General features: G+C 38.2%; 1 protein-coding gene across 1 annotated transcript; it reads right to left on the bottom strand.

Annotated features, from left to right (window-relative positions):
* Positions 1–11,545: 11,545 nt before the first annotated feature.
* On the bottom strand, positions 11,546–23,461 carry LOC126696301 (wax ester synthase/diacylglycerol acyltransferase 11-like). The gene is made up of 6 exons (XM_050393064.1): positions 23,227–23,461; positions 22,007–22,291; positions 21,547–21,673; positions 17,275–17,280; positions 12,909–13,342; positions 11,546–11,821 (listed from the first exon to the last, which is right to left on the bottom strand). Exons 2-6 carry the CDS (start codon positions 22,187–22,189, stop codon positions 11,546–11,548), a joined length of 1,026 nt encoding a protein of 341 aa, XP_050249021.1. The 5' UTR covers positions 22,190–22,291; positions 23,227–23,461.
* Positions 23,462–72,089: the final 48,628 nt, after the last annotated feature.

Raw genomic sequence — 72,089 nt, forward strand, 5'->3', positions numbered from 1 at the left:
TCATTAATTGGCTATTCTGTTTTCTTGAGGGAATCATTGATTTCTTGGAGGTCAAAGAAGCAAGGAGTTGTTTTAAGGTCTTCAACTGAAGCTGAATACAGAGCAATGGCAAGTGTGGCCTATGAGATCACTTGGGTACTACAATTACTCAAGGACTTAAAGATAAATCATTCTAGGCCAGTTATGTTGTTCTGTGACAACCAAGTATCTTTGCATATAGCTGCTAATCTAGTGTTCCATGAAAGAACAAAACATATCCGGGTAGATTGTCACTTGGTGAGAGATAAAATCATGGAGGGTATGATTAAAACATTTCATGTAGCTACTAATTCTCAGGTAGCAGATATATTCACCAAGGCGTTGGGGTTTTCAACTTTAATTTACAAAATTTTCTGGAAAATTGGGTTTGAAGGATATTTTTATTCCAAGGGAATTAAAGACACAATCCTTAGTTCAAGTCTCATAACTCAAGGTTCAAGACTGAGGGGAGTGTTGAAAACAACTTAGCTGCACGAGAAATCAAGTCAAACAATAGCGAGCATCAGCGGATGAAGAGGAAAACGACAGCAAATAGCTTTGCTAAAAGGAATGAAGTTATACAGAAAACGGCAGCGTATTGCTTAATGAAGGCATGTGGACATCAAGTGCGTGGATGCAAGACTAAAACTGTTAAAGGAAAGCACAGGTGTCACACATCCAACGGTGCTGTTAGAAGTTGGTTAGATCAGGAAGTTAGTTAGGATATTTTGCATTTTTCCCGCCTCTGTTTTGTGTATTTATTGAAGAAGTTAATTATTTTGGACACTTTGATATTTTCATTTTGTGAATCAATAAGAATTCTCTCAGTTTCCAGAAACTTCATTCTTTTACAGTCCAATCAAGATTGCTTTCACACTCCTTGATATGGGATCAATCCCAAGCTTCCAGGAAGGCTTCTCATTCCTCTTCATTCTCTCTTTCGTTCTATGTTACTTCCTGACCTCGTTTGTATCTTAGGCTTCCTCCTACTTGTGAACTGAAGGTTTGATAGCTAAAACTAAATATATGGTAGATCCATTGCAAACTCCAATTTTTATTAGTGAGGAACTAGAACTTAGAACATCTATGAGTATCTTCTAAATCCTATGGCTCTAAATTGATTTCTTTTATAAATATTAGATGGGCGATATGTTTGAATTAACATCATTATCACAATTGTTTGCATTAAACTAATGAACTAAATTCCCCCAACGTAAATGGGAGAAGTATCAAAACAATTTACACGTTTATTAACTTTTGTAAGTGTGTGCATGCAATTCAAGGACGACTATCCTTGGCCTGACTTTGATTCTGTAGAGGCGAAAATATTTGCTCAAGAAAGAAAGACGTCATATTTTTGCGAACCTTAGAAAAAACCTTTCTTCGGTTACCCTTACTGGCTGTACCAATGGCTTATTTGCATCAAAAGTAGATGCAAACATGACAAGTTCGCATACTGAACTATGAAGGAAAAAAGAAGACTAAATGAGAACTTTAATCAAAATCTTTAAACAACCCTAGAAAATATAATCATTTTAATTCTGTTGGACACGAGCTTTTTGTGTATCAAAATTGAATAAAATAAATATAACTATACGTAGACTCAAAGCGTTACTTTCCTTTTAAAAATGAATTGCATATAACATTATTTTTCTCCTAAAAGACCGAAGTACTGGAAAATTAAGAAATAAATTATTTTTCTCCTAAATTCCTTTGTTCTGAAGGGCAATTTTTAAAAAATCATGGCTCTCTTAGACTCTTAGTTCCTTAACCTTAATTACGGGTGACAAAGTAAGCCCAAACCCATTTGCCCACTTAAACCCACCCACTATAATTAAACCCAAACCCACCCAATTATTAGTTGGGTTAAATTGGCATCAACCCAATTAGATCCAGTGATTATTGGGTAAAAACCCATTAAACCCCATTAACCCAAAAACAATATAACTAAATTCAACCTTGCGCTTTTCATAAAAATAAATAAATAAATAAAAAGAAGAAGAAGAAGAAGAAGAAGAAGAAGAAGAAGAAAAATAAAACATAGTTTTTAATAATAAAAAATCTGGACTAAACAAATGAAAATTAATCATCCTATGATTTTCTTGGTAACCAAACAAAAACCCAAACTCTTTAATATTAAAAAAAAAAAAAAAAGCATTTCTCTTGGCTTCTCGCTTTAACAGTTGTTTCCATAAGACTAAAGAAGGAGCACTTTAAAAAACAAAAAAAAAAAAACAAAAACAAAAAACAAAAAACAAAAAAACAAAAACAAAAAACAGAGAGCTTCAAATTCCAGTACATAATCCTCATTCTTCGATTATGTTCTTGTTTCTCAATTTCATTAACTCAAATTTACAGTAATGTCTTGGCTATTCAAATTGTTCCAATCCGACGGTCCAGATTTGTTGGAGTAGGATCACAATGATCACAGCCCATCCACGACTCCTCGTGGCGTTAAAGACGACCTCTCTGCCATTGGCCAAACCCTCGGCTGCCAATTCCGCGGCGTCGCCAACTTCCTGGCCCCGCCACCACCACCATCGCCACCACCTTCTTCAATTGCAGCCGTTGATCTGTCATCATCATCAGAATCACAGTCGCAATCGCAATCTCAAGCTCTCGTTGGAATTCGCAACGATCTTGTTGAAATCGGTGGGAGCTTGAAGAGTAGGTTGTCCCTTCTGTCCAGTACCAAAACCGAAGAGGAGCAGAGTGAGAAAATCGACGAGAAAGTGACGGAAAGTGATGGAAAATTAAAATGTTGATGTGTTATTTAAAAAATGCAAACTAATACTTTGGTCTTTTTCACTTTGGGGGCATTTTGGTAATTTTGATAATTGGGTAATTGGGTGGATTGAGGTTTACCCATTATAATTGGGTTGGGTTGGGTTTGGGTTAGAAATAATTAGTTAAATGGGTTTTAATGGGTGAATGAGTTTTATATACCCAACCCAATTATGCCCATCCCAAACCCACCCATTTGACACCCCCTAACCTTAATTGATAAATCATACTTGCAGTGTCCACACAGGAAATTTTATAGTGATTTGTAACTTGCATGTTGTCATCTTAGATTTGTACTGTGTGCACTTTGAACTTGAATGAACCAGCATTACAATTGGAATGATCCTATCGTAAACTAAGCTTACTAGACCGGAATGAGCTGAGCCATACAGGAGCTCGGTATAAATGTAGGAAGCCTGAACTCAGTTCTCCAATTCAATCCAAAATCGTAAAACCACATTAACTACACCTCACCTAAAATTAACAAAAATCAGTTTTTTTATTTTATTTATTTATTTATTTATTTTTATATCACATCCCCTTTTGTTGGGTTTGAATTCATTCTGACATAACCTTCCATGTTATTTCAAAAATAGAATTTTATTTTATGCATGCCATATCAATTCCCGATAGTCGTAATAAGTTTTAGGCTCAATTTTAGTGATTAGTTTAGCATGTCCTGGTATATATGTCTTTTCCTGTTAGACATTAGCTTTTTCAGCTCCAAAGATGGTAAACCCACCAACTATCATCCTCTTTCCGAAAGCCAACCTGACCAGTTAATCAGAATATATAGGGTAGGTACTAAACGACCATTCAGAGAGGCTGGAGGTTCAAACATCCTTAGAGCATCAATGTCAATGGTCAAGGTGGTGCCTAGTCAGGAAATCAGGAAAAGAGAGAATGAGGTTATTAGATTAAGTTCAGATTTCTTCAATCACCTTTGGACCAAAAAAAGAGAAAAATATATACAAAAATGAAAAATGGGAAGAATAAACAAACTAGGAATTAATTAATAATATTTATATAACAAATATTGAAAAAAAAAAAAAAAAAAAACCTTACATCTTCAAAGACCTTTGCATACAGTGATAACTGTGATAAGGCAACTAGGCATTGTATATGTTAGGTTCTAAGAGTTTAGGAACTAAATGTATTAGAACTTCATTAGGTATTATGTTGGCAAATCATAATCAAAACATTGAGTCTAGGTTTAGGCTTGCTCAAAGTGTGTTTATTTATAAAAGTTGGAATCGAGTGATTGCAAGATTTATTGGTCTAAATCTGTAAGAGGCTCGATCGATTGAACCTCGTGCAGATTAATTTTTCTGCAGAATTTTCCAACTCAGCCCAAGTCCGGTTTGACGTGTAGGGTTTTATGTTTTACTCTAAGTATAAAAGGAAAAACTCTAACTATGTTTTAGAAGTCTTTGATATGTTGTGTGTTGAATCTCTTATATGATCTAGAGGTGTTTACCTTTATACACACTGAGGGATTCAAGATCAAGATTCATATTAAGAACTTGGTGATTGCTTCAGTTGCTACATAAAGAATTTAAAGAAGATCTGAAACCTTTGAGTGGAGTCTCAAAGTCACAAGTGGGAGTACTTGTGGTGGCAGTGGATCAAGGAAAGAAGTAGTCTGTGGACTCGGAGTTATCACGTGGTCGTGGTAGTAAGTTTTCTACTCGAGGTAGCAATAGGATGTTAGTGGTCTAAATTCTATTGTAAAAACTTTAATTTTTTCATAGTGGATCTGTTTTACCTTGAGGATAGTTAGGTTAAATCCTCTCCAGATTTTTTACCGGTTTGATTTTCCTGGGTTATCATATCGTGTGTTCTTTATATTTCCGCATTATTTACATGATATGATTTGAATGTGTTAACCTAGATCTAAATAATTTATCTTAGTAATCACTTGGTTAAATAACTATGTTAAACAACTTGTGTTTTAAGGGGTTTAAAAACGTGCAAGTGGTATCAGAGCAAGTTAACTCCTGTTATTAGATCTTTTAATCTAAGAGTTGATTCTTGACCCTTGTTGTCATGAAACACGGTCACTTTCTTATGATATCATCTCACTTTGATGGGAACAACTATGTCTATTAGAAAGTAAGGATGAAAGCATTTCTGAAATTCTTGATGAGAGAGTTTAGAATTCCGTTGAATACGGATGAGAGAAACCGACTACTCTTGTAAGCGAGTGGTCAACTTCTCAAAAAGAAGCATCCACTTTTAATAGAAAAGTCATGAATGCTATTTTTAATGTTGTATCTATGGAGAAATTCAAGAGAATCTCTAATTTTGAGGTTGCTCATACTGCATGGAATATTCTCCAAATTGTGCATGAAGGCACAAAGGCAGTTAAGATCAATAAACTGCAGTAGTTAACTACCAGATTTGAAAGTATTAGAATGTCTGATGATGAATGTTTTGATGAATTCTATGCTAAACTAAATGATATTGTTAACTTTGCTTATAATTTAGGTGAAGTTTATGATCAACCTAAGATTATTAGGAAGATACTTAGATCCTTGACTGAGGATTTTAGACCCAAAGTGATTGCCATTACTGAAAGTAAGAATGTGAACTCCATCCCTGTTGATGAGTTTGTAGGATCTCTCAAGTCCTATGAGCTAGACCTATATAAGACAAACAAATCCAAATCAATGGCTCTTAAGTTAGTTGATGATGTTGATGATAATAGATTTGATGATGAACTCTCTTCTACAGAGATTGCATATCTTGCCAAGAACTTTAGAAACTTTCTTAGGAAAAACAACAGAAGGGTAAGAGGTAAAAACAATGTTGAACCTAGAAATTTTAAGAGGAATGAACCCACTAAAGTGAACAATACTGATAAATCTAAAGAGAAATAGGTCAAACCTCTAATAATTCTATGGATCAACAATGTTTTGGTTATCAAGGGTATGGTCATGTGAAATCAAAATGTCTTACATTCTTGAGATCAAAGGGTAAAGCTATGACTGTAACCCTTAGTAATAATGAAGTTTCTGATCATAAGTCTGGTAGTGATAGGGATGGAAACTTCATTACTTTCACAGCTATTGCTCTAGTTGATGAAAGTGTTGTGGTTGATGAGAACCCTTCTGATGGGGAACTCTCTGAGAGTACTGATTTGCAAGAAGCTTATAATAAGCTTTGCAATGTTGCTATAAAAAATGCTATGAATGTTGACTTAGGTTTAAAGAAAATTGCACTTGAACTTGATAAGAAAATTTTGTTGTTGAAATTGTTTGATGCTAATGAATTGATTAATATGATGAAGACTGAAAACAGTTGTTGCTTGATAAGGTTAAGAACTTGGAACTAGAATTATCTGTTGCTAGAGAATAAACAAATAGGTCTGCTAGTTCTAAATTTGATCACATGTTGAGTATTCACAAGTCTCCTTTAGACAAAATTGGTCTAGGTTTTGAAGATAACATCTCTATGTTTGAAACTCATTCCACAAACTTTGTTACTTCTTCTAAACCCTCCAAGAGTGAGATTGTCAAACCAGTAGAAGTTACACCACCTCCTAGGAAGATTAGGGTTAATCTTAAAGAGCCTAAGCCTAAGAATCCTACCCTCCCTAAGGATAAGATGCATGATAGACCTTTATGGGTTTGTCATTTTTGTGGAAAGACTGGGCATATTTGCCCAAACTGTTTAAAGTTGCAAGCTGCAAAGCGAGCAAATAAACCAAAAGTACCTGTGCCTTAAGCACAAGATCCTATGGTACTTATTAATGAGTTGGTAAAAGCGTTAAACCTTTATACCAATCCTGGAGTTGCTCATCATTCCAATATGAATAATAACTCCAATACAAGAGTTGCATTTAAAAAGTTTTGGATGCAAAAGACTTAATTTAATTAAGTCTTTTTAACATGGTCCTTGTGCTTCATCTCAATACTTTTTGTAACCATTCTTCTTTGCTGTTGTTTTTGTTTTTAGGATTTGCATTGCATAACATTTATGCATTTCATGATAGATTGGTTTTGTTATTCCTTTAAAAAAAAAAAAAAAAAAAGGGAAAAGGAATGAAAAATGTCTTTTGCTTTATTTTTCTTGGAATTGAGTGATTCCAGGATTTATTGGTCTAAATTTGCAAGGCTCGATCTATCGAAAATTAGACTCGATTGATTGAACCTTGTGCAGATTAATTTTTCTACAGAATTTTCCAACTCAGCCTAAACCCGGTTTGACGTATAGGGTTTTATGTTTTACTCATAAAAGGCAAAACCTTAGCTATGTTTTAGAAGCCTTTAATGTGTTGTATGTTGAATCTCTTGTGAGATCTAGAGGTGTTTACCTTCATACACACTTAGGGTTGTCAAAATCAAGATTCATGTCAAGAACTTGGTGATCGCTTCAGTTGCTGCATAAAGAATTTAAAGAAGATTTGAAACCTTTGAGTGGAGTCTCAAAGTCACAAGTGGGAGTACTTGTGGTTGCAGTGGATCAAGAAAAAAATTAGTCCGTGGACTCGGAGTTGTCATGTGGTCGTGGTAGTAAGTTTTTTACTCGAGGTAGCAATAGGATGTTAGTGGTCTAAGTTCTATTGTAAAAACTTCAATTCTTTCATAGTGAATTTGTTTTACCTTGAGGATAGTTAGATTAAATTCTCCCTAGGTTTTTTACCGGTTTGGTTTTCCTGAGTTATCATATCGTATGTTCTTTATATTTCCGCATTATTTACATGATATGATTTGAATGTGTTAACCTAGATTTGAATAATTTATCTTAGTAATCACTTGGCTAAATAACTAGGTTAAACAACTTGTTTTTTAAGGGGGTCTAAAAATGTACAGTTTATACAAGCACATCCACACAAGGACATTCTTTCCTTCATCTCTCATGAGGAGCACTATCAGTTCCAAGGAAAAATCTTTTACTTCCACTAGTCACAGCGGCAACAATAGCATCTCCTAAATGAGAAACAAATGAATGAGCTCATATAACATAGTCATAAGGAGAATTGCTTTAAAAGTCTACCATTATGAATTGCTAAGTTCCTAACATGGTGTTATGACCCAGGTGGATGCTAGATAAATTTGAATTTAGTTTATTGATGGAATAAGGTTTTCTAGATAGATTAGTATTGTTATTTATTTGTATTCAAATTAATTCTTATATTTTAGGATTGGTTGACGAGATTATCTCAACTTTGGTTATTTATGTACGTTGAATACATTAATGAGAATTAAGCAAAAAATTAATAAAAAATGTCTATTTCCTTTCTCAAGTTTAGAAAATTGATTATCTCGAATTAACTAACTATCTTTTATATTCAGTAATTTATCTCAGTTCACAACACATGGGTTATAAGAAATAAATAATTAAAGTAATTAGGCATGAGAGCCAAATGATTTGAAAGCTTCATGTTTGGTTCGGGAAGGTAAAGTATATACCAAGTAAGCCAATAACATGGGTTTTCGTCCTATTCAATGTCTTCTACAAACTAGAAAGCATGGGTGCAGCTCCAGAGTTGCTGCACTTGCACCTGACACTCGGCGACACACCGATTCGCACTCAATGCGCCAATTTGTGTGTGTGTGTGTTTTTTTTTTTTTTCATTTCCCAATTCGCACCAATTCAGCTCCAATCCTGTTCGAAATTGGTCGAGCAATTGGCTGAAATACATGTTTTAAAAAAATAAAAATAAAAACTTGAGTTGATTTCTTATTTAGTTAACTTATTATATATTTGTCATATTATTTTTAGGTTAAACAACTTAAATTGAAATTACTGAATTATTTGTAGTTATTATTGCTCTTAAATTGGTTCATGTTTACTACTATATGAAAATATATTTAATAATTTGTAAATAAAAATATATTTAATAATTTATTAGTAAACATATCTTGCTGCACCTGCACCCTACTTTTTCAAAACTTGCTGAGTCCCACACCGGCACTCGCACTAGCACCCGCACCCGAACCCAAATCCACACCCGTGCTTCATAGTCTATAGATGATTTATTGCGGGAAAATAAGCCTACTGTTGTACTACAAACCACTCGATAACTCTCTCTCATTCTCATCGTTAGCCAAACCACGCAAAAAATTAATCGATCTAGTTGTAGAAGCCCTTTACCCCTCTCACTATAGATTTAAGCTCTTATTGGTCAGATTAGCATGTATTGTAAGATTAAAACTCTTTTCAATTTGATTCGTTTCAGCTACGATCTTCCTCACTTTCATTTACCACAGAGGTGCTCTCTTCACTTCTTTTATCTCTTCCAACGAGTATGTCTCTCCCTCTCTCTGGCCCCTCCCCCATCAAAGCCACTAGAACGTTTTTTTCAGCACACAGATCCCAACCCCACAACCCCAACACAGCATATTTCCAAGACATATTAAAATGACAGATACTAAATCCGATGAGTCCAAGATGATAAAAAAAAGTGGATGGCCCTATAAATGTTGGCTAATTTGGTTTTGATAAGATTTTGTTTTCCGTTGGGGAGTAGTATTAGTGATTGGGTTCTAGACGAGTACCAAGAATTCGATAAAGTCCTGCAAAGAACTTGGGATAGAAATGGTTATGTTTTATTTATTTTTCTTTTTTTTAATTGATAAAACTAACTTCTCCACTAGGCCATTGATGTTTGCGTAATAATATTAATAAAACTGTAAGCATTTTATGGTAAAAAGAATTGGTTGAAGATGGGTCTGTCGACAATATGAAAATCAAAGAACTTGAAATAATGGAAAGAATAAAAAAAACTACTTAATAGAATTAATAACTCTGTTTCAAGTCTTTTCTTTCTAGGGTTTCTTTGTGAAAACCCTAGCAGTAGAAACTTTTGCTAGCCTAGACTAGCAACAATTTCTCCCTTGGGGTGGAAACACATTTGGTAATTGAAGGGGTACAATATGGATGAAGTAACGAAGAAGTGGGGGAATCTCTCCCTCACTGAAAGAGAAGTGGTCGAGCATGACCTCCACAACACAGATTTGGTTGAAGGGGCAGCAACTGTGGCCAAGTTTTTCACGTAAAGGAGAGTAAACTTTGAAGCTGTGGCAAATACATTGAAAAGCACTTGGAAGACAGATTTAAGTTTTGAGGTTTGTGATCTACAAAAAAATAAAGCAATCTTTTTATTTGTAGATGAGACTGACATGGTTCGCGTTTTGACTAATGGTCCACGGTCTTTTGATAAGTATCTCTTAGCAGTATACAAATTGGGCGAGGAGGAACGCATACAAAATATTAGTTTTGAGAAGACTAGTTTTTGGGTTTAGTTTCATGACATCCCGGCCAGAAGAATGACTAAGGAAACTGGTGAGCGGATTGGAAGGACGTTGGGCGAAGTTGAAGAGGTGGACATCCTAGCGACGACTATTCTCCTGGGAAGTACATTAGAGTTCATGTGAAATTGGATATCACACAACCTTTGTGCTGAGGAAGATTGGTTAAGTTTGGAGGGCCAACGTTGGTGTGGGTGTTGAATATTAGCATAGAGATGTGTCATATCATGTTGTGTATGCTAGAATGGATGCGGAAGGGGAAGCATATAATAGGAACATTAAGAACACGAGGGTTACGTGGTTCAGCCTTGACGGTTTACATCCACGGAGGAATCCCTTAAAGGCTACATCTTTATTGTGTATAAGAGTGTAGTACAATAACCTGTGTTACAATGAACCCTAACATGAGTATATATAGGCGATTAAACCCTAGACTACTAGTACAAGCAGGGTCAAAAGTGCTCACGGGTCAGATCCGGGTGGTCCGGGTCGGGTCGGTCCGGGTCAACGACGTGGTGCTGACGAGACGACACTGCTGACGTGGCTGATGACGTGTCGCTGACGTGTACTAGGGCTAATGTGGCCGTGCTTGCGTGGCTGCTGACGTGGATCGATGAGGTCATCCGGTGACGTCAGATGACGTCAGCAGGAGTTTTCCGGCGCGTGGAATGCGCGTGACAGCGTCACCGGCGCGTGGAGGAGAAGCCAGAAATCCTGGAAGCGCGTGAGAGCGCGTGTAATCTCAGATGAGGGCCGGAATCGCAGGTTTCGTAGATCGGCGGACGGGGAGGCTGATTGGGTGGCGCGTGCGCCCAGAATACGATCTAGAAGTCAGGATTCTATGGCGGCGCGTGGGAGATTTTCCAGAGGCTACGGAGGCGCGTGGAGGTACGTGGCAAGGCTTCGTGTGACCGGATTTCTGGGTTTTGGTTGCGGGAGATCTTGGAGCACGTCTGTGGTGTTGGTTTCATCAGGCGAAGCTTGAAGTTGCATAGATCTGAGATTGATGTCACGGGTTTGCTTGAGTTTGTGGATCTTGGACACAGCACTGCGCCACGGTGGCTGCGAGATGCCGTGGAGTCTAGATCCAGCAGAGAAGCATGCGTGACTTCTGTTGGCGGTGTGCACGTGAGAATCTTTTTTGTTTGCTAGAGATATTTGTTTGATGCCAAGAACGGAGTTTGGCTCTGATACCATGTTAAATATTAGCAACGCGATGTGTTATATCATGTTGTGTATGCTAGAGTAGATGCGGAAGAGGAAGCATAGAGGAGGAACACTGAGAACACAAGGGTTACGTGGTTCAGCCTTACGGCCTACATCCATGGAGGAATCCCTTAAGGGCTACATCTTTATTGTATGAGAGTGTAGTACAATAACCTCCTATGTTACAATGAACCCTAACATGAGTATATATAGGCGACTAAACCCTAGACTACTAGTGCAAGCAGGAATGGGCTTGGGCCTATTACATTGGGCCAATATGTCTAATATATATCTCTAACAAAAACAAACTCAAGGGGGTTTGAGGATTTTAGATTTGTAAACTTTGGTATTGATACATGTAAGAGACCAAACTGGTTTCCCCATGGTGTATCGGATTTAGGTTTGATCATCTCTTTGACAGACTTGTAGCCCCTAACTATCCTTGTACTGAGAAACACTATTGCTGTGGAATCCGCTTTGCATGATTTCTGGCTAATCTCTTGCATATATAACCGGGTGCCAAAGAAGATTATACCAGTAATTACATCATTTATGGTCTGCACTTGAGAATATATTATTCAATTGAGTAAAAATAAACTAATTCTCACCAAAAAGCCAAATGAAAACAAGCTTTTCAAATTTTAGTCCAATCATCTGACAATATTGAATGAATGGAAAAATATGAAGAAAAGAAGAAGAAAATATAGTGTTTTCTAGGTGAGCAAGAGAAATAAAAATTTGATATAACCATCGAAAATCTGATAACTTAGAGCAATGGCATAAGTCTCTCTAAAATAGAGTAAGGGAAGAAAACCCAAAAAGCACCCCACATTAGCTTTCCCATCCTTTCTATATTTTGGGGTTTTGCTACAATTGCTCCCTATATTTAGGGAGCAACGTTCATTCTCCAAATCAATATTTTAGTAGTTTTTGTATTATGGTAATTGTGACAAAGAAAATTTTCATTCTCCAAATCAATATTTTAGTAGTTTTTGTATTGTGGCAATTGTGATAAAGTAAAATTTGTGTTTTGAAAAGTGAAAGGAAAAAAAAAAAAAAAAAGAGATGAATAATATTTAAATGAAATAGGGTTTAGAATAGGAAATTTGATGTAGGTGTTTTAAAAAGTGATTAATTAAAATAAAAAATAAGTTTTTATTCTAAAATAAGGAGAAAATTTTAAGTAAACTGATGTAATTGCTCTTGTTGATAACATGAGTTCCATTAGTTAACAGTAGGTTTGGAATTCTAGGACTAAGTACAGTTGTGCAAAAAAACATGATTAGTGGACACTCCTAGATGAGGAATAAATAAACCTCTTGAGTATATATATGCAGCCAACCACCTTTTACCCATCGGCTGATCTCTTGGGTAAATTGATTGGATGTAGACAGTACATACCAAGATTGATATGCGAATGAAATTGATTCATATTTCAATATTTAAAAAATTAAAAAACTCTATTGAAAAGATGAACAAACGTGTGCCTTGGAACTGTTGAACAAACAATAAAATGTATGTAGGGTTTCATTCACAGCTACTAGCGTACCAGATCCCATCATAGCATGTTAATATGGCATATGTGAAATGAAGTGTATAATTATTGCAAACGCATGTGCGTGTTTGTGTGTGTGTTGATCTTACCACTCCAAGCTTGTCCTTAATAAATTTGATATGATCGAGAGAGAATGTCATAGTTGATATTGTAATTGGTCGAAGCTCCACTCCTTTTTCCCCAGACCTTATCGGAGTTCGATCATCTTCAATCAAATTGCTCTTTAACACGCTCCATCCAAAATCATATATAGTATTAAAGATTAAGGAAAAGAGTTGGGACACCCCTCTGCTTAATCTATCACTTTTTGACTCTGAGCGTTGGCTAAAAGGAAATGTTAAGGGCTGAGAAGGATTATCAGCTCTTTGCAGACTAGAAAGAAGTGCACCCATGAGAGAGTAACCATCACCAAGAGCATGGTGAAGATTGAATATGATGGTACCAGCTGCATTGCTTGTTGGATATTTAATAACGTGAATTTCCCATAGTGGTTTGTTTTGTGGAAACTGGTTCATCGCTATCTCTGAAATGTAGTTGAAAGTTCAAAAACGTAAACAAAATACCTTTGAACGTTTAGACCCCCAAAATACAACTTAACCAATACAAGCAATATGTCAAACAACTAGTGTGCGGAAACTTAACACATGCTATAATACGAAATTGGTTAAATACTATCTAAGCCATAACAAAATAAAACCACAGCAGATAATATAAAGGCAAAGATAGAGAGGAAGGAAGATGCAAACACAAAGACAACACGCGATGTGTTATCGAAGAGGAAACCGAAGTCCTCGGCTAAAAACCTCTCCGCCGCCCTCCAAGCGGTAATCAATCCACTAGAAAATACAGTTGGGATACAAGGACAGCAATAGACCCTCCAAGCCTAATCTACCCAGTGCACCTAAGCCCTCCAAGCTTCTTGCTCCAACGAGGTTGCGTCGAATCTTTTTCTTTTCTAGCTTCCTGGATTCCGCTACTAGACCATAGCATCAACCAATGAAGATTGGTTCCTTCCTAACTGCTTCCCAGAAATCCAAACAACTGTCTCACAGTGATGATGATGGTGAGAACCAGGTTTGGTATAATGCCTCTCAAGGATTTGACAATGGAGAGGAAGAGAGTAGGGGAATTTGAAGAGACTCTAAAGTAGAGATTGTGGGTGAAACAATCTTGTTTTTCTTTAGGGTTTCTCTCACAAAATTTTCTCTGGAAGCTCTCTTTCAATCGTGGGTAAAAGGAGTATTTATACTGGAGTGGGAGAGGAATGTGAAACGTCAGGTTTTACAAAACAGGGGTGGCTAGCGGCTTGACTAAGTCGCGAGATCCAGTCGCGAGTTAACCGTATGGCCAGTTGTCCTGTTTTGTCCTGTAGTGCTCCAGCTAGCATGACTGTTCATCTTCCAGCATGCTTGGCACGTGTGCTGCTTCTGGCGGCTTGCAGCCGCGAGTCACCCGCGAGTCCCAGCCGCGAGTCTCTGTTTTCTTGCACACTCTTGAGCAAACTTCACTCTATCTCACTCACTACCCTTACAACAAACCCACCTAAATACAGGGTTACTAAATGCTGAATTACAAGCAAATTTGGCACAGAATAAAGCCAATTAGATGGTTGAATAAATTCAACCTTACAATCTCCCCCTTTGGCTATTCCGTGACAAAACCCTAAAATAGACTCTAGACTTAACATGTGAGTTGGGAACAATTGAACAAAACTCACTCACACGTAACTCTAGAAGCTGTGAAGCACTTGAATCATATGAACATAATACTCCTGAAACACAACAATACACCATGATCATTGTAAGCAGAAAATTATAAATGCATATGAAACAAGCAATATGAGATCAAGCAAAGATGGAGTTAATAAACAAACCATGGCTTGATCAACCAAGTGAACACCACAAGCTAGTGATCACAGTGCTCATTCACACTTGGAATGAACACAAGGACATACAAGTTAACAAGCACAAGGCAAGACACTTTTATGCTCAACACTCAACCAATGCATAACACACAAGGCATATGCATCTAGGAACAATCCTACAAGGGCACAAGAGTGACAGTAGATAAACCAAAATGCAGAACATTTAGATTAAAGTACTGATTTCAACATAGCATAAAGGCTGCATTAAGCAAGGTACATACCATAAAGCCTACAAACTATGCATAAAACATTAACCCTAAAAGCTTACAAAAGCACATGGGTACAAACACAAAAAACATCCTGAATAACATCATCAAAATATATTAAAGTTTAAATTTAAGCCAAGAGTATAAGTAATAAGTTAGAAACAACTATACACAAAATACCCAAAAACATAAGCATATATAAACAAAGTTTCTGAATTTGATAACTATGACAACTCCCCCTCAACACATTACTCCCCCTTAAGATTTGCTTTTCTGCTTTTCATCATCAATGACATCTCCCCCTTTTTGACCGGAATGGCCAAAGGGTCACTGGTTATGCTGAGTGGTGAAGCTGTCAAGTTTTGCAGACAAGACATCAATCTGGTCCTGCATGGCTCTCATCCGCTCAGAGTGCTCAGTCTGGACTTCCCTGATCCCATCAAGTCTTTCCAGAATGATTTGGAAAGCATCTGGAGGTGTATCTGAAGAGGTTGAAGCTCTAGACCTTTTGCCACTCCTCCTGGGTGTTGAGGTTGATGTATGCCCTGCAGCCTCTGCTTCAGTCTCCATTGGGACACCCTCTCCTTCATCACCATCATCTTCTTTTCCTGGAAGCCTAACACTTATCCTTTTGCAGGTAAGCTTGTTAATTGCAGAGGGTGTGGACATGTGACTGATGTCTTGAGGGATTGGAACACCCTTCCTTCTAAAAATCCTCATTAGCAAACTGGGAAAGATCAATTTAGGCCTAGAGGTTGTTCTAGTCTCATCCACAATGGTGTCATATATGTGGGAACTTATGTCTATGAAATTCTTTTCTTTGAGATCCATCAGAAAAACTGCTCTAGCACAATTGATTGTAGTCAATTTCTTAATGGGATAGAGGTTAAGCATCATGATTATTGTAAGGCACCTCATGTCCACTGGAAAGGCAGTGGTATTCAAACATTTCCCTTCTTTTTGCCCACCTATCCTTTGTTGAACTGTTTCAATAGAAACACTCCTATCCTTGTAATTGATAAATTCTTCATCATCTAATCCTTCAAGCCCTAATGCATCATCAATGACATGTGCATCCAAAACGAATTCTTTACCTCTAACCCAGCAACTCAATTCATTCTCCTTTATCACAGCATTTGAGTAAAACTCCCTAATCAGGGGTTCACACACAACAGGGAAATCACTCAGAAGCTTTTCCCATCCTCTTCCCTCAAAACAACTGGGGATAAAGGTTTGTCTTAAGTCCTCCAAATCTACAAATCTCTCTTGAATAATTCCTGCATTCAAGAAGTTATCCTTGTATCTCTCAAAGTGATGAACTGACCTAAACAGTTTAGAATCTATTTTTAATCTTTTGTCAGTCTTCTTTGCAGTAGATTTCTTCTTCTGAGGTGAGGGAGCCATCTGTGAACGCCACAACAACATAGAACAATATATGTGCATAACCAGTCAGTACCATGTAATTAACAAATAGATATCAACCATACAAATGAACTTTGAACACTTAAACAATAAGCTACTTAGATCAATCACATGGAAAAACCAAGCCTAGGATAGGAAACACATGAACAACATGGAGAAACTATCCTAAAGGCAGATATATGTCATTGAGACAGATAATGGAAAAATGATATGACACACAATCAGTATTTTGAGGCTAACAGAAGCTCCCAACAGATTAACACACTAGAACAAGCATATTCAGCACAGTAAAAACACACAATATCCAACGGAACATTTTGGAACAACACAACAGCTCAAGATCAGATAAAATAAAAGACACACTAAGCTAAGCACAGGATGAAGATCAAAAAGGAAACGACTATCATCAACACAAACTTTAGCAACAGCAACCACAAGCTAAGCATGAACAAAGAGCAAAATCCGAAACACAAACCCATTTCTAAATCACAAACATATGCGAAAAATCAAAGGGGAAAAACACAAAATCAAGTAGAAAAGAGTGCAAAACTGAAAACCCATACCTGTGACTTGAAGATTTTGAGCTACAAGAATGCAACAATGGAGATTGGAAATGGGAGCACGGAGTGTTTGGGAGGGAGATAGTATAGAGAGAAGATGAACAGTCACAAAAGTTCGAGGGAAAAACTGAAAAGAGGTTTAAAAACTGCTCCTGTTTCTGCTAAACACGCGTTTTTCGCGACTTGATTAAGTCGTCACACAGTCGCCAGCTCAAGCCGCCAAAGCACTCAAGAACAAAATTTTGAAAAATTTTTCTAAGTGTTTTTCGCGACTGGAAGGTCTACCCGCGAGTGAGTCGCGAGCTGAGCCGCGAAAATCTCTGAGTGAATCTCGCGACTGGACCTTCCACTCGCGAACAAGTCGCCAAAAATGACCAGCGAAGATGCGACTGAGGCTCGCGACTTGACATACCCGCGACTGAGCCGCCAAAACAGGGCAAAATTGGATTTTTGAAATTTTCAGATTTTTCAAATAAAATACTTTCCAAAAACACCTAAAACACTCAAAAATCTTTTTGTGCTTGAATTAACAAAGATTGAGCATGTGAAAACACATTTCATCAAGTACAATCACACAAATGAATATGGCATTTATTGAACATAAACTTGTGTGTTGTGTGTGGATATCAACAATGAGATAGTCTTTCGTCCAATGTGAAGCTTCAATAATCAATTCAGCCAAGGCATACACAATTAGCACTAGATCATGTGACCCATCTCAATTATAGAAATATGTATATATGACCTCCCACACAACTTGATAACATAACTTGGAGCTTATCATTTGACTCCACTTTCAATCATAACATTTGATCTTTTTGATCTTTTTGAGGCAATCACCTCTCATTGTGAGAGTGATATTTGACATTTCATCTTAAAGAACAGGCCTTTGGCCTTTTTGAATAAACATTCACTTTAATATAAGGTCGCTTACCCTTTTTCCTAGTCAAATACTAGAATGTGCGACAGGCTTTTGCAGCTCAATATCTCTTTTCATTTGGAGATTTACATTTGGTGAGCTCTTTTTAGCAAAACAAAAATAAAAAGTGGGAAGATATATAGACACAAGTCTATGCATGTCTCAAGATCAACATAACCATTCACTAATCATTCATGTCAAGTTTGAAGATCTATTTACAACAATCATACAGATTTCAAAATTTTTCCCACAGTGATATGAGTGCATGAAAACAAGCAATGCTCGAAAATGCACAAAGCCATTAGCACAAAGGTACAAGGCAAAACAAGTTTTGAGACAAGACTCAACAAAGTTAATCAAGCTTTTTGATTTTCTAATTTTTATGTAATTTTTGGATTTTTGACACAAGAAACAAAAAGATTGATAAAACAAAAATTAAAAATATTCACAAGAAGACAAGCAAACAACCAACATCAACAAACAACAAGCAAACCAAACAAACATTGTCACAAAGCATAGGAAGTATTAATGCATAGACATGTTGTAATGCTTATGCATGAGTACCCTTTTTCACCCACACGTCACTTGCGTTTGGGGTGATTTCCTTATAGGATTGGGTACGGGAGTTAGGGCTTTCAAACCTTCGTGAGAAGCTTTCCAAGCAGTTGGTGAATGCACCAATCATCTTCATCACGTTCATCATTCCAGGATCTCCATTTTGATCTCTAGATTGATCACCTGCCCAAATTCTCCTATCATTTCTGGGTCCTCCTGACCTTTGAGGAGTTGCACTGTTCTTTGCTCTCAGCTTTTGGCAATTTGGTCGAGTATGCCCTTGAAGTCCGCAATAATGGCACACATAAGTTCCTCTAGGACCTCTTTGTGGTCGTGGATGTGACTTGGCACGAGATTCAGACCTACCCACAGATTGATTACGGGGATTCAGCATCCGTTGGTTCACCACATTCTTCTTCTCCTCCACCTCGAGCTTCTCACCAGTAAGGTCAGCTACAACTGGATCTTTGGCCTTTACAAACTTCACTTCTTTAGTGACATTTCCAGATGAACTACTTCCTCCGGTATATCCTAATCCGGATTTGTCTGAAAAGCTCTTTTGAGATGATATAACATCATCTAGCTTCTTGGTGGTGACCCTCTCTATTTTAGCATTCGCTTGCACAACCTCATTCTCAAGAAATCTCACTTTTGTGTAAGCTTCGGACAACTCACCATTCAGTGTTTCTATCTCACATTTGGCCTCCCTATATCGAATTAGGAGACTTTTGTAGTCCTCCTCAGCCTTCTTCATTTTTCTCACAGCAGCCTTGGCCACCCTTGTGTGCTCACCCGACTTCTCCAAGAGTGAGTTATAATTCTCTTGAAGATTTGCTGTGCTTTCATTTTCTTCAGCATCTGATTCTTCAACAATTCCTAGTGATTCATCATCACTATGTTCTCCAAGGTCTCGCACAAGCAGATTTAACTCATCCGAAGACTCAACATGAGCAATAGTCATAAAAGCTGAATAGTTCCCCTCTCCATCACAGCTCTCTTCAGATTCTGAGTCAAACGAATCCGAGTCACTCAAGGTCGTGGCATACACTTTACCTTTCGATTTCAAATAATTCGGACATTCCTTCTTAAAGTGTCCATGCCCGTTACATTCGAAACAAGTGACACCTTGTGTGGGTTGGGATTCTTTTCCATCTTTCTTTTTGAAATCCCTCTTCTCCCTTCCAGAACTTTGGAATTTTCTTTTATCATCAAATTTGCCATTATTTTTGAATTTCAAAAACTTTCTGAAATTTTTGACAAGGTAGGCTACATCTTTGTCAACCACATCTTCTCCCGATGAGTCTTGATCTTCCACCTTCTCATTAATGGTCTTTAGAGCAAGAGATTTACTCTTCCGTTGATTGGGCAGCGACATCTCATAAGTCTGCAGAGAACCAACCAGCTCCTGTACTTTGATGTCATCAAGGTCCTTGCTCTCTTCAATTGCTGTCACTTTAGCACGAAAACTTTCCGGCAATGATCAAAGGATCTTCCTTACAATCTTTGAGTCCTCCGTTTTCTCCCCCAAGTTGAACTTACTGACAACCACCTCATTTAGCTTCCCATAGAAAGAGTCAAAAGACTCATCCTCACTCATTTTGAGCTCCTCAAACCGAGTGGTCAGCATTTGTAACTTGGTGTCTTTCACTTTCTTCGTGCCTTCATAAGTGGTTTCCAGAATCTCCCATGCTTCTTTGGCAATGGTAATGTGAGAAATCCTGTGAAATTCATCTGGAGACACACCACAGAAAATAGCATTGAGTGCTTTACTGTTAGCATTAGATGCAGTAAGTGCTGCCTTATCCCATGTGGATTTGGCTGCCTCAGGTTTGGTCCAACCAATCTCAACAGCATCCCAAACGGATTTATCAATAGAACACAGAAAAGCTCTCATGCGAACCTTCCAAAAAGCATAATTACTACTATCAATATATGGAGGTGCATTTAGGGATTGAGACCTATCCATCTCAAAAGGGAGTCAAGGATCACATAATGGTAATGAAACCAATAGCAGTGTACCCGCTCTGATACCAATTGAAAGTTCAAAAACGTGTACAAAACACCTTTGAACGTTTAGACCCCCAAAATACAACTTAACCAATACAAGCAATATGTCAAACAACTAGTGTGCGGAAACTTAACACATGCTATAATACGAAATTGGTTAAATACTATCTAAGCCATAACAAAATAAAACCACAGCAGATAATATAAAGGCAAAGATAGAGAGGAAGGAAGATGCAAACACAAAGACAACACGCGATGTGTTATCGAAGAGGAAACCGAAGTCCTCAGCGAAAAACCTCTCCGCCGCCCTCCAAGCGGTAATCAATCCACTAGAAAATACAGTTGGGATACAAGGACAGCAATAGACCCTCCAAGCCTAATCTACCCAGTGCACCTAAGCCCTCCAAGCTTCTTGCTCCAACGAGGTTGCGCCGAACCTTTTTCTTTTCTAGCTTCCTGGATTCCGCTACTAGACCATAGCATCAACCAATGAAGATTGGTTCCTTCCTAACTGCTTCCCAGAAATCCAAACAACTGTCTCACAGTGATGATGATGGTGAGAACCAGGTTTGGTATAATGCCTCTCAAGGATTTGACAATGGAGAGGAAGAGAGTAGGGGAATTTGAAGAGACTCTAAGGTAGAGATTGTGGGTGAAACAATCTTGTTTTTCTTTAGGGTTTCTCTCACAAAATTCTCTCTGGAAGCTCTCTTTCAATCGTGGGTAAAAGGGGTATTTATACTGGAGTGGGAGAGGAATGTGAAACGTCAGGTTTTACAAAACAGGGGTGGCTCGCGGCTTGACCTCGCGGCTTGACTAAGTCGCGAGATCCAGTCGCGAGTTAACCGTATGGCCAGTTGTCCTGTTTTGTCCTGTAGTGCTCCAGCTAGCATGACTGTTCATTTCCAGCATGCTTGGCACGTGTGCTGCTTCTGGCGGCTTGCAGCCGCGAGTCACCCGCGAGTCCCAGCCGCGAGTCTCTGTTTTCTTGCACACTCTTGAGCAAACTTCATTCTATCTCACTCACTACCCTTACAACAAACCCACCTAAATACAGGGTTACTAAATGCTGAATTACAAGCAAATTTGGCACGGAATAAAGCCAATTAGATGGTTGAATAAATTCAACCTTACAGTAGTCATCATAATATTTGTCATATGAATCAGGTGACAATCCAATAAGGAAAATGGGAACGTTAATGTGGTCTTCAAGCTTCACTTCTACTCTTTTCCATTGTTTCTCACCTTTTTTACCTGTAATCTATTTTCAAATTCTCACTACCAATTAGTGCCATTTTTGAAATAGGCTAAAATAACTTCTTCTTTTTGCTTAAATACTATTAAAATTAAAGAACTTAGTATTCTGGAAGAAAGGTAATTAATTAGAAAATAATGAATAAAACAACTTCGAAAATATGCTACAGGCTTAATACTTTCTCATAGCTAGTTAACCATATACTGCTTTTGCACGCGTATAACAACTTCATCTAATTAAACTGAGAAATTAAGAAATTTGTAAGTGTATTATAAAAGGAGAGAGAGAGAGAGAGAGAGAGAGAGAGAGAGAGAGAGAGAGAGAGAGAGAGAGGAGCACCATAATGGAGGAGAAACGAGGATTGATGGGGAGGAACACATCTTTGAGCAATGACATTATGGAGGGCAGGTTGTTGATTGGAATCTCAAATTCCATAACAGCAATAATGGATATTGACAGCACAGAGCTGTTGAAATACTGTCCAGTAGGAGTTACTGGCTCCAATCCTTCCTCGAACTCCATTATTTATAATGCGATCACTCAGCACAAAAGAAAACTATTTTGCTTCACAAGTTCCTTTTTTTCTTTTATGAAAAGCTTCATAAGTTGTTGCATATACTCCCCCTGCTTGAGAAAACACAAACAAAAAAAGAAAAGAAAAAAGTATTAAACTGTTAATGACATTAAACCGTACTATGATAGGAAAAAAACATTCATGACATTGACAGGTACAAAGATCGGCCCTGACCATCAAATATTTCGGCTACCGTAATTTTCCTAGTACATAATAATAATAAAAAAAAAATCTAGAATCATATCAAAAAATCATTTTTTTTTTTTTTTTTTTTTTTTACAATTATTCACGTACCAAATAATAGATGGTAGAGAAAAAATGGTGATCAACACTATCTTCAAAAAAGAATCGGTGAAATAGACATACGTAGGTACAAAGATGGGCCCTTATGACCATCAAAGATTTCAGCTATCTTAATTTGCCTAGTACATAATAAAAAATTCTAGAATTATGTAAAAAATCACAACTTTTGTCGTAAGTGTTCACGTACCAAACAATAAGTGGTGGAGAAAAAGTGATGATCAACACTATTTCGAAGAAAGAATTGATGAAATAAACACTTCTATAAGGATCATGTGAAAGTAACAAGCAGTCAATCACAATTTGTCACATAAGATAATTGTAGCAAAAATTATAACTTTTTATATGATACTAGAATTTCTTGACCTAATTTGCATTACTGTCCACATTGAAAGGTTAGACAGGGCAGAGAGGGATAATGCATGCGTGGTGGAAATTCAAACAATTACATTTAAAAAGTACACTTTTTTTTTTTTTTTGGCTAATAAGAGGAAACAATTACATTTTAAATAAAAAGGTATTCTCTTTTCATAAGAAAAAAATACAATTGATATACAGGGACAAATAAAGATATCAAATAAATAGCAAAGAAATAAAAATTACAGGACATGCACTTATATAGCTGTAAACAGATAGTAGTAATTAAAATCCCAAACATGAATGAGCAAATAGTAAATATTCGTACTGAAAATTTTTGAAGAGGAAGTGTAGGTTGGATCAACATCAACCAACTTGAGCGAGGGAGCTATTCCTAACAGAGGAGTGTGTAAGAGTTCTCTGATGCTTTGCATTTAAGAAAAAAAATTTCACAGTATGTGGACCCTCAACCTAGAATAGGGCTTCTCTTGATATTGGGGCATGAGAAGTTTTACTTTGTCTACTGTTTTTGTCCGCAGTATGTGGACCTTCAACCTAGAATAGCCCCTTGCCGTTTCTTCGTGCTCTATATGGATTCCTTTCTTCTTCCTTAATCCTGTATGTTACCCAAAAGCTTGGAATGACTTCTAATCTAAGATTGGAATGACTTTAGATTACAAGTCATCTCTAGTGGGCTAAGCTACAAGATGAACCCAAAAGGATTAAAGGAATTATCAATGCCTGGTAAAGTTATACGTTTACCGTATTATGGATCTGGTTGAAATACTGTTCTCAAAAATAAAAATAACAAATCTCAACTTAAACAATTCCAAATTTAGGACTTTAGACTACACCAAATTGTAAAAGGACCCTTAAAGTTTGGATCAATTACGAATAGACTCTATACGTTATTAGGTTTGTATTATTGACTCATAATACTATTTGACGGAAAATTATTAGGTGCTCCCGGAGTACCATAAATACGTACTCCCTCTTCTCACATGAATGGTGGGTTCCATCACGAATTTAATTAGTGGGACCCACCATTCATGTGAGAGGAGGGAGTATGCATTTATAGTACTCCGGGAGTACACAATAATTTCCACTGTTTGACTACATTGACCACTCTGTCAAGTTTCCAAGCATCATGAGTAACGAAAGGGGATCATGTGGACTGCACATGACCACTATCTAATATAAATTTTTTTTTTATTAAATCTTACTAAAAATTTGTTTTATATGTTTTGTCAGTTCCTCTATCCTTAGAATTTCTAATGCCATCACTCTCTCAAAATAATTTAATCATTAAGGGTTGGATCTCTTACTCCTCTAACTGAGCATAGTCATTCTGTTTGTTTTTAGACCCCTTAAAACACAACCAGATTAACCTAGTTAATTAGTCAAGTGATTACTTAGTCAAATTAATCAGATCTAGACTAACACAAATATATCATATTATTGTAAAGTACGGAAAATAAAGAACACAACGATATGTTAACCTAAGAAAACCAAACCGGAAAAAAACTTGGGGAGGATTTAACCTAACTATCCTCAAGGTAAAATGTAAATCCACTATGAAAGAATTGAATTTTGTACAATAGAACTTAGACCACTAATATTCTATTGCTACCTCGAGTAGAAAACTTACTACTACGACGACCCCATGATAGTTCCGAGTCCATAGACTATTTCTTTCCTTGGCCTTTGCAAAAACACAAACACCCACGTTTGTGACTTTGAGATCCCACTAAAAGGTTTAGCAACAAAAACTCTTCTGTTTGTGACTTCAAGACCACCTTTGAAGGTTTAGATCATTTGCACCTTTGATGACTAGAGAAGGCAACAACTTCTACAGTATCGGATCTTGAGATTCTTCAAGTAATAACACCGGTAGAAAATATGAAAGAGATTTTTAGGAAAAAAACCCTAAATACAAAAGAGGCACACTCTTCTCTCTCTAAAAAGCCTCTAAAAAATGTGCTTAGGGTTTCTTTTATATACTAGGAGAAGTAGATCTAAAACTCTAATCCTTAATGAGCTTGAACTGTTGTTTGGGCTTAATTAAAATTCTGTAGATACGACTTTTGATCAGTCGAGCCTGTTCTTTGATCGATCGAACTAGGCCAATTCTGAAATCTTCTTTCTGCAGCTTGTATGTTCTTGAATCTTAACTTGAATCACCTTGAGCGTTGTCTAATAATACCTATAGACTTTAAGATCTATATCTAGACAAGTTTGTGTTCACGATTTGTCAATTGTTCTAAACTTTTAGAACCTAACAATCTCCTTTGGCAATTCGTGACAAACTTTCGTACAAAATGAAATGCTCAAATACAAGAACAACCCAATTGTAAGGTTGAATTTATTCAACCATCTAATTGGCTTTATTCCGTACCAAATTTGTTTGTAATTCAGCATTTAGTAACCCTGTATTTAGGTGGGTTTGTTGTAAGGGTAGTGAGTGAGATAGAGTGAAGTTTGCTCAAGAGTGTGCAAGAAAACAGAGACTCGCTGCTCGGCCTCGCAGGTGACTCGCGGCTGCAAGCTGCCAAACGCAGCACACGTGCCAAGCATGCTAGAAGGTAAACAGTCATGCTAGCTGGAGCACTACAGGATAAAACAGAACAACTGGCCATACGGTTATCTCGCGACTGGATCTTGCGACTTAGTCAAGCCCCGAGGTCAAGTCGCGAGCCACCCCTGTTTTGTAAATCCTGACGTTTCACATTCCTCTCCCACTCCAGTATAAATACCCCTTTTACCCACAAATGTAAGAGAGCTTCCAGAGAGAATTTTGAGAGAGAAACCCTAAAGAAAAACAAGGTTGATTCACCCACAATCTATACATTAGAGTCTCTTCAAATTCCTCAACTTTCTTCCTCTCCATTGTCAAATCTTTGAGAGGCATTTTACCAAACCTTGTTCTCACCATAATCATCACTGTGAGAGAGCTGTTTGGATTTCTGGGAAGCAGTTAAGAAGGAACCAATCTTCATTGGTTGATGCTACGGTCTAGTACCGGAATCTGGGAAGCTAGAAAAGAAAAAGGTTCGGCGCAACCTCGTTGAAGCAAGAAGCTTGGAGGGCTTAGGTGCACTGGGTAGATTAGGCTTGGAGGGTCTATTGCTGTCCACGTATCCCAACTGTATTTTCTAGTGGATTGTTTACCGCTTGGAGGGCGGCAGAGAGGTTTTACGCCGAGGGCTTCGGTTTCCTCTTCGATAACACATCGCATGTTGTCTTTGTGTTTGCATCTTCCTTCCTCTCTATCTTTGCCTTTTTATTATCTGCTGTGGATTGTGATTTTAATTTGGCTTAGATAGTTTTACCAATTCCATATTATAGCTTATGTTAAGTTTCCGCACACTAGTTGTTTGACATAATGCTTGAATTGGTTAAGTTGTAATTTGGGGGTCTAAACGTTCAAGGGTATTTATACACATATTTGAACTTTCAATTGGTATCAGAGCGGGTACACTGTTATTGGTTTCATTACCATTGTGTGATCCTTGACTCCCTTTTGAGATGGATCGGTCTCAATCCCTAAATGTACCTCCATATTTTGGTGGGAGTAATTATGCTTTTTGGAAGGTTCGCATGAGAGCTTTTCTGTGTTCTATTGATGAATCTGTTTGGGATGTTGTTGAGATTGGTTGGACCAGACCTGAGGCAGCCAAATCCACATGGGATAAGGCAGCACTTGCTGCATCCAATGCTAACAGTAAAGCATTCAATGCCATTTTCTGTGGTGTGTCTCCAGATGAATTTCACAGGATTTCTCACATTACCGTTGCCAAAGAAGCATGGGAGATTTTGGAAACCACCTATGAAGGCACGAAGAAAGTGAAAGACACCAAGTTGCAAATGCTGACCACTCGGTTTGAGGAGCTCAAAATGAGTGAGGATGTCTTTTGACTCTTTCTATGGGAAGCTAAATGAGGTGGTTGTCAGCAAGTTCAACTTGGGGGAGAAAACGGAGGATTCAAAAATTGTAAGGAAGATCCTTCGATCATTGCCGGAAAGTTTTCGTGCTAAAATGACGGCGATTGAAGAGAGTAAGGACCTTGATGACATCAAAGTCCAGGAGCTGGTTGGTTCTCTTCAGACTTATGAGATGTCGCTGCCCAATCAACGAAAGAGTAAATCTCTTGCCCTTAAGACCATTAATGAGAAGGTGGAAGATCATGACTCATCGGGAGAAGATGTGGTTGACAAAGATGTTGCATACCTTGTTAAAAATTTCAGAAAGTTCTTGAAATTCAAAAATAATGGCAAATTTGATGATAAAAGAAAATTCCAAAGTTCTGGAAGGGAGAAAAGGGAATTCAAAAAGAAAGATGGAAAAGAATCCCAACCTACACAAGGTGTCACTTGTTTCGAATGTAACGGGCATGGACACTTTAAGAAAGAATGTCCGAATTATTTGAAATCGAAAGGCAAAGTGTATGCCACGACATTGAGTGACTCGGATTCATCTGACTTAGAATCTGAAGAAAGCTGTGATGGAGAGGGGAACTATTCAGCTTTTATGACTATTGCTCATGTTGAGTCTTCAGACGAGTTGAATCTACTTGTACGAGACCTTGGAGAACATAGCGACGAAGAATCACTGGGAATTGTTGAAGAATCAGATGCTGAAGAAGATGAAAGCACAGCCAATCTTCAAGAGAATTATAACTCACTCCTGGAGAAGTCGGATGAGTACACAAGGGTGGCCAAGGCTGCTGTGAGAAAAATGAAGAAGGCAAAGGAGGACTACAAAAGTCTCCTATTCCGATATAGGGAGGCCAAATGTGAGATAGAAATACTGAATGGTGAACTGTCCGAAGCTTACACAAAAGTGAGATTTCTTGAGTAAGAGGTGGTGCAAGCAAATGCTAAAATAGAGAGGGTCATAACCAAGAAGCTAGATGATGTTATTTCATCTCAAAAGAGCTTTTCAGACAAATCCAGATTGGGATATACCGGAGGAAGTAGCTCATCTGAAAATGTCACTAAAGAAGTGAAGTTTGTAAAGGCCAAAGATCCAGTTGTAGTTGACCTTACTGATGAGAAGCTCAAGATGGAGGAGAAGAAGAATGTGGTGAACCAACGGTTGTTGAATCCCCGAAATCAATCTGTGGGCAGGTCTGAATCTCGTGCCAAGTCACGCCCACGACCACAAAGAGGTCCTAGAGCAACTTATGTGTGTCATTATTGCGGACTTCAAGGGTATACTCGACCAAATTGCCAAAAGCTGAGAGTAAGGAATAGTGCAACTCCTCAAAGGTCAGGAGGACCTAGAAATGATAGAAGAAATTGGGCAGGTGAACAATCTAGAGATCAGAATGGTGATCCCGGAATGATGAACGTGATGAAGATGATTGGTGCATTCACCAACTGCTTGGAAAGCTTCTCACGAAGGTTTGAAAGCCCTAACTCCCGTACCCAATCCTATAAGGAAATCACCCCAAACACAAGTGACGTGTGGGTGAAAAAGGGTACTCATGCATAAGCATTACAACATGTCCATGCGTTAATACTTCCTATGCTTTGCGACGATGTTTGTTTGTTTGCTGGTTGTTTTTGCTGTTGATTGTTTGCTTGTCTTCTTGTGCATACTCCTAATTTATTTCGTTTTTGATCAATCTTTTTCTTCTAGTGTCAAAAATCCAAAAATCACATAAAAATTAGAAAGTCAAAAAGTTTGATTGACATTTTTGAGCTTTTGTCTCAAAACCTTTTTGCCTTGTACCTTTGTGCTAATGGCTTTGAGCATTTTCGAGCATTGCTTGTCTCTTTGCACTCATATCATTGTGGGAAAAATCTTGAAATCTATGTGATTGTTGTAAATAGATCTTCAAACTTGTCATGAATGATTAGTGAATGGTTTTGTTGATCTTGAGACATGCATAGACTTGTGTCTATATATCTTCCCACTATTTATTTTTGTTTTTGCTAAAAAGAGCTCACCAAATGTAAATCTCCAAATGAAAAGAGATATTGAGCTGCAAAAGCCTGTCACACATTCTAGTATTCGACTAGGAAAAAGGGTAAGCGACCTTATATTAAAGAGAATGTTTATTCAAACAGTCAAAGGCTTGTTCATTAAAGTGAAATATCAAATATCACTCTTACAATGAGAGGTGATTGTCTCAAAAGATCAAAATGATCAAATGTTATGTTTGAAAATGGAGTCAAATGTAAAGCTCCAAGATAAGTTATCAAGTTTTGTGGGAGGTCATATATACATATTTCTATAATTGAGATGGGTCACATGATCTAGTGCTAATCGTGTATGCCTTGGTTGAATTGATCATTGAAGTTTCACATTAGACTAAGGACTATCTCATTGTTGATATCCACACACAACACACAAGTTTATGTTCAATAAATGCCATATTCATTTGTGTGATTGTACTTGATGAAATGTGTTTTCACATGCTCAATCTTTGTTAATTCAAGCACAAAAAGATTTTTGAGTGTTTTAGGTGTTTTTGGAAAGTATTTTGTTTAAAAAATCTGAAAATTTCAAAAATCTAGTTTTGCCCTGTTTTGGCGGCTCAGTCGCGAGTAAGTCAAGTCGCGAGCCTCAGTCGCGTCTTTGCGAGTCATTTTTGGCGACTTGTTCGCGAGTGGAAGGTCCAGTCGCGAGGGTTACTCAGAGATTTTCGCGGCTCAACTCGTGACTCACTCGCGGGTAGACCTTCCAGTCGCGAAAACCACTTAGAAAAATTTTTCAAATTTTTGTCCTTGAGTGTTTTGGCGGCTTGAACTGGCGACTTTGTGGCGACTCACTTAAGTCGCGAAAAACGCGTGTTTGGCAAAAATAGGGGCAGTTTTTAAATCTTGTTCAGTTTTTTCCCTCGAACTTTTGTGACTGTTCATCTTCTCTCTAAACTATCTCCTTTCCAAACACTCCGGGTATCCATTTTCAAATCTCATTGTTGCTTCATTTCTTATCCAAATCATCAAGAAAATGTATGGGTCTTGTTTTCTTAATCTCATTTTCCCTGTTTCATGGATGTTTCTACTACCATTTGGATTGTTATTGTGTTCGAAACATTCCTCTCTTTGTGTGATGGGTATGGCTTGTTATGATTGTTGGTGTTTTCATCCGCTTTCATGTTGAGTGGTTACAATGTGCTTTTTCATTGTTCTGATATTTGCTTGTTGTTGATTCTGAAAATCTTTTGTTAAATGGGTTTGGTATTTATATGACTTGCTCATTTCACTTGTTTGTGTGTTGATGTTGGTTTACGGCATTGGTTTACTGTGCTTCTATGTTAACATAATGTGTGGGTGCTAGCATCTTGAAAGTATTCCTTTACAAAATTTTTTTCTGAATGTTGTGTTTCACAGTCATGTGCTCTAGTTTGGGTGCTCTGTTACTTCATTTTGAAATTTTTCCCATGTTCATATCTTATGTGGTATGTTTTATGATATCTGTTCTTAATGCTCGGATGCTGTCTTTGTATGCATATCATGGTCATGGTAGATTGTTTCATTGACAGTTCTGTTTGAACTTGTCTCTCTATGCCTTTTGCACTATCACCATTTTGCTGCATCTGTCACATTGTGCACCTTAGTATTGTTGGAAGTTTGGTTGGGTTTGCACTATCTTAAGTCTGTATTTATATATTGAAATCTCTGTTTTTCACTTCTATTTGCATCGAATCATGTTGATATTTATCTTGTGTGGTACTGTTGTTGGTTCTTTGCTGTGGGCCTATTCTCTTGCAGATGTCTCGTCGATCTTCCAGGGGTAAAGACATTGTTGCTGACGATCCAGCGACACCAGTTGCTAAAAGGACTCGACTATCATCACAGGCATCTCAAGACCCCAATGAGAAGAGGTTCAGAACTCCGCTTACCTCACACATCTACTCAAACATCTTTGACAAGTCAACTCCTATAGTGGAACGGGTGGTGGAGTTTAACACATTAGGGACCACCTTTATCCCTCGTATCTTTGAGCAATGAGATTGGGCAAACTTGTTTGGGAACTTTGACGATCCAATGGATGAACTGGTCAAAGAATGCTTCTCCAATGCAACTGATCTTGGAACTGAACTTATTTTCTGGGTCAGAGGAAAAGAGTTTGGCATTTCTCCAAACTCCATCGCAGATCTTCTCGGCATCACTAGACCTCAGAATGTGGATCTAACTCCGTACGATGATCGAACTCCAGAGGTTGAAGAAATTCTACAAATCCTAGGATCCGATCATGAAGTATCCAATACAGGAACATCCATCAGCACCGCAAAGTTTGCACCAGAGCTGACCACACTGAAGTTGATCATGTTCACCAATCTCTACCCACTGTCCAACACTACATTCATCAATCTTGGGAGAGCTCTATTCCTTTGTGATCTTATTACAGGAGCCCCCATTGATATATGTGCTCACATCTATTACACCTTGAGGAAGATCGCGGTTCGAACTGCAGCTCGAGGAATTATTCCATTTTGCAGTCTCATCATGAAGCTCATTCTTCGTGAAGGCATTGTTCCTCCTACAGATGGAAAAATGTTGACCCGTCAGCGTCCTATTTCCATGTTCACTCTTCAAGCTAGCAGAAGTCACTCCTCTAAAACACCAAGGAGTGCTCACATCTCTCCGGTTACTCCATCTGCCCCTGAGTCAGAGACACCTGCACATACCACATCTACTTCGCGTGCTGTTCCTGAAGCTTCACAAGCTAGTATTCCGCAAGCACAGACTGCTCCTCATACTGATAGAATGGGCAGTTTACTTGAGCATATTCAGAAACGCATTGATGAGATTGTGACAATTCTCTACTCCACAAACAACCATGTCCAAATGTGTCTCGAGACTATGGAGAATCAGCTAGACGCTATTCAACGAAAGTTGGACGACAGCCTTTAGCTATTCGTGCCAAAAAGGGGGAGAGCATTCAGTAAGGGGGAGAAAGTTCAAAGGGAAGTGTGCATAGTGATAGGGGGAGTACACATATACTTTTGACATACTTTTATTTTAAGTCTTATTCTCTAAACTTATTGGTTTATTTTTGTTGAACTTTTAGTGTTTATGTGGGTTTAATACACTGTGGTTTTGGTGTATTCTTGTTTCTAACTAATAACTCATACTTTTGGTTTAATCTTTTATATATTTTGATAATGTTATTCAGGATGTGTTGTGTTTTGTAAACTATTATATTGAGTTTGTATCCATGTGCTTTTGTAAGCTTTTAGGGTTAATATTTTATGCATATTTTGTAGGCTTTATGGTATGTACCTTGCTTTATGCAGCCTTTTATGCTTTGTTGAAATCAATACTTCAATCTAAATGTCTTGCATTTTGATTTATGTACTGTCACTCTTGTGCCCTTGTAGGATTGTTCCTAGATGCATATACTTAGTGTATTATGCATTGGTTGAGTGTTGAGCATACAAGTATCTTGCCTTGTGCTTGTTAACTTGTATGTCCTTGTGTTCATTCCAAGTGTGAATGAGCACTGTGATCACTACCTTGTGGTGTTCACTTGGTTGATCAAGCCATGGTTTGTTTCTTAACTCCATCTTTGCTTGATCACATATTGCCTGTTTCATATGCATTTTACGATTTTTTGCTTATCAATGATCATGGTGTATTGTTGTGTTTCAGGAGTCTTATGTTCATATGATTCAAGTGCTTCACAGCTTCTAGAGTTAGGTGTGAGTGAGTTTTGTTCAACTGTTCCCAACTCACATGTTAAGTCTAGAGTCTGTTTTAGGGTTTTGTCACGGAATAGCCAAAGGGGGAGATTGTAAGGTTGAATTTATTCAACCATCTAATTGGCTTTATTCCGTGCCAAATTTGCTTGTAATTCAGCATTTAGTAACCCTGTATTTAGGTGGGTTTGTTGTAAGGGTAGTGAGTGAGATAGAGTGAAGTTTGCTTAAGAGTGTGCAAGAAAACAGAGACTCGCGGCTCGGCCTCGCGGGTGACTCACGGCTGCAAGTTGCCAAACGCAGCACACGTGCCAAGCATGCTAGAAGGTGAACAGTCATGCTAGCTGGAGCACTACAGGACAAAACAGGACAACTGGCCATACGGTTATCTCGCGACTGGATCTTGCGACATAGTCAAGCCGCGAGGTCAAGCCGCGAGCCACCCCTGTTTTGTAAATCCTGACGTTTTACATTCCTCTCCCACTCCAGTATAAATACCCCTTTTACCCACAAATGTAAGAGAGCTTCCAGAGAGAATTTTGAGAGAGAAACCCTAAAGAAAAACAAGATTGATTCACCCACAATCTTTACATTAGAGTCTCTTCAAATTCCTCAACTCTCTTCCTCTCCATTGTCAAATCCTTGAGAGGCATTTTACCAAACCTTGTTCTCACCATAATCATCATTGTGAGAGAGCTGTTTGGATTTCTGGGAAGCAGTTAGGAAGGAACCAATCTTCATTGGTTGATGCTACGGTCTAGTAGCGGAATCCGGGAAGCTAGAAAAGAAAAATGTTCGGCGTAACCTCGTTGGAGCAAGAAGCTTGGAGGGCTTAGGTGCACTGGGTAGATTAGGCTTGGAGGGTCTATTGCTGTCCACGTATCCCAACTATATTTTCTAGTGGATTGTTTATCGCTTAGAGGGTGGTGGAGAGGTTTTACGCCGAGGGCTTCGGTTTCCTCTTCGATAATACATCACGTGTTGTCTTTGTGTTTGCGTCTTCCTTCCTCTCTATCTTTGCCTTTTTATTATCTGTTGTGGATTGTGATTTTGATTTGGCTTAGATAGTTTTACCAATTCCATATTATAGCTTATGTTAAGTTTCCGCACACTAGTTGTTTGACATAATGCATGAATTGGTTAAGTTGTAATTTGGGGGTCTAAACGTTCAAGGGTGTTTATACACATATTTGAACTTTCACCAATACAATAAAATGCCCAATTACATCACAAATCTCAATCTAAGACTTCTAACTTAGAAGTTGCAAGAAGAGGTAGAAGGTCTTGATCAAAATGTACCTGTCTTTCCTGAAAACACTCAAAAGAACACATCACCGCATGTGTGGAAAGAAAGACATATAAACAATAATATGAAACAGAATATAAAAAAAAAAAAGTAAATTCTAACTCTTCCCCTAAGTTAGATACATCAAAAATTTTTTATATTCTCCCCATTTCAAAAACAATTTCAACTCCTCTTAAACAAAGCAAATAGGATTCCCACATTTTAACTATTCCTCCCCCTTTTTGTCATGTATTGACAAAGACAACTCATACAAAGAGTAAACAGACAACATACGCAACAAAAGTCAAGAGAAAATAGAGAATTAAGGGAACACAAAACAATTCAACTCTATAGAAAATAGAGACAACTCTCCCTATAAACAACAAAGGTTAAAAACAAGCTTCCCCCCCCTATAAAAATAGGAAACACAAAACAAATGTTGGGAAAAACAGTTTTGAGGAAAATTTAGGAGGTGGGGATAAATAAAAAACACATAAACTAAAGTTAAAAACTAAGTTGAGGATACACATAGAGAAAAATATTCTCACTTTCAATAAATGCAAACTTGACACTATGTGACCCATAAACAGTTGCATGAGTAAAAAAAATATTTGCGCATTAATTATCCATCATATCTAAAAAAAAAAAAAATTCAATTTTTAGCATTTCACACATCAAGAAAAATAACATATACTAAAATGTACAAAGGACTCAAAAATTAATCAATCAATTTATAAATCAAGTTGAGTACCAATTTAGCAAAGTGTATGCATGTTATGTGTGAAAACAATGAGAGATATGGCTGCAAAACTGCAAGATGGATATAGAAAACAATGCAATGCATGTGAATCCTAAACATAAATGATGCATGAAAAAATAGATTGGTCAAATACTTAAAAACTGAAAATTTTTCAGTTTCGATCGGTCGAGCATCGATCGAATACCAATCGAGCCAAACAAATTCAAACCAAAATTTTTATCGCAATTTTTATCGGTCGAGCAATAGGTTCGATCGATTGAAAATCTGGAAAAATCAGTTTTTTGAAAAACAGAGCATTTTAATTCAGAAACTTCTCAAAGCACATTGTATTATGAATAAAATGCATGAGTATGAGATGAAAAGTTTTTCAAAAATACTTGAATTCAACCTAGATCTTCCAAAAACAAGATTTTTAATCAATTTGTCCTTAAAGCTCAAACATTAAACACATTTTACATTAAAATCAATGAACTTTTAATCTTGGATAGCCAAACCAAAATCACACACAATAACATATACAAAGTTTAGCAAAGAATAACTTGTGTAGTGTGTGCAATTAGCAAAAGTTTAAGATACATGTGAGGTGATATGTAAATAGAAATCAATCACAATTTCTACAAAATTCATCACATAAATTTGAAAGAGACTATCACCTAAAGAGTTACATCATATAACTCCCACATATCCTAGAAAACAAGCTTGCAATCATGTAAGTTTCTTGATTTGTCTCATAATGTACACACCAATTTTATTTGATCAAAAACTTATTAAAGTCCAATAATATACACACCAATTTTAGTATTTAAACCGAGGCTACACGTTATGACCTTTTTGTGCATGTGCTACACTTTCTTGAGCACAAAATCTTATGATATGCACTAAGGTGTTCATGATTGGTTAGTAAATAATGGTGAGATGGTTATTTATGCCTTTCTCATTAAGTTCAAGTCCAACAATCAAAGGCATGTGACTTCAAGATCAAGTGATCAAAAACTATAAATATCTCCCACACAACATGCACTACAAAGCTCAAACTAGTAAAGTGCAATAACTAAGCTCATCCAAGCTAAACAAGGTACATAAACATGTTATGTAAAGATAATATGGCTAGCCTTGATTACAAATCCAAGAAAAATAATGCAAAACACATAAAAATCTTATTGGGAAAAAAAAATTTATGACCAAAACTAAAAGCACACATTATGCTAAATGATAAAAAATGCAAATGCAATGCATGACAATGCTTAACTAAGCTATAGAGGGTACACAAACAAGAAATATCAATTTCTTAATTAATCCTTGAGTATACAAACTAGCACATACTCACACAAAATCAGAAATAGGTTAGCACTTATATAACACACACTATTCAAGTTTCTCCACAATGTCAAGCATGTTCTAAATCAAGAAAGAGATATCATAATTCATGTAATCCTCAAGAAAAATAAAACAAGACTCAAAATAAAATATTTTTGTCTTTTTAAAATTTTTCAATGTTTTTGGATTTTTGAATAATCAAAACAACCTAAGAATTAAAACAACCAAAAACAAAAACAAAACATGTCCACAAATAATTGAAAGAATTAAATCAGGGACAAGTAAACAACACTCACCTTAGAGAATCTTTTCTCACCCATATAGCACGAGTCTTTGGCTTTATAAGTGAAAATCCATGAGAGGCAAAGTGTATTTGAGGGATTACACCAATCTTCTAAGAGAGATTGAAATCCTGCAAATTCCTTTCACAAGCCAACAAGCTCAAATTTTTCAAAAGAATATGAAACAATTTATATAGACTTATGGTAGGAGAAATATCATCACATATCATAGACTGAAACATAGAATGCTTAAATTTCAATTTATGACAATTAGGACGAATGTGACTGGAGACACCACAAAAGTGACAAACAGGAACAAAGTTAGGAACATCAGTATTCCTAACAGCAAATCTAGTCTCAAATTTTGGTTTTTGCCTCAACAAAGAACAATTTGGTCTAATATGACCAACAACACCACAAAGGTGACAGACAAGCACAAAAACAAATTTATTATGCTCTCTAACAGTAGGTTTAGACATAGGTTTAGAAACTTCAGCGTCTATATCAGACCTTTTACCTTTGTCTATCCTAGCAAAATAAGCATTTTCTTTATTATTCCTCTTGAAAGGAGGGATATAAACTTTCTCAGTTTTAGGCTTAAGAGAAACAAAAACACTTTTGTTATCAACAGCAGGCTTGGTACTAGTCAAATTTTCAATTTTAGCTTTAGACTCAACTAACTCTTGTTCCAAACTTTTCATCTTCTTATTTTGAGAGGAAATTTGATTTCTCAAAAATTCATTCTTTTTATTAGATTCATTTAATCTAACAACCAATTCCTCTTTTTCAAGATTAGCCAATTTTAACTCTTCCTTGAATCTCTTAACAATTTTCATAGATTTCAATAATTCCTTTCGAAGAGTTTCACAGGCATCAATAAGATCAAAAGCAACATGAACAGAAACATGATCAGAAAGATACTTCAAATTATCCATGACAACAAGGGTCAAGGATTAGCTCTTAGATCAAAAGATCTAAAACAAAAAAGCTACCCACTCTGATACCACTTGTTTGTTTTTAGACCCCTTAAAATACAACCAGATTAACCTAGTTAATAAGCCAAGTGATTACTTAGTCAAATTAGTCAGATCTAGGTTAACACAAATATATCATATCATTGTAAAGTGCGGAAAATAAAGAACACAACAATATGATAACTCAGGAAAACCAAACCGGTAAAAAACCTGGAAATGATTTAACCTAACTATCCTCAAGATAAAATACAAATCCACTATGAAAGAATTGAAGTTTGTACAATAGAACTTAGACCACTAACATTCTATTGCTACCTCGAGTAAAAAACTTACTACCACGACCCCATGATAGCTCTGAGTGCACGGACTACTTCTTTCTTTCGCCTTTGCAAAAACACAAACACCCATGTTTGTGACTTTGAGATCCCACTCAAAGCTTTAGCAACACAAACTCTTTTGTTTGTGACTCCAAGACCACCCTTGAAGGTTTAGATCATCAGCACATTTGATGACTAGAAAAGGCAACAACTTTTACAACACCGGATCTTGAGATTCTTCAAGTAATAACATCGGTAGAAAATATGAGAGAGCTTTTTAGGAACAAAACCCTAAATACAAAAGAGGCACACTCTTCTCTCTCTGAAAAGCCTCTAAAAAACATGCTTAGGGTTTCCTTTATATACTAGGAGAAGTAGATCTGAAATCCTAATTCTTAATGGGCTTGAACTACTATTTGGGCTTAATTAAAATTATGCAGATACGACTTTCGATTAGTCGAGCCTATTCTTCGATCGATCGAACCTGACAAATTCTGAAATCTTCTTTTTGCAGCTTGTATGTTCTTGAATCTTGACTTGAATCACCTTAAGCATTGTCTAATAATACCTATAGACTCTAAGATCTATATCTAGACAAGTTTGTGTTCATGATTTGCCAATTGTTCTAAACTTTTAGAACCTAACACATTCAATACATTTATTTGATTACAAGCATCAATATCCATAATGAAGACATTACCTAAATGTAGAACAAATACAAATCTAACATATTCAAAACAAAAAAAAAAAAATTTACACATGAAATTGGGAGAAAAAGACTAAAAATTTGTAGTTCGAATGTTGAATATTTAGATCCATTTTTTTGGAGAGAGAAAGAGTGGAATTTAGATGCTCAACATTTGGATTCATTTATGCACAAAAAATTGGAATCCATGTATGTATAAATTGTTTCATGCAACCCCAAATGTGTAATTTCTTTGGTTATTAGTATTAAATTTCCAATCCTCCTCGAAACAGGGCAATGCCTAGATCTAGAGAAAACATACCCTTTGTGGTATTAAAGAATCCACTCTGTAAGGTTGAATTTATTCAACCATCTAATTGGCTTTATTCCGTGCCAAATTTGTTTGTAATTCAGCATTTAGTAACCCTGTTGTAAGGTTGAATTTATTCAACCATCTAATTGGCTTTATTCCGTGCCAAATTTGCTTGTAATTCAGCATTTAGTAACCCTGTATTTAGGTGGGATTGTTGTAAGGGTAGTGAGTGAGATAGTGTGAAGATTGCTCAAGAGTGTGCAAGAAAACAGAGTGTCGCGGCTGGGACTCGCGGGTGGACTCGCGGCTTCAACCCGCCAGAAGATGCACACGTGCCAAGTATGCTGGAAGATGAACAGTCATGCTAGCTGGAGCTCTACAGGACAAAACAGGACAACTGGCCATACGGTTAACTCGCGACTGGAACTCGCGACTTAGTCAAGCCGCGAGGTCAAGCCGCGAGCCACCCCTATTTTGGAAAAACCTGACGTTTCGCATTCCTCTTCACTCCAGTATAAATACCCTTTTAACCCACGATTGAAAGAGAGCTTCCAGAGAGAATTTTGAGAGAGAAACCCTAAAGAAAAACCAGATTGTTTTCACCCACAATCTCTACCTTAGAGTCTCATCAAATTCCCTCACTCTCTTCCTCTCCATTGTCAAATCCTTGAGAGGCATTATACGAAACCTGGTTCTCACCATTATCATCCCTGTGAGACAGACGTTTGGAGTTCTGGGAAGCAGTTAGGAAGGAGCCAATATTCATTGGTTGATGCTACGGTGTAGTAGCGGAATCCGGAAAGCTAGAAAAGAAAAAGGTTCGGCGCAACCTCGTTGGAGCAAGAAGCTTGGAGGGCTTAGGTGCATTGGGTAGATTAGGCTTGGAGGGTCTATTGCTGTCCTTGTATCCCAACTGTATTTTCTAGTGGATTGATTACCGCTTGGAGGGCGGCGAAGAGGTTTTTCGCCGAGGTCTTCGGTTTCCTCTTCGATAACATATCTGGTGTTATCTCTGTGTTTGCATCTTCCTTCCTCTCTATCTCTGCCTTTACATTATCTGCTGTGGTTTATTTTGTTGTGGCTTAGATAGTTGTTTAATCAATTCCTTATTATAGCATATGTTAAGTTTCCGCACACTAGTTGTTTAACATATTGCGTGTGTTGATTAAATTGGTTTTTGGGGGTCTAAACGTTCAAAAGTGTTTTTGTACACATTTTTTGAACTTTCACCTGTATTTAGGTGGGTTTGTTGTAAGGGTAGTGAGTGAGATAGAGTGAAGATTGCTCAAGAGTGTGCAAGAAAACAGAGACTCGCGGCTGGGACTCGCGGGTGACTCGCGGCTGCAAGCCGCCAGAAGCAGCACACGTGCCAAGCATGCTGGAAGATGAACAGTCATGCTAGCTGGAGCACTACAGGACAAAATAGGACAACTGGCCATACGGTTAACTCGCGACTGGATCTCGCGACTTAGTCAAGCCGCGAGGTCAAGCCGCGAGCCACCCCTGTTTTGTAAAACCTGACGTTTCACATTCCTCTCCCACTCCAGTATAAATACTCCTTTTACCCACGATTGAAAGAGAGCTTCCAGAGAGAATTTTGAGAGAAAAACCCTAAAGAAAAACCAGATTGTTTCACCCACAATCTCTACCTTAGAGTCTCTTCAAATTCCTCAACTCTCTTCCTTTCCATTGTCAAATCCTTGAGAGGCATTATACCAAACCTGGTTCTCACCATCATCATCATTGTGAGTCAGTTGTTTGGATTTCTGGGAAGCAGTTAGGAAGGAACCAATCTTCATTGGTTGATGCTACGGTCTAGTAGCGGAATCCGGGAAGCTAGAAAAGAAAAAGGTTCGGCGCAACCTCGTTGGAGCAAGAAGCTTGGAGGGCTTAGGTGCACTGGGTAAATTAGGCTTGGAGGGTCTATTGTGTCCTTGTATCCCAACTGTATTTTCTAGTGGATTGCTTACCGCTTGGAGGGCGGCGGAGAGGTTTTTCGCCGAGGACTTCGGTTTCCTCTTCGATAACACATCGCGTGTTGTCTTTGTGTTTGCATCTTCCTTCCTCTCTATCTTTGCCTATTTATTATCTGCTGTGGATTTTATTTTGTTATGGCTTAGATAGTTTTTAACCAATTTCATATTATAGCATATGTTAAGTTTCCGCACACTAGTTGTTTGACATTTTGCTTGAATTGGTTAAGTTGTAATTTGGGGGTCTAAACGTTCACAGGTGTTTTGTACACGTTTTTGAACTTTCACACTCACGTATCAAGTCACCATAGTTAGAATTGGTTTTAGAGGTTCGTGAGGGTGTGGGTCGATTGGTCAAGGTAGCAGAAAAATTTCACTCTAGCTGGAGTGCCTTGGTTCAATCTCCCATAACACACCCTCACTTACTTGAAACTTAGAATTGGTTTTAGAAGTTCGCGAGGGTGTGGGTTGATTGGTCAAGGTAGCGAATGCACGGGTTTACTCTCTTGGTGTGGGTCCAAAGGACCATATCTTGACGAGCTTTTGCATCATTAGAAAAATAAATTGGCTATAGAAGCTGTTGAACCTCCCTAAGTATTAGAGTATATGCATTGTTTTGAAATCCAAACCAACCCAAACCATTCAAAGAACCGAAAAATGAAGATATTCAAGGTTTTTGAGTCCAACCAAGGTTCAACCAAGGTCAAACCATGATAACATAAAAATTATTTAATTCAATTATATATAATAAAAATAATAGTTTGTAACATAATTAAAGACCCAATTTTTAGCGTAGGGGTATTTTGGGAGTTTTATTGAAAAAATTCGTTAAATCTAATTTCATTTTCTCAAATTCCTCCCAATTTTTGGAAAATAAAAATTTGAGGTTTTAAGGAAATAGAAAGAAATGAGTGTTCTTTCCTACCCATTTCATTCTCTCATACTTAAACTCTCATACAAGGGAATGAACTTTCTATTTCTTCCATTAGAACTCCTAAACAAAACAAGGGAAGAATATTCTAAAATTATTTTCATTCATTTCCATTTTTTTTTTCATTCCCTTCTCCCGAATGGGAGTTTAAATTGTACAACTTTACCTAACAATAGCACCCACCCACTGTGAATGGTTTAAATCTTATCTGCTTCGAGTTTATCTATAGCCAAACAAGTAAAGCTACGAGTTGGGACAGTGGGCTGATTTGGGAATAATGAGCCTTCACATGACACAGGTTTGCCTAAGTTAACCTTAGACAAAATCTTAAACTAATTTTATGATTAATTTGTTTGTCTATATGTATATAGGCCTACAATAATTTGAGTCTCTTAAACCATAATTTTCTCCATCGGTTTCAATTTTCTAATGCTTTCCCTCCGAGCTTTTCTAGGGCCCTGAGAGTAGAAGGCTTGTTTATGTTTCTTCGCTCATTGATAGAAACAATATCAAGCCAAGAAAACAAATATAAAAAAAGAGATTAACCTGCTAAAGTCCACTTTTCTTGATAACCTTAACAAATCACAACCCGATAAGAGACCTTTTTTTTTGTTAACAAAAAAATCACATTAAATTGACAATAGTAATATTGTCACTAGCTTGGTGATAAGAGTCCTTGTATCGTTTCACATGATACTTTGCAAGAGTTAAGTAATTTGAATAATGGAGCTTCAAAGAATATGTTGTACCCCACGATGATAGCTTAACCAAAAAAAAAAAAAAAAAAACCCAACAATAACTGATATTAACGTTAGATTTGTGATGTGTGTGTGTGTGAGAGAGAGGTGATAATTGGCATGTTAAACTACCAATTATCAAGAAACATATTTTATTTTTTCCTTATAGGGCTTCTGTAAGGTTGAATTTAATCAACCATTTTATTGGCTTTATTCCGTACCAAATTTGCTTGTATTTCAGTATTTAGTGACCCTGTATTTAGGTGGGCTTGTTGTAAGGGTAGTGAGTGAGATAGAGTGAAATTTGCTCAAGAGTGTGCAAGAAAACAGAGACTCGCGACTGCAAGCCGCCAGACGCAACACACGTTCCAAGCATGCCAGAAGGTGAACAGTCATGCTAGCTGGAGCACTACAGGACAAAACAGGACAACTGGCCATACGGTTATCTCGCGACTGGATCTCGCGACTCAGTCAAGTCGCGAGGTCAAGCCGCGAGCCACCCCTATTTTGTAAATCCTGACGTTTCACATTCCTCTCTCACTCCAGTATAAATACCCCTTTTACCCACAAATGTAAGAGAGCTTCTAGAGAGAATTTTGAGAGAGAAACCCTAAAGAAAAACAAGATTTATTCACCCACAATCTATACATTAGAGTCTCTTCAAATTCCTCAACTCTCTTCCTCTCCATTGTCAAATCCTTGAGAGGCATTTTACCAAACCTTGTTCTCACCATATTCATCACTGTGAGAGGGCTGTTTGGATTTCTGGGAAGCAGTTAGGAAGGAACCAATTTTCATTGGTTGATGCTACGGTCTAGTAGCAGAATCCGGGAAGCTAGAAAAGAAAAAGTTTCGGCGCAACCTCGTTGGAGCAAGAGGCTTGCAGGGCTTAGGTGCACTGGGTAGATTAGGCTTGGAGGGTATATTGCTATCCATGTATCCCAACTACATTTTCTAGTGGATTGTTTACCGCTTGGAGGGCGGTGGAGAGGTTTTACGCCGAGGGCTTCGGTTTCCTTTTCGATAACACATTGCGTGTTGTCTTTGTGTTTGCATCTTCCTTCGCTTTTATCTTTGCCTTTTATTATTTGTTGTGGGTTGTGATTTTAATTTGGCTTAGATAGTTTATCAAATTCTATATTATAACTTATGTTCATTTTCTGCACATTAGTTGTTTGACATAATGCTTGAATTGGTTAAGTTGTAAATTGGGGGTCTAAACGTTCAAGGGTGTTTATACACATATTTGAACTTTTAATTGGTAGCAGAGCAAGTACACTTTTATTGGTTTCAATACCATTGTGAGATCCTTGACTCCCTTTTGAGATGGATCGGTCTCAATCCCTAAATGCACCTCTATATTTTGATGGTAGTAATTATGCTTTTTGGAAGGTTCGCATGAGAGCTTTTCTGTGTTCTATTGATGAATCTGTCTGGGATGCTGTTGAGATTGGTTGGACCAGACCTGAGGCAGCCAAATCCACATGGGATAAGGCAGCACTCGTCGCATCTTGAAAGTTCAAAAACGTGTACAAAAACACTTTTGAACGTTTAGACCCCCAAAAATTAACTTAACCAACACAAGCAATATGTTAAACAACAAGTGTGCGGAAACTTAACATATGCTATAATGTGAAATAGATTAAATACTATCTAAGCCATAACATAATAAAATCACAGCAGATAATATAAAGACAAAGATAGAGAGGAAGGAAGATGCAAACACAAAGACAACACGCGATGTGTTATCGAAGAGTAAACCGAAGACCTCGGCGAAAAACCTCTCCGCCGCCCTCCAAGCGGTAATCAATCCACTAGAAAATACAGTTGGGATACAAGGACAGCAATAGACCCTCCAAGCCTAATCTACCCAGTGCACCTAAGCCCTCCAAGCTTCTTGCTCCAACGAGGTTGCGCCGAACCTTTTTCTTTTCTAGCTTCCCGGATTCCGCTACTAGACCGTAGCATCAACCAATGAAGATTGGCTCCTTCCTAACTGCTTCCCAGAACTCCAAACGACTGTCTCACAGAGATGATGATGGTGAGAACCAGGTTTGGTATAATGCCTCTCAAGGATTTAACAATGGAGAGGAAGAGAGTTGAGGAATATGATGAGACTCTAAGGTAGGGATTGTGTGTGAAACAATCTTGTTTTTCTTTAGGGTTTCTCTCTCAAAATTCTCTCTGGAAGCTCTCTTTCAATCGTGGGTTAAAGGGGTATTTATATTGGAGTGGGAGAGGAATGTGAAACGTCAGGTTTTGGCAAAACAGGGGTGGCTCGCGGCTTGACCTCGCGGCTTGACCAAGTCGCGAGATCCAGTCGCGAGTTAACCGTATGGCCAGTTGTCCTGTTTTGTCCTGTAGTGCTCCAGCTAGCATGACTGTTCATCTTCCAGCATGCTTGGCACGTGTGCAGCTTCTGGCGGCTTGCAGCCGCGAGTCCACCCGCGAGTCCCAGCCGCGACTCTCTGTTTTCTTGCACACTCTTGAGCAATCTTCACTCTATCTCACTCACTACCCTTACAACAAACCCACCTAGATACAGGGTTACTAAATGCTGAATTACAAGCAAATTTGGCACGGAATAAAGCCAATTAGATGGTTGAATAAATTCAACCTTACAATCTCCCCCTTTGGCTATTCCGTGACAAAACCCTAAAACAAACTCTAGACTTAACATGTGAGTTGGGAACAGTTGAACAAAACTCACTCATACCTAACTCTAGAAGCTGTGAAGCACTTGAATCATATGAACATAAAACTCCTGAAACACAACAATACACCATGATCATTGTAAGCAGAAAATTATAAATGCATATGAAACAGGCAATATGAGATCAAGCAAAGATGGAGTTAATAAACAAACCATGGCTTGATCAACCAAGTGAACACCACAAGGTAGTGATCACAGTGCTCATTCACACTTGGAATGAACACAAGGACATACAAGTTAACAAGCACAAGGCAAGACACTTGTATGCTCAACACTCAACCAATGCATAGCACACAAGGCATATGCATCTAGGAACAATCCTACAAGGGCACAAGAGTGACAGTACAAAAACCAGAATGCATAACATTTGGATTAAAGTACTGATTTCAACAAAAGCATAAAGGCTGCAGAAAGCATGGTACAAACCATAAAGCCTACAAACATAAACCCTAAAAGCTTACAAAAGCAACATGGGTACAAACCAATAACTTCCTGAATAACATCATCAAAAAATATTAAAGTTTAAACCAAGAGTATAAGTTAAGAGTTAGGAACATCTATACACCAAAACATAGTGTATCAAAACCATAAAAACACTAAAAGTACCCATCACCAACAAACATAAACCTAAAACCATAAGTTTAGAAGATAAGACTAAAAACAAAAGTATGACAAAAGTATGTGTGTACTCCCCCTATCACTATGCACACTTCCCTTTGAACTTTTCTCCCCCTTACTGAATGCTCTCCCCCTTTTTGTCACGAATAGCTAAAGACTCTCATCCAACTTTCGTTGAATCTCATCTAGTTGATTCTCCATAGTCTCGAGGCGCATTTGAACATGGTTGTTTGTGGAGTAGAGAAGTGCCACAAGCTCATCAACGCGTTTCTGAATATGCTCAAGTACACTGCCGACTCTGTCAGTGTGAGGAGCAGTTTGTGCTTGCGGAATACCAGCCGGTGAAGCTTCAGGAATATCACGTGATGCAGATGTAGTATGTGCAGGTGTCTCTGAGTCAGGGGCAGATGGAGTAACCGGAGAAATGTGAGCACTTCTTGGTGATTTAGAGGAGTGACTTCTGCTCGCTTGAAGAGTGAACAAGGAAATGGGACGTTGACGAGTCAACATTTTACCATCTGCAGGAGGAAGAATGCCTGCACGAAGAATGAGCTTCATGACGAGACTGCAAAATGGAATAATTCCTCGAGCTGCAGATCGACACGCGGTCTTCCTCAAGGTGTAGTAGATGTGAGCACATATATCAATGGGGGCTCCTGTAATGAGGTCACACAGAAATTGAGCTCTCCCAAGATTGATGAATGTAGTGTTGGACAGTAGGTAGAGATTGGTGAACATGATCAACTTCAGTGTGGTCAGCTCAGGTGCAAACTTTGCGGTGCTGATGGATGTTCCTGCACTGGATACTTCATGATCGTGTCCTAGGATTTGTAAAATTTCTCCAACCTCTGGATTTCGTTCATCATAAGGAGTTAAGTTCACATTCTGAGGTCTGGTGATGCTGAGAAGATCTGCGATGGAGTTTGGGGTAACACTAAACTCTGTTCCTCTGACCCAGAAAATGAGTTGAGGTCCGAGATCAGTTGCATTGGAGAAACACTCTTCGACCAGCTCATCCATTGGATCATCAAAGTTCCCGAACAAGTTTGCCCAATCTCGATTCTCAAAGATTCGAGGGATGAAAGTGGTCCCTAAAGTGTTGAACTCTACCACCCGTTCTACTATAGTGGTTGACTTGTCAAACACATTTGAGTAGGCGTGTGAGTTAAGCGAAAGTCTGAACCGATCCTCATTTGGATCTTGAGATGCCTGAGATGATAAACGAGTCCTTTTAGCAACTGGTGTTGCTGGTTCGTCAGCAACAATGTCTTTACCCCTGGAAGATCGACGAGACATCTGCTAGAGAACAGGCCAACAGAAAAGAACCAAACAACAATACCCCATAAGATGATTGTCAACAAGATTCAGTGTAAACAATATTTCAATATATAAACACAAACTGAAGATAGTGCAGACCCAACCAAAACTTCCAACAAAACACAGAAGCACAAACTAATATGTGCATCAAACTTGGTGATAGTGCACCAAGACATAGATAGACAACACAACTGACAAAAATGTCATTGAGACAGGTTAACATGACCATGATATGCAATTAGATACAGCATTTGAACATTTAGAGCAGATAACATAATTCACTCCATCAGAGACATGAACAAGGGGAAAATATTTCAATATGAAGAAACCAAGCATCCACACTGGAGCACGTGGTTGAGAGACATACATTATGTTATCATAACAACTCCGTGACCAAAACCAAACACCAACAACAATACTCAAGCAAGTGTAATGAGAAAGTCAAATAGACACCAAACCCATTTCAGAAAGGATTCTTAGATTCAATAATAGGCAAAAATCAGAACAATGAAGAACACATTGTGACTGCTCAGCATGAAAACAGGTGAGAACAATATCAAACACGACACTCCATACCCATTACACAAAGAGAAAAGTATAACAAATACAATACCAAACCAAACAGTAACAGAAATATACAGGAAAAAGAAAATGAGATTGAGAAATCAAAACCCATACCTTTTCTTGATGATTTGGATAAGAAATGAAGTACCAAAGAGGTTCGAAAAATGGATTCACGAAGTTTTTGGAAGAAAAAAAAAACAGTTTAAAGAGAAGATGAACAGTTACAAAAGTTCGAGGGAAAACTGAAAGAGGTTTAAAAACTGCTCATGTTTCTCCAAAACACGCGATTTTCGCGACTTGATTAAGTCGCCACACAGTCGCCAGATCAAGCCGCCAAAACACTGAAGGACAAAAAATTGCAAAATTTTTCTAAGTGTTTTTCGCGACTGGAAGGTCTACCCGCGAGTAAGTCGCGAGCTGAGCCGCGAAAATCTCTGAGTGAACCTCGCGACCGGACCTTCCACTCGCGAACAAGTCGCCAAAAATGACCAGCGAAGATGCGACTGAGGCTTGCGACTTGACATACTCGCGACTGAGCCGCCAAAACAGGGCAAAACAGAATTTTTGAAATTTTCAGATTTTTCAAACAAAATACTTTCCAAAAACACCTAAAACACTCAAAAATCTTTTTGTGCTTGAATTAATCAAAGATTGAGCATGTGAAAACATATTTCATCAAGTACAATCACACAAATGAATATGACATTTATTGAACATAAACTTGTGTGTTGTGTGTGGATATCAACAATGAGTTAGTCCTTCGTCTAATGTGAAGTTTCAATGATCAATTCAACCAAGGCATACACAATTAGCACTAGATCATGTGTGTAAGGTTGAATTTATTCAACCATCTAATTGGCTTTATTCCGTGCCAAATTTGCTTGTAATTCAGCATTTAGTAACCCTGTATTTAGGTGGGTTTGTTGTAAGGGTAGTGAGTGAGATAGAGTGAAGATTGCTCAAGAGTGTGCAAGAAAACTGAGTGTCGCGGCTGGGATTCGCGGGTGGACTCGCGGCTGCAAGCCGCCAGAAGCTGCACACGTGCCAAGCATGCTGGAAGATGAACAGTCATGCTAGCTGGAGCACTACAGGACAAAACAGGACAACTGGCCATACGGTTAACTCGCGACTGGATCTCGCGACTTGGTCAAGCCGCGAGGTCAAGCCGCGAGCCACCCCTGTTTTGGAAAAACCTGACGTTTCACATTCCTCTCCTCTCTAGTATAAATACCCCTTTAACCCACGATTGAAAGAGAGCTTCCAGAGAGAATTTTGAGAGAGAAACCCTAAAGAAAAACCAGATTGTTTCACACACAATCCCTACCTTAGAGTCTCATCAAATTCCCTCACTCTCTTCCTCTCCATTGTCAAATCCTTGAGAGGCATTATACCAAACTTGGTTCTCACCATTATCATCTCTGTGAGACAGACGTTTAGAGTTCTGGGAAGCAGTTAGGAAGGAGCCAATATTCATTGGTTGATGCTACGGTCTAGTAGCGGAATCCGGGAAGCTAGAAAAGAAAAAGGTTCGGCGCAACCTCGTTGGAGCAAGAAGCTTGGAGGGCTTAGGTGCACTGGGTAGATTAGGCTTGGAGGGTCTATTGCTGTCCTTGTATCCCAACTGTATTTTCTAGTGGATTGATTACCGCTTGGAGGGCGGCGGAGAGGTTTTTCGCTGAGGTCTTCGGTTTCCTCTTCGATAACACATCGGGTGTTATCTTTGTGTTTGCATCTTCCTTCCTCTCTATCTCTGCCTTTACATTATCTGCTGTGGTTTTATTTTGTTATGGCTTAGATAGTATTTAACCTATTTCACATTATAGCATATGTTAAGTTTCCGCACACTTGTTGTTTGACATATTGCTTGTGTTGGTTAAGTTAATTTTTGGGGGTCTAAACGTTCAAAAGTGTTTTGTACACGTTTTTGAACTTTCAATTGGTATCAGAGCGGGTACACTGCTGTTTGGTTTCATTACCATTGTGTGATCCTTGACTCCCTTTTGAGGTGGATAGGTCTCAATCCCTTAATGCACCTCCATATTTTGATGGAAGTAATTATGCGTTTTGGAAGGTTCGTATGAGAGCTTTTCTATGCTCTATTGATGAATCCGTGTGAAATGCTGTTGAGATTGGTTGGACCAAACCTGAGGCAGCCAAATCCACATGGGATAAGGCAGCACTTGCTGCATCTAATGCTAACAGTAAAGCATTAAATGCTATTTTCTGTGGTGTGTCTCCAGATGAATTTCACAGGATTTCTCACATTACCATTGCCAAAGATGCATGAGAGATTCTGGAAACAACTTATGAAGGCACGAAGAAAGTGAAAGACACCAAGTTACAAATGCTGACCACTCGGTTTGAGGAGCTTAAAATGAGTGAGGATGAGTCTTTTGACTCTTTCTATGGGAAGCTAAATGAGGTGGTTGTTAGTAAGTTTAACTTGGGGGAGAAAACGGAGGACTCAAAGATTGTAAGGAAGATCCTTCGATCATTGCCGGAAAGTTTTCGTGCTAAAGTGACAGCCATTGAAGAGAGCAAGGATCTTGACGACATCAAAGTACAGGAGCTGGTTGGTTCTTTGCAGACTTATGAGATGTCACTGCCCAATCAACGGAAGAGTAAATCCCTTGCTCTAAAGACCATTAATGAAAAGGTGGAAGATCAAGACTCATCGGGAGAAGATGTGGTTGACAAAGATGTAGCCTATCTTGTTAAAAATTTCAGAAAGTTTTTGAAATTCAAAAACAATGGAAAATTTGATGATAAGAGAAAATTCCAAAATTCTGGAAGGGAGAAGAGGGATTTCAAAAAGAAAGATGGAAAAGAATCCCAATCCACACAAGGTGTCACTTGTTTTGAATGTAACGGGCATGGACACTTTAAGAAGGAATGTCCTAATTATTTGAAATCGAAAGGCAAGGTGTATGCCATGACCTTGAGTGACTCAGATTCGTCTGACTCAGAATCTGAAGAGAGCTGTGATGGAGAAGGGAACTATTCAGCTTTCATGACTATTGCTCATGTTGAGTCTTCGAATGAGTTGAATTTGCTTGTTCAAGACCTTGGAGAATATAGTGATGATGACTCACTAGGAATTGTTGAAGAATCAGAAGCTAAAGAAGAAGAAAGCACAGCAACTTTTCAAGAGAATTATAACTCACTCTTGGAGAAATCGGGTGAGTACACAAGGGTGGCCAAGGCTGCTGTAAGAAAAATGAAGAAGGCTGAGGAGGACTACAAAAGTCTCCTAATCCGGTATAGGGAGGCCAAATGCGAGATTGAAACACTGAATGGTGAGCTGTCCGAAGCTTACACTAAAGTGAGATTTCTTGAGAATGAGGTTGTGCAAGCAAATGCAAAAATAGAGAGGGTCACCACCAAGAAGCTAGATGATGTTATATTATCTCAAAAGAGCTTTTCAGACAAATCCGGACTGGGATATACCGGGGGAAGTAGTTCATCTGGAAATGTCACTAAAGAAGTGAAGTTTGTAAAGGCCAAAGATCCAGTTGTAGCTGACCCTACTAGTGTGAAGCTCGAGGTGGAGGAGAAGAAGAATGTGGTGGACCAACGGATGCTGAATCATCGTAATCAGTCTGTGGGCAGGTCTGAATCTCATGCCAAGTCACGTCCTCGACCACAAAGAGGTCCTAGAGGAACGTATGTGTGCCATTATTGCGGACTTCAAGGGCACACTCGACCAAATTGCCAAAAGCTGAGAGCAAAGAACAGTGCAATTCCTCAAAGGTCAGGAGGACCCAGAAATGATAGGAGAATTTGGGCAGGTGATCAATCTAGAGATCAAAATGGAGATCCCGGAATGATGAACGTGATGAAGATGATTGGTGCATTCACCAACTGCTTGGAAAGCTTCTCACGAAGGTTTGAAAGCCCTAACTCCCGTACCCAATCCTTTAAGGAAATCACCCCAAACGCAAGTGACGTGTGGGTGAAAAGGGGTACTCATGCATAAGCATTACAACATGTCCATGCATTAATACTTCCTATGCTTTGTGACTATGTTTGTTTGGTATGCTTGTTGTTTTTGATTTTGGTTGTTTGCTTATCTTCTTGTGAATATTTCTTAATTTTGTTTTATCATTCTTTTTGTTTCTTGTGTTAAAAAATCCAAAAATCACATAAAAATTAGAAAATCAAAAAGCTTGATTGACTTTGTTGAGTTTTGTCTCAAAACTTGTTTTGCCTTGTACCTTTGTGCTAATGGCTTTGTGCATTTTCGAGCATTACTTGTTTTCATGCACTCATATCACTGTGGGAAAAATCTTGAAATCTATGTGATTATTGTAAATAGATCTTCAAACTTGTCATGAATGATTAGTGAATGGTTATGTTGATCTTGAGACATGCATAGACTTGTGTCTATATATCTTCCCACTTTTTATTTTTGTTTCGCCAAAAAGAGCTCACCAAATGTAAATCTCCAAATGAAAAGAGATATTGAGCTGTAAAAGCCTGTCGCACATTCTAGTATTTGACTAGGAAAAAGGGTAAGCGACCTTATATTAAAAGTGATATTTCATTCAAAAAGGCCAAAGGCCTTTTCTTCAAAGAGAAATGTTATATATCCCTCTCACAATGAGAGATGATTGCCTCAAAAGATCAAAAAGATCAAATGTTATGATTGATAGTGGAGTCAAATGAAAAGCTCCAAGTTATGTTATCAAGTTGCGTGGGAGGTCATATATTCATATTTCTATAATTGAGATTGGTCACATGATCTAGTGCTAATTGTGTATGCCTTGGTTGAATTGATCATTGAAGCTTTACATTAGACAAAGGACTATCTCATTGTTGATATCCACACACAACACACAAGTTTATGTTCAATAAATGCCATATTCATTTGTGTGATTGTACTTGACAAAATGTGTTTTCACATGCTCAATCTTTGTTAATTCAAGCACAAAAAGATTTTTGAGTGTTTTAAGTGGTTTTGGAAAGTATTTTGTTGGAAAAATCTGAAAATTTCAAAAATACAGTTTTGCCCTGTTTTGGCGGCTCAGTCGCGGGTATGTCAAGTCGCGAGCCTCAGTCGCATCTTCGCTGGTCATTTTTGGCGACTTGTTCGCGAGTGGAAGGTCCAGTCGCGAGGTTCACTCAGAGATTTTCGCGGCTTAGCTCGCGACTCACTCGCGGGTAGATCTTCCAGTCGTGAAAAACACTTAGAAAAATTTTTTCAAAATTTTGTTCTTGAGTGCTTTGGCGGTTTGATCTGGCGACTATGTGGCGACTTAATCAAGTCGCGAAAATCGCGTGTTTTGCAGAAACAGGAGCAGTTTTTAAACCTCTTTCAGTTTTCCCTCGAACTTTTGTAATTGTTCATCTTCCCTTTAAACTTTCTTTTCTTCCAAACACTTCGTGAATCCATTTTTCGAACCTCATTGGTGCTTCATTTCTTATCCAAATCATCAAGAAAAGGTATGGGTTTTCCTTTCTCAATCTCATTTTTTTCCTGCATATTTCTGTTACTGTTTGGACTGGTATTGTATTTGTTTTACTTATCTCTTTGTGTAATGGGTATGGAGTGTCGTGTTTGCTATTGTTCTCACCTGTTTTCATGCTGAGCAGTCACAATGTGTTTTTCATTGTTCTGATTTTTGCTTATTATTGAATCTGAGAATCTTTTCTGAAATGGGTTTGGTGTCTATGTGACTTACTCATTACACTTGCCTGAATATTGATGTTGGTGTTTGGTTTTGGTTACTGAGTTGATATGATAACATAATGTATGTTTCTCAACCACGTGCTCCAGTGTGGATGTTTGGTTTCTTCATAATTGAAATACTTTCCCCTTGTTCATGTCTCTGATGAAGTGATTTTTGTTATCTGCTCTAAATGTTCAAATGCTGTATCTTATTGCATATCATGGTCATGTTAACCTGTCTCAATGACAGTTTTGTCAGTTGTGATGTCTATCTTTGTCTTGGTGCACTTTCACCAAGTTTGATGCACGTATTAGTTTGTGCTTCTGTGTATTGTTGGAAGTTTTGGTTGGGTCTGCACTTTCTTCAGTTTGGGTTTATATATTGAAATATTGTTTAAACTGAATCTTGTTGACAATCTTTTTGTGGGGTATTGGTGCTTGGTTCTTTTCTGTTGGCCTGTTCTCTTGCAGATGTCTCGTCGATCTTCCAGGGGTAAAGACATTGTTGCTGACGAACCAGCAACACCAGTTGCTAAAAGGACTCGTCTATCATCTCAGGCATCTCAAGATCCAAATGAGGATAGGTTCAGAGTTCCCCTTAACTCACACGCCTACTCAAATGTGTTTGACAAGTCAACAACTATAGTGGAACGGGTAGTAGAGTTCAACACCTTAGGGACTACTTTCATCCCTCGAATCTTTGAGAAACGAGACTGGGCAAACTTGTTCGGAAACTTTGATGATCCAATGGATGAGCTGGTCAAAGAATGCTTCTCCAATGCAACTGATCTTGGACCTCACCTCATTTTCTGGGTCAGAGGAACAGAGTTTTGTGTTAACCCAGACTCCATCGCAGATCTTCTCAGCATCACCAGACCTCAGAATGTGAATTTAACTCCCTATGATGAACGAAATCCAGAGGTTGGAGAAATTTTACAAATCCTAGGACACGATCATGAGGTATCCAGTGCAGGAACTTCCATCAGCACCGCAAAGTTTGCACCTGAGCTGACCACACTGAAGTTGATCATGTTCACCAATCTCTACCCACTGTCCAACACTATATTCATCAATCTTGGGAGAGCTATATTTCTGTGTGACCTCATTACAGGAGCCCCCATTGATATATGTGCTCACATCTACTACAACTTGAGGAAGACCGCGTGTCGATCTACAGCTCGAGGAATCATTCCATTTTGCAGTCTCGTCATGAAACTCATTCTTAGTGCAGGCATTATTCCTCCTGCTGATGGTAAAATGTTGACTCGTCAACGTCCCATTTCCTTGTTCACTCTTCAAGCGAGCAGAAGTCACTCCTCTAAATCACCAAGAAGTGCTCACATCTCTCCGGTTACTTCATCTGCCCCTGACTCAGAGACACCTGCACATACCACATCTGCATCACGTGCTGTTCCTAAAGCTTCACCGGCTGGTATTCCGCAAGCACAAACTGCTTCTCATACTGACAGAGTTAGCAGTGTACTTGAGCATATTCAGAAATGCGTTGATGAGCTTGTGGCACTTCTCTACTCCACAAACAACCATGTCCAAATGCGCCTCGAGACCATGGAGAATCAGCTAGATGAGATTCAACGAAAGTTGGACGAGAGTCTTTAGCTATTCGTGACAAAAAGGGGGAGAGCATTCAGTAAGGGGGAGAAAAGTTCAAAGGGAAGTGTGCATAGTGATAGGGGGAGTACACACATACTTTTGTCATACTTTTTGTTTTTAGTCTTATCTTTTAAACTTATGGTTTTTATGGTTTTGATACACTGTGTTTTGGTGTATAACTGTTTCTAACTCATTTCATATACTCTTGGTTTAAACTTTAATATATGTTGATGATGTTATTCAGGAAGTTGTTGTTTGTACCCATGTGCTTTTGTAAGCTTTTAGGGTTATTGTTTTATGCATAGTTTGTAGGCTTTATGGTATGTACCTTGCTTAAGTGCAGCCTTTATGCTATGTTGAAATCAGTACTTTAATCTAAATGTTATGCATTTTGGTTTATGTACTGTCACTCTTGTGCCCTTGTAGGATTGTTCCTAGATGCATATGCCTTGTGTGCTATGCATTGGTTGAGTGTTGTGCATACAAGTGTCTTGCCTTGTGCTTGTTAACTTGTATGTCCTTGTGTTCATTCCAAGTGTGAATGAGCACTGTGATCACTACCTTGTGGTGTTCACTTGGTTGATCAAGCCATGGTTTGTTTATTAACTCCATCTTTGCTTGATCTCATATTGCCTGTTTCATATGCATTTATAATTTTCTGCTTACAATGATCATGGTGTATTTTTGTGTTTCAGGAGTATTATGTTCATATGATTCAAGTGCTTCACAGCTTCTAGAGTTAGGTGTGAGTGAGTTTTGTTCAACTGTTCCCAACTCACATGTTAAGTCTAGAGTCTGTTTTAGGGTTTTGTCACGGAATAGCCAAAGGGGGAGATTGTAAGGTTGAATTTATTCAACCATCTAATTGGCTTTATTCCGTGCCAAATTTGCTTGTAATTCAGCATTTAGTAACCCTGTATTTAGGTGGGTTTGTTGTAAGGGTAGTGAGTGAGATAGAGTGAAGATTGCTCAAGAGTGTGCAAGAAAACAGAGTGTCGCGGCTGGGATTCGCAGGTGGACTCGCGGCTGTAAGCCGCCAGAAGCTGCACACGTGCCAAGCATGCTGGAAGATGAACAGTCATGCTAGCTGGAGCACTACAGGACAAAACAGGACAACTGGCCATACGGTTAACTCGCGACTGGATCTCGCGACTTGGTCAAGCCGCGAGGTCAAGCCGCGAGCCACCATTGTTTTGGAAAAACCTGACGTTTCACATTCCTCTCCTCTCTAGTATAAATACCCCTTTAACCCACGATTGAAAGAGAGCTTCCAGAGAGAATTTTGAGAGAGAAACCCTAAAGAAAAACCAGATTGTTTCACACACAATCCCTACCTTAGAGTCTCATCAAATTCCCTCACTCTCTTCCTCTCCATTGTCAAATCCTTGAGAGGCATTATACCAAACCTGGTTCTCACCATTATCATCTCTGTGAGACAGACGTTTGGAGTTCTGGGAAGCAGTTAGGAAGGAGCCAATATTCATTGGTTGATGCTACGGTCTAGTAGCGGAATCCGGGAAGCTAGAAAAGAAAAAGGTTCGGCGCAACCTCGTTGGAGCAAGAAGCTTGGAGGGCTTAGGTGCACTGGGTAGATTAGGCTTGGAGGGTCTATTGCTGTCCTTGTATCCCAACTGTATTTCTAGTGGATTGATTACCGCTTGGAGGGCGGCGGAGAGGTTTTTCGCTGAGGTCTTCGGTTTCCTCTTCGATAACACATCGGGTGTTATCTTTGTGTTTGCATCTTCCTTCCTCTTTATCTCTGCCTTTACATTATCTGCTGTGGTTTTATTTTGTTATGGCTTAGATAGTATTTAACCTATTTCACATTATAGCATATGTTAAGTTTCCGCACACTTGTTGTTTGACATTTGCTTGTGTTGGTTAAGTTAATTTTTGGGGGTCTAAACGTTCAAAAGTGTTTTGTACACGTTTTTGAACTTTCAATGTGACCTATCTCAATTATAGAAATATGTATATATGACCTCCCACACATCTTGATAATCATAACTTGGAGCTTTTCATTTGACTCCACTTTCAATCATAACATTTGATCTTTTTGATCTTTTGAGGCAATCATCTCTCATTGTGAGAGGGATATATAACATTTCTCTTTGAAGAACAGGCCTTTGGCCTTTTTGAATGAACATTCACTTTTAATATAAGGTCGCTTACCCTTTTTCCTAGTCAAATACTAGAATGTGCGACAGGCTTTTGCAGCTCAATATCTCTTTTCATTTGGAGATTTACATTTGGTGAGCTCTTTTTAGCAAAACAAAAATAAAAAGTGGGAAGATATATAGACACAAGTCTATGCATGTCTCAAGATCAACATAACCATTCACTAATCATTCATGACAAGTTTGAAGATCTATTTACAACAATCACATAGATTTCAAGATTTTTCCCACAGTGATATGAGTGCATGAAAACAAGCAATGCTCGAAAATGCACAAAGCCATTAGCACAAAGGTACAAGGCAAAACAAGTTTTAAGACAAAACTCAACAAAGTCAATCAAGCTTTTTTATTTTCTAATTTTTTATGTGATTTTTGGATTTTTGACACAAGAAGCAAAAAGATTGATAAAACAGAATTAAGAAATATTCACAAGAAGACAAGCAAACAACCAACATCAAAAACAGCAAAACAAATCAAACAATCATTGTCGTAAAGCATAGGAAGTATTAATGCATGGACATGTTGTAATGCTTATGCATGAGTACCCTTATTCACCCGCACGTCACTTGCGTTTGGGGTGATTTCCTTATAGGATTGGGTACGGGGGTTAGGGCTTTCAAACCTTCGTGAGAAGCTTTCCAAGCAGTTGGTGAATGCACCAATCATCTTCATCACGTTCATCATTCCGGGATCTCCATTTTGACCTCTAGATTGATCACCTGCCCAAATTCTTCTATCATTTCTGGGTCCTCCTGACCTTTGAGGAGTTGCACTGTTCTTTGCTCTCAGCTTTTGGCAATTTGGTCGAGTGTGCCCTTGAAGTCCGCAATAATGGCACACATAAGTTCCTCTAGGACCTCTTTGTGGTCGTGGACGTGACTTGGCACGAGGTTCAGACCTGCCCACAGACTGATTACGATGATTCAGCATCCGTTGGTCCACCACATTCTTCTTCTCCTCCACCTCGAGGTTCACACCAGTAAGGTTAGCTACAACTGGATCTTTGGCCTTTACAAACTTCACTTCTTTAGTGACATTTCCAGATGAACTACTTCCTCCGGTATATCCCAGTCCGGATTTGTCTGAAAAGCTCTTTTGAGATGATATAACATCATCTAGCTTCTTGGTGGTGACCCTCTCTATTTTAGCATTTGCTTGCACAACCTCATTCTCAAGAAATCTCACTTTTGTGTAAGCTTCGGACAACTCACCATTCAGTGTTTCTATCTCACATTTGGCCTCCCTATATCGAATTAGGAGACTTTTGTAGTCCTCCTCAGCCTTCTTCATTTTTCTCATAGCAGCCTTAGCCACCCTTGTGTATTCACCCGACTTCTCCAAGAGTGAGTTATAATTCTCTTGAAGATTTGCTGTACTTTCTTCTTCTTCAGCTTCTGATTCTTCAACAATTCCTAGTGATTCATCATCACTATGTTCTCCAAGGTCTCGTACAAGGAGATTCAACTCATCCGAAGACTCAACATGAGCAATAGTCATAAAAGCTGAATAGTTCCCTTCTCCATCACAGCTCTCTTCAAATTCTGAGTCAGACGAGTCTAAGTCACTCAAGGTCGTGGCATACACTTTGCCTTTCGATTTCAAATAATTTGGACATTCCTTCTTAAAGTGTCCATGCCCGTTACATTCAAAACAAGTGACACCTTGTGTGGGTTGGGATTCTTTTCCATCTTTCTTTTTGAAATCCCTCTTCTCCCTTCCAGAACTTTGGAATTTTCTCTTATCATCAAATTTGCCATTATTTTTGAATTTCAAAAACTTTCTGAAATTTTTAACAAGATAGGCTACATCTTTGTCAACCACATCTTCTCCCGATGAGTCTTGATCTTCCACCTTCTCATTAATGGTCTTTAGAGCAAGGGATTTACTCTTCCGTTGATTGGGCAGCGACATCTCATAAGTCTGCAGAGAACCAACCAGCTCCTGTACTTTGATGTCGTCAAGATCCTTGCTCTCTTCAATGGCTGTCACATTAGCACGAAAACTTTCCGGCAATGATCGAAGGATCTTCCTTACAATCTTTGAGTCCTCCGTTTTCTCCCCCAAGTTAAACTTACTGACAACCACCTCATTTAGCTTCCCATAGAAAGAGTCAAAAGACTCATCCTCACTCATTTTAAGCTCCTCAAACCGAGTGGTCAGCATTTGTAACTTGGTGTCTTTCACTTTCTTTGTGCCTTCATAAGTGGTTTCCAGAATCTCCCATGCTTCTTTGGCAATGGTAATGTGAGAAATCCTGTGAAATTCATCTGGTGACACACCACAGAAAATAGCATTGAGTGCTTTACTGTTAGCATTAGATGCAGCAAGTGCTGCCTTATCCCATGTGGATTTGGCTGCCTCAGGTTTGGTCCAACCAATCTCAACAGCATCCCAAACGGATTCATCAATAGAACACAGAAAAACTCTCATACGAACCTTCCAAAAAGCATAATTACTACCATCAAAATATGGAGGTGCATTAAGGGATTGAGACCTATCCATCTCAAAAGGGAGTCAAGGATCACACAATGGTAATAAAACCAACAGCAGTGTACCCGCTCTGATACCAATTGAAAGTTCAAAAACGTGTACAAAAACACTTTTGAACGTTTAGACCCCCAAAAATTAACTTAACCAACACAAGCAATATGTTAAACAAAAAGTGTGCGGAAACTTAACATATGCTATAATGTGAAATAGATTAAATACTATCTAAGCCATAACATAATAAAATCACAGCAGATAATATAAAGACAAAGATAGAGAGGAAGGAAGATGCAAACATAAAGACAACACGCGATGTGTTATCGAAGAGGAAACCGAAGACCTCGGCGAAAAACCTCTCCGCCGCCCTCCAAACGGTAATCAATCCACTAGAAAATACAGTTGGGATACAAGGACAGCAATAGACCCTCCAAGCCTAATCTACCCAGTGCACCTAAGCCCTCCAAGCTTCTTGCTCCAACGAGGTTGCGCCGAACCTTTTTCTTTTCTAGCTTCCCGGATTCCGCTAATAGACCGTAGCATCAACCAATGAAGATTGGCTCCTTCCTAACTGCTTCCCAGAACTCCAAACGACTGTCTCACAGAGATGATGATGGTGAGAACCAGGTTTGGTATAATGCCTCTCAAGGATTTAACAATGGAGAGGAAGAGAGTTGAGGAATATGATGAGACTCTAAGGTAGGGATTGTGTGTGAAACAATCTTGTTTTTCTTTAGGGTTTCTCTCTCACAATTCTCTCTGGAAGCTCTCTTTCAATCGTGGGTTAAAGGGGTATTTATACTGGAGTGGGAGAGGAATGTGAAACGTCAGGTTTTGGCAAAACAGGGGTGGCTCGCGGCTTGACCTTGCGGCTTGACCAAGTCGCGAGATCCAGTCGCGAGTTAACCGTATGGCCAGTTGTCCTGTTTTGTCCTGTAGTGCTCCAGCTAGCATGACTGTTCATCTTCCAGCATGCTTGGCACGTGTGCAGCTTCTGGCGGCTTGCAGCCGCGAGTCCACCGGCGAGTCCCAGCCGCGACTCTCTGTTTTCTTGCACACTCTTGAGCAATCTTCACTCTATCTCACTCACTACCCTTACAACAAACCCACCTAGATACAGGGTTACTAATTGCTGAATTACAAGCAAATTTGGCACGAAATAAAGCGAATTAGATGGTTGAATAAATTTAACCTTACACATCTAATGCTAACAATAAAGCACTCAATGCTATTTTCTGTGGTGTGTCTCCAGATGAATTTCACAGGATCTCCTACATTACCGTTGCCAAAGAAGTATGGGAGATATTGGAAACCACCTACGAAGGCACGAAGAAAGTGAAAGACACCAAGTTGCAAATGCTGACCACTCAGTTTTAGGAGCTCAAAATGAGTGAGGATGAGTCCTTTGACTCTTTCTATGGGAAGCTAAATGAGGTGGTTGTCAGCAAGTTCAATTTGGGGGAGAAAACGGAGGATTCTAAAATTGTAAGAAAGATCCTTCGATCATTGTCGGAAAGTTTTCGTGCTAAAGTGACAGCGATTGAAGAGAGCAAGGACCTTGATGACATCAAAGTCCAAGAGCTGGTTGGTTCTCTTCAGACTTATGAGATGTCGCTGCCCAATCAACGGAAGAGTAAATCTCTTACTCTTAAGACCATTAATGAGAAGGTGGAAGATCATGACTCATCGGGAGAAGATGTGGCTGACAAAGATGTTGCTTACCTTGTAAAAAATTTTAGAAAATTCTTGAAATTCAAAAATAATGGCAAATTTGGTGATAAAGGAAAATTCCAAAGTTCAGGAAGGGAGAAAAAGGAATTCAAAAGGAAAGATGGAAAAGAATCCCAACCTACACAAGGTGTCACTTGTTTCGAATGTAACGGGCATGGACACTTTAAGAAAGAATGTCTGAATTACTTGAAATCGAAAGGCAAAGTGTATGCCACAACATTGAGTGACTCGGATTCATCCGACTCAGAATCTGAAGAAAGCTGTGATGGAGAGGGGAACTACTCAGCTTTTATGACTATTGCTCATGTTGAGTCTTCAGACGAGTTGAATTTGCTTGTACGAGACCTTGGAGAACATAGTGATGAAGAATCACTGGGAATTGTTGAAGAATCAGATGCTGAAGAAGATGAAAGAACAGCCAATCTTCAAGAGAATTATAACTCACTCCTAGAGAAATCGGGTGAGTACACAAGGGTGGCCAAGGCTGCTGTGAGAAAAATGAAGAAGGCAGAGGAGGATTACAAAAGTCTCCTAATCCGATATAGGGAGGCCAAATGTGAGATAGAAACACTAAATGGTGAGCTATCCGAAGCTTACACAAAAGTGAGATTTCTTGAGCAAGAGGTTGTGCAAGCAAATGCTAAAATAGAGAGGGTCACCACCAAGAAGCTAGATGATGTTATTTCATTTCAAAAGAGCTTTTCAGACAAATCCGGGTTGGGATATACCGGAGGAAGTAGCTCATCTAGAAATATCACTAAAGAAGTGAAGTTTATAAAGGCCAAAGAATCAGCCAATGTTGGTCCTACTGCTGAGAAGCCCAAGATTGAGGAGAAGAGAAATGTGGGGAATGAACGGTTGTTGAATACCCGTAATCAATCTGTGGGGAGGTCTGAATCTCGTGCCAAGTCACGTCCACGACCATAAAGAGGTTCTAGATCAAGTTATGTGTGTCATCATTGCGGACTTCAAGGGCATACTCGATCAAATTGCCAAAAGCTGAGAGCAAAGAATAGTGCAACTCCTCAAAGGTCACAAGGACCTAGAAATGATAGAAGAAATTGGGCAGGTGAACAATCTAGAGATCAAAATGGTGATCCCGGAATGATGAACGTGATGAAGATGATTGGTGCATTCACCAACTGCTTGGAAAGCTTCTCACGAAGGTTTGAAAGCCCTAACTCCCGTACCCAATCCTATAAGGAAATCACCCCAAATGCAAGTGATGTGCGGGTGAAAAAGGGTACTCATGCATAAGCATTATAACATGTCCATGCATTAATACTTCCTATGCTTTGCGACGATGTTTGTTTGTTTGCTTGTTGTTTTTGCTGATGGTTGTTTGCTTGTCTGCTTGTGCATACTCTTGATTTTTTTTTTTTCCTTTTGATTAATTTTTTTTTTTGTGTCAAAAAATCCAAAAATCACATAAAAATTAGAAAATCAAAAAATTTGATTGACATTGTTGAGCTTCTTTCTCAAAACTTGTTTTGCCTTGTACCTTTGTGCTAATGGCTTTGTGCATTTTTGAGCATTGCTTGTTTCTTTGCACTAATATCACTGTGGGAGAAATCTTGAAATCTATGTGATTGTTGTAAATAGATCTTCAAACTTGTCATGAATGATTAGTGAATGGTTTTGATGATCTTGAGACATGCATAGACTTGTGTCTATATATCTTCCCACTCTTTATTTTTGTTTTTGCGAAAAAGAGCTCACCAAATGTAAATCTCCAAATGAAAAGAGATATTGAGCTGCAAAAGCTTGTTGCACACTCTAGTATTCGACTAGGAAAAAGGGTAAGCGACCTAAAATTAAAGTGATTGTTTATTCAAAAAAGCCAAAGGCTAGTTCATTAAAGTGAAATATCAAATATCACTCTCACAATGAGAAGTGATTGTCTCAAAAGATCAAAATGATCAAATGTTATGTTTGAAAGTGAAGTCAAATGTAAAGCTCCAAGATATGTTATCAAGTTTTGTGGGAGGTCATATATACATATTTCTATAATTGAGATAGATCACATGATCTTGTGCAAATTGTGTATGCCTTGGTTGAATTGATCATTGAAGCTTCACATTAGACTAAGGACTATCTCATTGTTGATATCCACACACAACACACAAGTTTATGTTCAATAAATGCCATAATCATTTGTGTGATTGTACTTGATGAAATGTGTTTTCACATGCTCAATCTTTGTTAATTCAAACACAAAAAGATTTTTGAGTGTTTTAGGTGTTTTTGGAAAGTATTTTGTTTAAAAAATTTGAAAATTTCAAAAATCCAGTTTTGCCCTGTTTTGGTGACTCAGTCACGGGTAAGTCAAGTCGCGAGCCTCAGTCGCGTCTTCGCGGGTCATTTTTGGCGACTTGTTCGCGAGTGGAAGGTCCAGTCGCGAGGATTACTCAGAGATTTTCGCTGCTCATCTCGTGACTTCCTCGCGGGTAGACCTTCTAGTCGCGAAAAACACTTAGAAAATTTTTTCAAACTTTTGTCTTTGAGTGTTTTGGCTGCTTGAACTGGCGACTTGTTGGCAACTCTCTTCAGTCGCGAAAAGCGCATGTTTGGCAAAAATAGGGGCAGTTTTTAAATCTTTTTCAGTTTTCCCTCGAACTTTTGTAACTGTTCATCTTCTTTCTCAACTGTCTCCTTCCCAAAACACTCCGTGTACCCATTTTCAAACTCCATTGTTGCTTCATTTTTTTCAAAATCATCAAGAAAAGGTATGGGTCTTATTTTCGTCATCTCATATCCTCTGTTGAATGGATGTTTCTCGTGTCTTTTGGGTAGATTCTATTGTAGTAACATTCTTCTCTTGGTTTAATGGGTATGGCTGGTTGTGTTTGCTATTGCTTTCATCCGTTTTTCATATTGTGGTCACATTGTGTTATTTTTTCCTTTGTTCTATTATTTGCCTGTTGTTGATTTTCAGACTCTTTGATATATGGGTTTGGTACTTTTTGCGACTTGTTCCATCCATTTGTGTGTGTATTGCTGTATGCTTGCGGCATTGGATTACTTATCTCATATTATTGTGTGACTTGTTCCATCCATTTGTCCTTATTTTGGATTATATGGTCTGTTTTTTTGATATCCATTCCTAATGTTCGAATGTTGTCATTTTCTACATATCATGGTCATGGTAGACTGTCTCATTGACAGCTATTTCTGAATTTGTGTCTCTCTTTGCTCTATTACACTTTCACCATTTTGCTGCACCTGTCGTATTGTGCACTTTAGTATTGATGGTGGTTTGTTTGGGTCTGAACTGTCTTAAGTTAGCATTTGTGTTTTAATTTCTCTGGTTTTCACTCTTATCTACATCGAATCATGTTGATATTTATCTTGTGTGGTGCTGTTTTTGGTTCTTTGCTGTGGGCCTATTCTCTTGCAGATGTCTCATCGGTCCTCTAAGGGTAAAGACATTGTTGCTGACGATCCAGCAACCCCAGTTGCTAAAAGGACTCGACTCTCATCACAGTCATCTCAAGACTCCAATGAGGAGAGGCTTAGAACCCCACTTACCTCACACATCTACTCAAACATCTTTGACAAGTCAACTCCTATAGTGGAACGGGTGGTGGAGTTTAACACCCTAGGGACCACTTTTATCCCTCGAATCTTTGAGCAACGAGATTGGGCAAACTTGTTTGGGAACTTTGTCAATCCAATGGATGAACTGGTTAAAGAATGCTTCTCCAATGCAACTGATCTTGGAGTTGAACTTATTTTCTGGGTCAGAGGAAAAGAGTTTGGCATTTCCTCAAACTCCATCGCAGATTTTCTCGGCATCACTAGACCTCAGAATGTGGATCTAACTCCGTACGATGATCGAACTCCAAAGATTCAAGACATTCTACAAATCCTAGGATCCGATCATGAAGTATCCAATACAGGAACATCCATCAGCACCGCAAAGTTTGCACCAGAGCTGACCACACTAAAGTTGATCATGTTCACTAATCTCTACCCACTATCCAACACTACATTCATAAATCTTGGGAGAGCTCAATTCCTTTGGGATCTTATTACAGGAGCCCCCATTGATATCTGTGCTCACATCTTTTACACCATGAGGAAGACCGCGGTTCGAACTGCAGCTCGAGGAATTATTCCATTCTGCAGTCTCATCATGAAGCTCATTCTTCGTGAAGGCGTTGTTCCTCCCACAGATGGAAAAATGTTGACCCGTCAACGTCCTATTTCCATGTACACTCTTCAAGCTAACAGAAGTCACTCCTCTAAAACACCAAAAAGAGCACACATCTCTCTGGTTACTCCATCTGCTCCTGAGTCAGAGACACCTGTACATACCACACCTTTTTCACGTGTTATTCCTGAAGTTTCACAAGCCAACATTCCGCAAGCCCAGACTGATCCTCAAACTGATAGAATGGGTAATTTGCTTGAAAATATTCAGAAACGCATTGATAAGATGGTGACACTTCTCTACTCCACGAACAACCATGTTCAAATGCGACTTGAGACAATGGAAAATCAGCTTAACGCTATTCAACAGAAGTTGGACGACAGCCTTTAGCTATTCGTGCCAAAAAGGGGGAGATATAGCATTCAGTAAGGGGGCGAAAGCTCAAAGGGAAGTGTGCATAGTGATAGGGGAAGTACACACATACTCTTGTTTTAAGTCTTAACCTTTAAACTTATAGGTTTATGTTTTTGGTTTTTGTTTATATGGGTTGATACACTGTGGTTTTGGTGTATATCTGTTTCTAACTCACAATTTGAACTTGGTTTACTCTTTCATATATATTGTTGATGTCTTTCAGTTTAAGTTGATATGTTGTGGTTTTGTACCCATGTGCTTATGTAAGCTTTTAGGGTTAATGTTTTTATGCATATTCTGTAGGCTTTATGGTTTGTACCTTACTTAATGCAGCCTTTTATGCTATGTTGAAATCAGTACTTATATCTAAATGTCTTGCATTTTGATTTATGTACTGTCACTCTTGTGCCCTTGCAGGATTGTTCCTAGATGCATATACTTAATGTATTATGCATTGGTTGAGTGTTGAGCATACAAGTATCTTGCTTTGTTCTTGTTAACTTGTATGTTCATGTGTTCATTCCAAGTGTGAATGAGCACTGTGATCACTACCTTGTGGTGTTCACTTGGTTGATCAAGCCATGATTTGATTCTTCACTTCATCTTTGCTTGATCACCTTTAGCTTGTTTCATATGCATTTCATGTTTTTCTGCATACAATGATCATGGTGTATTGTTGTGTTTTAGGAGTTTCATGTTCTTATGATTTAAGTGCTTCACAGCTTCTAGAGTTAGGTGTGAGTGAGTTTTGTTCAACTGTTCACAACTCACATGTTAAGTATAGAGTCTGTTTTAGGGTTTTGTCACGGAATAGCCAAAGGGGGAGATTGTAAGGTTGAATTTAATCAACCATTTTATTGGCTTTATTCCGTGCCAAATTTGCTTATATTTCAGCATTTAGTAACCCTGTATTTAGGTGGGCTTGTTGTAAGGGTAGTGAGTGAGATAGAGTGAAGTTTGCTCAAGAGTGTACAAGAAAACAGAGACTCGCGGCTGCAAGCCGCCAGACACAACACTCGTGCCAAGCATGCCAGAAGGTGAACAGTCATGCTAGTTGGAGCACTACAGGACAAAACAGGACAACTGGCCATACGGTTATCTCGCGATTGGATCTCGCGACTCAGTCAAGTCGCGAGGTCAAGCCTCGAGCCACCCCTGTTTTGTAAATCCTAACGTTTCACATTCCTCTTTCACTCCAGTATAAATACCCCTTTTACCCACAAATGTAAGAGAGCTTCCAGAGAGAATTTTGAGAGAGAAACCCTAAAGAAAAACAAGATTGATTCACCCACAATCTATACATTAGAGTCTCTTCAAATTCCTCAACTCTCTTCATCTCCATTGTCAAATCCTTGAGAGGCATTTTACCAAACCTTGGTCTCACCATATTCATCACTGTAAGAGGGCTGTTTGGATTTCTGGGAAGCAGTTAGGAAGGAACCAATCTTCATTGGTTGATGCTACGGTCTAGTAGTGGAATCCGAGAAGCTAGAAAAGAAAAAGGTTCGGCGCAACCTCGTTGGAGCAAGAAGCTTGGAGGGCTTAGGTGCATTGGGTAGATTAGGCTTGGAGGGTCTATTGCTGTCCATGTATCCCAACTACATTTTCTAGTGGATTGTTTACCGCTTAGAGGGCAGCGGAGAGGTTTTATGCCGAAGGCTTCGGTTTCCTCTTCGATAACACATTGTGTGTTGTCTTTGTGTTTGCATCTTCCTTCCCTTTTATCTTTGCCTTTTATTATTTGCTATGGGTTGTGATTTTAATTTGGCTTAGATAGTTTATCCAATTCTATATTATAGCTTATGTTCATTTTCTGCACACTAGTTGTTCATTTTCTGCACACTAGTTGTTTGACATAATGCTTGAATTGGTTAAGTTGTAAATTGGGGGTCTAAACGTTTAAGGGTGTTTATACACATATTTGAACTTTCAACTTCTTCCTTACACACGGAAGATTGGATTTCCTGAATCACGAGTCATATATACTGTGTTACAATCACCACATATTGATAAAAAGTCCAAAGAATGTCAACTGGCTTGACAACAAGAAGTAGAACTCCCTCATTCCGATCATCCATGAGGCTCTTTTTAGGGGGAATCTAGATCTTTCTTTATGTCTGTTGGGTTCTAAGACTTTAGGTTTAAATGTATTAAAACTTCATTTTGTAATGTTGGCAAACCATGATCAAAATGTTTTGTCTTGTTTTAAACTTGCTCAAAGTATGTTTTTGTGTAAAGTTGGAATCGAGTGTATTGTAGGATTTACTGTGTAAATCTGCCTGGCTCAATCGATTGAAAATTAGACTTGATCGATCGAAGCTCATGCAGATTATTTTTCTGCAGAATTTTCTAACTCAGCCCAAGCTCGTTTGACGAGTAGGGTTTTATGTTTTGCCTTATGTATGAAAGGAAAAACCCTAGCCACGTTTTAGGGTTGCTCTTTATGCTGTGTGTGTGAATCTATTGTGAGATCTAGAGGTGCTTGCCTTTATACACACTTAAGGTTTCCAATCTCAAGATTGATGTCAAGAGTTTGGTGATCAATTCAGTTGCTGCTTTCAAGAGCTTAAAGATACACAAGTGGGAGTGGTTGTACATGCTGTGAATCCAAGAAAGAAGTAGTACATGGACTCGAAACTGTCATGTGGTCGTGGTAGTAAGTTTCCTACTCGAAGTAGCAATAGGATGTTAGTGGTCTAAGTCGCTATTGTGTAAACTTCAATTCTTTCATAGTGGATTTGTTTTACCTTGAAGATAGCTAGGTTAAATCCTCCCCAAGTTTTTTACCGATTTGGTTTTCCTAGGTTATCATATCGTTGTGTTCTTTATTTTCCGCACCTGTCAATGATACGATTTATATGTGTTAACCTATATCTGCATAATTTACCTAAGTTAATCACTTGGCTAAATAACTAGGTTAATCTGGTTGTGTTTAAAGGGTCTAAAAACGTACAATGTCTTTCATCAACCCCTCTAAAACAACCATGAAATGGTTGGTTGGAAGGCAGGAAATACTTATGGAGTATACGGCAAGGGAACAAATTAGTAAGAGAAAGTAGAACCCCCTCATTCTGACTCACCTTGTAATCTGGGGCAGCTCTACATTGATCAGTCCAAAGTGGTCATAGGACCACCTTGGCCTAGAAAAAAATTATTACATATAAATTTTAAAAATCTATGATTTTTTTATTTTTATTTTTTATCATTAAAAAGAATTTGTGGCCACCCTAAATTTTTTTAGACCCAACATAATTTAACTTCAAATAAAGTTTGGTAACAAACTTGGTTGTAGACTAAGGCTACAAAACCATTCATTTTTTTTTTAATGTGAATTTTGACAAATTTACCATTAGATTACATTTTCTTCTTATATCCTCCATACTTGAAAATTTTTAAGAAGATCAAAGATCGATATCTATGTCATCAATCAAATGTTTAAATTTTCTAATTTTTGTAGTCTAAAATTATACATAAAAAAATAAGTTTATTGATCGAATAGTAAATAGTAAATAACATCCAATTGTCATGAAATTTGACATGTGTTTAAAGAAAAAAGAAAAAAAAAAGAACATGTAATTCGTCGGTTAGATTTTCAAAATATATAGTCATGTTAATTTGTTTAGTGAGAGTTGTAGCCAAATTTCCTTCTAAGAAAATTTGTAGAAGGAAATTGTATGACTTTATATATTTGTGTGTGTGTGTGTTTGTCTTCAATATATGAAGTTCACTTTTTATTAGATTTTGTACAATTTAAATTTCTTAATGACCACCATGAAAAAATTTCTAGAGCCGCCACTGCTTATAAGTGCCATAAATTTTCAATGAGGTCCAATTGGAGTTGAGAATGAACTTCTTGGTCCCTAATGCATTGATGAACTTGAATGAACTCCATAAATTCATTTGTCTGCTCACATGACACTGGTGTACAAGAAATCTCATCAATTTGTTCATAATCTACTTCTACTGCTTCAGCTTCATCGCACTCATCTTCAATAATCATTTCATGGAGAATTATGCATTCTTTCATGATGTCTTATAGCATTACATGATAGAAAACTATGTAGGTCCACATACAATTGCTAATTGTACTTGAAGCACTCCAAATGCACACTCTACATCATTCTTATGTGCTTTTTGAGCTTTTGCAAATAATTTTTTTTTTTTTTTTTTTTTTTTGTCCAAGTGGAGTTGGGATTTTTTTCATAAATATTGACCACTTTGGATGTATATCATTGGCAAGGTAGTTTCCCAATGTGTAGTTATTACTGTTGATTATGTAATTAGCTGCAAAGGCATGTCCTTGTGCAAGCTCGAAAAATATATTAGTCCACTCTGTAAAGTTATGATTTACAACTATATTTTATATTGGCTTTAATTTCGTATCAAATTTGATTGTAATTTTGTTCAAACATTTCCCTGTATTTATTGTGGGATTTAATGTAAGGGTTATGTGTGAAAGTTTGGTGAAGATTTGTGAAGAAGGAGAATTCGCGATTGGCTCTCGAGTGACAACCCATGAAAGGCCATGTGAGAAGCACATGCTGGAATCTGAACAGTCTCATGCCAGGCTAGATTTTGCGAGTCACTTCACCACTTAGGCCAAGTTGCGAGTGACTCATGAAACTCACTACCTGAACTTTTTAAGTGTGCTTTTTCTCATTCCTTTTCAACACTATATAAGCCCACATTACCCATGAAATTGTAAGGAGTTCTTTTCAAGGAATTTTTGAGAGAGAAAACCCTAACTATGTAGTTGAGAGTTAGAGATTGTATCTACACAATTTTTCTAAAGTTTTCCTCTACTCCTACCTCTAAATTTACACGTCCTTGAGAGGTTCTTAGTTCAAACACTTACCTCACCAAATCCGAGTGTTGAGAGAAGTTTTGGTTCATATGAGAAGCATTGGAAGAAGCCATTGATTGGCGGATGCAATTTGGAGCTAATTGCAAGATTTGGATAACTAGAGAAGACATGGCTCCGTGAAGCCTGTTAGTAGCTGGAACTTGGAGAGTTCAAGTACATTGGATAGATTAGGCTTAGAGGGTCTTTTTGATATTCATGTACTCCAACTTTATTCACTAGTAGATTGATTTTGACTTGGAGGGCCATGGAGAGGTTTTTCACCGAGTACTTTAGTTTCCTCTTTGATAACATGTCTCGGTGTTATCTTATGTTTGTATCTCTCTGTCCTTACTCTTTAACCTTTATATTTATTATTGCTTGCTTGTGGTTATGGCTTAGAGAGTAGTTTTGGTTATTACGTTTCATTTACTCATGTTCCGCACTTAGATAAGTTAAAGTAAAAGCAATTAAGCCATTATTTAAAATTGGGGGTCTAAACTAGCTATAGTGTTTTACACTATTTGTGCTTTCACACTCCAATACGTTATTGTCATTATTTGACCAAGGTAACCCAAAAAATGAGTGTCATATCCAAATATCATATAAAGCCACTACTTCCAAAATAATAGTTGGCTCATGAATGTGACCACAATACATCCCTCCATGCAGTTGGACAATTTTTCCATTTCCAATGCATGCAATCAATGCTTCCCAACACACCTGAAAATCCACGGTTTTGGCCATGGGCTAACAATCTAGCAATGTCTTCATTGTTTGGCGACCTCAAGTATTCCTCTAAGAAAATATCAACCGCTACTGCAACAAATTTTTTCAAACTCTTCATTTTAGTACTTTCTCCTATTCTTACATAATCATCCATAAAATCAATTGTTACTCCATAAGCAAGCATCCTAAATGCAGCGATCATCTTTTGAATGGAAGATAAACCAAGTTTTTTGGCATTATTTCTTTATTTAGATAAAGTAAGGTTTATGAGCCTCTACCTTAGATGGAATACGAAGAAAAAGAGAATGTCTCATTTGAAATCTCCATTGAAATAGATTGGTAGGATATACTATTGATTCGGCAAAGTTGTCAAGATAAAGCCTTTTATGGCATGCCAAATGATTACATTCAATTTACTAACAATGCTTATGTTGTGATGTCAAACCCATGAGAAGTTGTATGATTATCTCATCTTCATTTGAGTCATCAAGAAGCAATTCACAAAAAAGAAAAAAAAGAATGACCAATAGATGCAAGTAAGCCTATTCATGGATCTACCTCCATCGACAAAACTAGTCTGACCGCACCGATTTGCCCCCTTCTGGCTTCAACGAAGGTTTTTGGCATGGTGGTTGGCAAGATTTCTCTAGTACCGACGTTGGACCAGTGCGGCGAGCTGCGCCAAGATGTGCATACTGCTAGAAATCGCACCGACTTGAGTATGTATATATATATATATATATTGAATATAATATAATACCAAATGCGTCTTGTCTTGCGTTTTGTCCCCAAAAAAAAAAAAAAAAAAAAAAAATATATATATATATATATATATATATATATATATATATATACCAAACGGTGTCGTATTTAGTTAATTTGACCGTGTAAGATAGTTTTTGGGCAAATGACCACATGACATTAATAGCAAACCAAACACTTGCTA

This window comes from Quercus robur, chromosome 8, assembly GCF_932294415.1.
Source record: "Quercus robur chromosome 8, dhQueRobu3.1, whole genome shotgun sequence".
Lineage (NCBI taxonomy): Eukaryota > Viridiplantae > Streptophyta > Magnoliopsida > Fagales > Fagaceae > Quercus > Quercus robur.

Bases quoted from the DNA above. Each gene is read 5' to 3' on its own strand.
- LOC126696301 (XM_050393064.1), bottom strand. From the start codon at position 22,189: ATGGAGTTCGAGGAAGGATTGGAGCCAGTAACTCCTACTGGACAGTAT. The intron at 21,674-22,006 runs GTGCTCCTCTCT...ATTTGAAAATAG, and splicing joins CTCGTTTCTCCTCCATTATG to ATTACAGGTAAAAAAGGTGA. The intron at 11,822-12,908 runs GTAAGATCAACA...TCTCAAGTGCAG, and splicing joins TTAAGGACAAGCTTGGAGTG to ACCATAAATGATGTAATTAC.